This window comes from Rutidosis leptorrhynchoides, chromosome 4, assembly GCF_046630445.1.
Source record: "Rutidosis leptorrhynchoides isolate AG116_Rl617_1_P2 chromosome 4, CSIRO_AGI_Rlap_v1, whole genome shotgun sequence".
NCBI lineage: Eukaryota > Viridiplantae > Streptophyta > Magnoliopsida > Asterales > Asteraceae > Rutidosis > Rutidosis leptorrhynchoides.
This window is the reverse complement of record NC_092336.1, coordinates 560,802,785-560,874,873: the sequence shown is the minus strand read 5'-3', so window position 1 is coordinate 560,874,873 and position 72,089 is coordinate 560,802,785. Positions and strand designations below refer to the sequence as shown.

The 72,089-nt window shown below is 32.0% G+C and overlaps 3 protein-coding genes across 3 annotated transcripts; 2 read left to right on the top strand and 1 right to left on the bottom strand.

Moving 5' to 3' along the window:
* Positions 1–20,192: 20,192 nt before the first annotated feature.
* LOC139845301 (proline iminopeptidase) lies at positions 20,193–24,464 on the top strand. Its single transcript, XM_071835560.1, has 11 exons — positions 20,193–20,343; positions 20,601–20,809; positions 21,347–21,445; positions 21,550–21,660; positions 22,094–22,156; positions 22,542–22,635; positions 22,737–22,834; positions 22,916–23,017; positions 23,375–23,488; positions 23,579–23,653; positions 24,082–24,464. The coding sequence occupies exons 1-11, from the start codon at positions 20,226–20,228 to the stop codon at positions 24,178–24,180; spliced, it is 1,182 nt and encodes a 393-aa protein (XP_071691661.1). The 5' UTR covers positions 20,193–20,225; the 3' UTR covers positions 24,181–24,464.
* A 1,027-nt stretch (positions 24,465–25,491) lies between these two features.
* LOC139842730 (uncharacterized) lies at positions 25,492–28,554 on the bottom strand. The gene is made up of 8 exons (XM_071832841.1): positions 28,377–28,554; positions 27,679–27,743; positions 27,522–27,583; positions 26,638–27,396; positions 26,399–26,543; positions 26,198–26,311; positions 25,926–26,104; positions 25,492–25,842 (listed from the first exon to the last, which is right to left on the bottom strand). Exons 1-8 carry the CDS (start codon positions 28,552–28,554, stop codon positions 25,620–25,622), a joined length of 1,725 nt encoding a protein of 574 aa, XP_071688942.1. The 3' UTR covers positions 25,492–25,619.
* An 11,361-nt stretch (positions 28,555–39,915) lies between these two features.
* LOC139842729 (uncharacterized) lies at positions 39,916–40,416 on the top strand. Its single transcript, XM_071832840.1, has one exon. It carries the CDS (start codon positions 39,916–39,918, stop codon positions 40,414–40,416), a length of 501 nt encoding a protein of 166 aa, XP_071688941.1.
* Positions 40,417–72,089: the final 31,673 nt, after the last annotated feature.

Sequence of the window (72,089 nt, the reverse complement as noted above, 5' to 3'; positions counted from 1 at the left end):
TGTAAGGGTGTAAGTTGAAATTTTGTCCGTGTAACGCTACGCTATTTTTAATCATTGTAAGTTATGTTCAACCTTTTTAATTTAATGTCTCGTAGCTAAGTTATTATTATGCTTATTTAAAAAGAAGTAATCATGATGTTGGGCTAATTACTAAAATTAGGTAATTGGGCTTTGTACCATAATTGGGGTTTGGACAAAAGAACGACACTTGTGGAAATTAGACTATGGGCTATTAATGGGCTTTATATTTGTTTAACTAAATGATAGTTTGTTAATTTTAATATAAAGATTTACAATTGGACGTCCCTATAAATAACCATATACACTCAATCGGACACGATGGGCGGGATATTTATATGTACGAATAATCGTTCATTTAACCAGACACGGGAATGGATTAATAGCCACTAGAATTATTAAAACAGGGGTGAAATTATGTACAAGGACACTTGGCATAATTGATAACAAAGTATTAAAACCTTGGGTTACACTCAGTCGACATCCTGGTGTAATTATTAAACAAAGTATTAAAATCTTGTTACAGTTTAAGTCCCCAATTAGTTGGAATATTTGACTTCGGGTATAAGGATAATTTGACGAGGACACTCGCACTTTATATTTATGACTGATGGACTGTTATGGACAAAAACCAGACGGACATATTAAATAATCCAGGACAAAGGACAATTAACCCATGGGCATAAAACTAAAATCAACACGTCAAACATCATGATTACGGAAGTTTAAATAAGCATAATTCTTTTATTTCATATTTAATTTCCTTTATTTTATATTTAATTGCACTTCTAATTATCGCACTTTTATTTATTGTTATTGTATTTAATTGCACTTTTAATTATTGTACTTTTTAATTATCGCACTTTTATTTATCGCAATTTTATTTTTGTTATTTACTTTATGCTTTAAATTAAGTCTTTTATTTATTTTTAATATTTTACATTTGGTTTTAACTGCGACTAAAGTTTTTAAAATCGACAAACCGGTCATTAAACGGTAAAAACCCCCCTTTATAATAATAATATTACTTATATATATATATTTGTATTTTTATAAATTTAAACTAATATAGCGTTAAGCTTTGTGAAAAAGATTCCCTGTGGAATGAACCGGACTTACTAAAAACTACACTACTGTACGATTAGGTACACTGCCTATAAGTGTTGTAGCAAGGTTTAAGTATATCCATTCTATAAATAAATAAATATCTTGTGTAAAATTGTATCATATTTAATAGTATTTCCTTGTAAAATATAAACTATTTTATATACACCTCGCATAACATCAATATGCGTGAATCTAGTCTTTCCCATAAAATCTCCTCGAATCCTTCTTTAGTTCAATGTCGAGAATCGTAGAACACTATTATTGAAATGCCCCGTTCATATCGATTATAAACATTTCATATTAATTGGTTTCATTGCGAGGTTTTGACCTCTATATGAGACGTTTTTCAAAGACTGCATTCGTTTTTAAACAAACCGTAACCTTTATTTTATCGACAAACGTTTAAAAGATATAACTTAGATTATCAGGTAATGATAATCTAAAATATAACGCTTACACACGACCATTACATAATGGTTTACAATAATAATACGTTACAACAAAATAAGTTCTCGGATGCAGTTTTTAAACAATATATTACAAGCATGCTGACTCCAAATCTTGTCCTTAAATTAGCATGCAACAGCGGAAGCTCTTAATAATCACTTGAGAATAAACATGCATAAAATGTTAACAAAAATGTTGGTGAGTTATAGGTTTAATCTATATCATAAATCGTAATAATAATAGGCCACAAGATTTTAATTATTTAACCGCACACATATCTCGTGTACAAAACATAATTCACATAACCTGTGAATAAAAATCATTCATATGGTTAACACCTGGTAACCAACATTAACAAAATGCATCTAGAATATCCCCATCATTCCGGGACTCTCATCGGACATGATAAAATCGAAGCACTAAAGCATCCGTAACCCGGATGGGGTTTGTTCGGCCCAATAGATCTATCTTTAGAATTCACGTCAATTAGTGGTAATTATAACGTCCAACTAATTCTTAGGCTACCAAGCTAAAAAGGGTGATATCCGGTATAATAATCCAACCATATAATGTAGTTTCAAGTACTTGTGCCTATTTTGTAAAACATTTATAAAACTGCATGTATTCTCATCCCAAAAATATTCGATAGTAAAAATGGGACTACAACTCACTTTCACGGATTTTCAATTCGTCGAAAAAATAAGACTTGGCCACTGGTCGATTCACGAACCTATAACAATTATATACATAGATATCAAAATATGATCGAAATATATTCACAACATTTTTATTACGTGTTGACGATTTAAGTTGTTAAGTTAGCAGTCCAACGTTAGTAGTCCACAATTAGTAGTCCACAGTTAGTAGTACATAAATAAATCGATATAGTATATTGTCTTAATATTTTCAAGACCCATATTATACATATTATCTCGAATCAATCCACGACCCATTGTATACATGTCTCAGACTTGATCACAACTCATGGTATATATATTATTTTAGAATTAACCTCGACCCATTATATGCTAACTCGAGCATTACCGCATATAGTGTCTTATGGGTTATTCAAAATAATATATATATAGATGATGTCAATATGATATGTCAAAACATTGTATACGTGTCTATGGTCTATCAAGACATGTATAATACAAGAAAGTTAGCTAAGATATAGTTAGTATAGATTTGTTATAAAAATTTCCGTAGCTAAAACTAGTAATTCTATCCAATTTTGTTTTACCCATAATTTATTCGTTATAAATCCGTTTTGAGTGAATCAAATTGCTATGGTTTCGCATCGAACTAAAATTTATGAAACTAAACAGAAAAAGTGATGGTTTATAGTCAGAGTTACAGGTTACAAGTCGTTTTTGAAAGAGAGAGTCATTTCAGTCGAAAGAACGACGTCTTGATGACCATTTTGAAAAACAAACTTCTACTTTGAGTTTAACCAAGATTTTTGGATATAGTTTCATGTTCATATGAAATATCATTTTCCCAGAAGAACAACTTTCAAATCAAATATTTTTATAGATTTTTAATTATCCAACCCAAAACAGCCCTCGGTTTTACTACGACGGCGTATGTCCGGTTTTACGGTGTTCTTCGTGTTTCCAAGTTTTAAATCATTAAGTTAGCATATCATATAGATATAACACATGTGTTAAGTTGTTTTTATAAGTCAAGTTAGAAGGATTAACTTTGTTTGCGAACAAGTTTAGAATTAACTAAACTATGTTCTAGTGATTACAAGTTATATTCTTCGAATAATATAGTTATATATATATATGAATCGAATGATGTTATGAACATCGTTACTACCTCAAGTATAGTAGATAAATCTACTGGAAATGATGAAAAAATAACTTGAGCTTCAAAGGATCTTTGATGGCTTGAAAGTTCTTGAAGTAGAATCATGACACGAAAACAAGTTCAAGTAAGATTACTACTTGAATTAAGACAGTTATGATTATAGAAATCGAATCAAAGTTTGGATATGAATATTACCTTAAATTAGAAAGATAACCTACTGTAAATAACAGAGGTTTCTTAATCTTAGATGATTACTTGGAATGATTTTGAAAGCTTGGAAGTAAGCTAGCAACTTGAAAGTATTCTTGAAGTATTCTTGAGTAGTTGTTTTGTAAGTTGATTTATGTTTGGATTTTTGAGCTAGATTGATGTAGATTTTGATGAAAGTGATGAAGAACACTTATAACATCAAGAGAAAACTTGAGAGAGATCAATTTGATGCAAGAAAGTTGAAATGAAAATGTGTTTGTGAGTGTGTAAGTTCACGTGAATATGGGGTGCTCATATAGGCTCCATTAGTTTGTAATTTTATTAGATATTTTATGCTAGATGTTAAATGATGGTTCCCACATGTTTAGGTGACTCATTAAGGCTGCTAAGAGTTAATCATTGAAGTGTATATACCAATAGTATATACGTCTAGAAGCTGGTAATCATACGAGTACGAATACTGAATGAATACGAGTAGAATTGTTGATGAAAACGAATGGAAATGTAATTGTAACCATTTTTATTAAGTATGAGTGTTTTGGTATATGTCTTGAAGTCCTTCAAATGTGTATTAATATATATATATATATATATATATATATATATATATATATATATATATATATATATATATATATATACATTTTAATTAAGTCGTTAACTCATCGTTAGTCGTTACATGTATGTGTTGTTTCGAAACCTATAAGTTAACGATTTCATCTAATGTAGTTAACCCATTGTTTATTATATCTAATGAGATGTTAAATTGTCATATTATCATAATAACATGGTATATGAATATATCTTAATACGTTATATATATATATATATATATATATATATATATATATATATATATATATATATATATATATATATATATATATATATATATATATATATATTAAAACGTTATTACAACGATAATCGTTACATATATAACTCGTGTCGAAATCCATAAGTTAGTAGTCTTGTTTTACATATGTAATTCATTGTTAATACATTTAATGATATATTTAATTATCATTTTATCATGTTAAACATAGTGTATTAATATCTTAATAATGAGATGTTAAATTGTCATATTATCATAATAACATGGTATATGAATATATCTTAATACGATATATATATATATATATATATATATATATATATATATATATATATATATATATATTAAAACGTTATTACAACGATAATCGTTACATATATAACTCGTGTCGAAATCCATAAGTTAGTAGTCTTGTTTTACATATGTAATTCATTGTTAATACATTTAATGATATATTCAATTATCATTTTATCATGTTAAACATAGTGTATTAATATCTTAATACGATACATATGTATTTATTTTAATTAAGACGTTGTAATAACGATAATCGATATATATATCGTTTCGAGTTTCTTAATTCAGTAGTCTCATTTTATGTATATAACTCATTGTTAATATACTTAATGAGATACTTACTTATCATAATATCATGTTATATATATATATATATATATATATATATATATATATATATATATATATATATATATATATATATATCATGTCGTTTTTACAAGTTTTAACGTTCGTGAATCGCCGGACAAATGGGATGGTCAATTGTCTACATGAAACTCATTTCAATTAATCAAGTCTTAACAAGTTTGATTGCTTAACATGTTGGAAACATTTAATCATGTAAATATAAGATCTCATATAATATATAATCATGAAAAAGTTCGGATCACTACAATGATTAACTCTAATACGAAGCTTTTAGTTGTTTCCTTATATAAACGCAACATACGTTGAGTTTGCTCGAACCACATTTATCACATTCTTTAGAAAAAGACACTGAAAATGCATTTTTCATGTATGTTATTAGAGATTCCAATAAAGGATAATTGATTTCTCTAAAATTCGACTTGAATGGCCAAGTAGCATATGTGTCCACACTTCTCGTAGTTTTCGGTGAACAATCCGTTATTGTCCATTTTGATATGGATAATCGTGTTATCTTTCACCCCACGACTGTTTGAATTGACCCATCCGTAATGTGACAACCCGGAAATTTCCAACCAAATTTAAACTTTAATCTTTATATGTTTCCGACACGATAAGCAATATTTGTTAAGTTAAATTTCAAGAATTTTAAACTATGTTCATACATTCATTCAACCTCGACCAAGTTCCAACGATTCACGAACCATTAAACGAATATGATTATATATGTATATGTGTATATATATATTATAACTTGAAAAGTAAACAAAATATTAGATTAAATACTTTATATGATTGTATCTGTTTCAAAATGTTTATCAATGGAATTAGAAGATAAGATCAAATGATTGAATTATCAGATATATTGAATTATGATTACAAGTCTCTGTTGAAAGGCCCACGTTGATTTGAGAAATCTTTCCATTTTAACAATATTCGGAAAATGGTAAAGTGATTTATAAATAAGAACAAATTGTCAATCATTGAGAACTAGACAAAAGATAGTGGAAGATTGAATCTCATAAAGACTCGATTGATCTATTTAGTTTCAAACGTACAAAAACGTTTTCAGTTTAAAAAGAACTTTATTATTAAAACTTATATAACTTTTATAAATATCTAGAACCACTTTTGACAACTCATTACTTAACTAGTATGATAAAGATAACGATATTTATATTTTATTTTATATATATAACGATTTAAATTAATATTATATATATTTATACGCGTATTATACGTACATAGTTTAAACTTTTACTATACTTAAACTTTACCTTTACTTTATTTTTACTTTACTTTAACTTTAATAATTCACTTTAATAATTCATACTTTAATAATTCATACTTTAATAATTCACTTTAATAATTCATACTTTAATAATTCACTTTAATAATTCATACTTTAATAATTCACTTTAATAATTCAAAAATCTATTATAAATAGAATTCAATAGGTTTCATTATTTCATAGAAACTTGAAAATATTTTTCTCTAAACTCTCTCAATCGATTTACATATATATATTTACTCCGTATTATTTCAAGATATTATTAGTATACATAAAATATTACGACGGAGTGCTGTCCGAGTGATTTTGAAATTGTTTTTCGAGTGGGATAGGATTAAGGAAATTATGGGTTATAGCTATGGAGGTGATTGAGTATGGTTCATGGGTATGCTCGTGAGGTCAATATAGTGTTTATCATTTTCGTTGCGTCTACGTACCTTTCCTGCAATATTGAATCTCAATATTGATACGTGAGTACTCATAATTTAACTTTTACATACTAATAGTGTATCCCTGACTAGTGCTCGAGTATTTAGGATTATGCATGCTTGTACTTTTGATATTGCCCTTAGACAGGTTAGGTTGAATGTTGAATTAGTTACACTTGCGGTTGAGATAAGGTATAAGATATGCATGTCCTTGGAAAGCTAGCGAAAAATTAAGAACTTTTCCTTTAGATATCGAATGGTTTCGATGAACGGATTAGAAGTTATAATCAATTGAATTTTCGATATTTTTATTAAAAATGATTATTATTATCGTCGTTTTTATCGTCGTTCTAGTTTTATCTTATTATTATCATTATTATTATCTTTATCAATAAAAGAGATTTATCATTAAAAATTATTATTTTTTTATTATTACTATCGTTATTATCGTTAAAGTTATAATAGTATTATTATTATTATCCAATTATTATTATTATTATTATTGGTATTATTATTATTATTATTATCATTATTAATATATATATCATTATTTAAAAATGGTTATTGTTATTGTTATTATTATTATTACTATATTATCATTAAGGTAATTATTAGTATTATCGTTAATAATGTTATAGTAACTATCATTATTAATATTAGTGTAATTAAAACAAATATTTGTAACACCTAATTATTTTGATTACTATTATTATCATTATTATGAACACGATATAAAAGACGATTAAAAGCTATTAAACGAAACAATTAGGAAATAATGGGTAAGAGTATCATGATGAAATTAAAATGTTATAAGATATTGATTTAGATAAAATTATCGTTCTTATTATTTTTATCATTACTATTATTATTAAAAATATCGTTAGTATTAAAACTATCATTTTAACAAAAATTATCATTTTAATAGAAATGTCATTGTTACTATAAAATATCATTATTATTATTATTTTAAATAGAATTATTATTTTAAAGATAATATTAAAAATTATCGTAAATATTAAAGTTATCATAATTAGAATTATCGTTTTATCTAATGTCATCTTAGTAATTATAAATATTGATATTTTTATAATAATTATTATTATTACAAAATAATACAACTTTTACTTACTATCATTATAGATATTATTTTATCAAATAAATATGTGATACAAACATATTTTACTATGTGTAATAACTTACTTTAATAATACCTATCATATTATCTTTATGATATTAAATGAACCCTATAAATTTTATTACTTAATATATATATATATATATATATATATATATATATATATATATATATATATATATATATATATATAAGTATATTTTATTATATAAATTTAATATAAAATTTTATTTATTAATAAATAAATTATATTATTTACTCTAATAAATCTTTTAAAAATATTTAAAAATATAAAACAACGATATTTAAACTATATATTAATCATGTATAGATTTTTGGAAATTATTTTGAGTCAAATTTACTTTTGTTGACTTTTGCATATTAGTCTCGAGCATTAGGATTGTCGTACACTATGACTTGACCTAATTTGTTAGACAAATATTGACCAACACATAAATATATATAATTAATTTAGGTTCGTGAATCCGAGGCCAACCTTGCATTTGTTCAATGACGTTATATGTATTTTTACTACGAAATACAGTATGGTGAGTTTCATTTGCCTTTTTACCCTTTATATTTTTGGGCTGAGAATACATGCGCAATTTTTATAAATGTTTTACGAAATAGACACAAGTAATCGAAACTACATTATATAGTTGAATTATCGAAATCGAATATGCCCCTTTTTATTAAGTCTGGTAATCTAAGAATTAGGGAACAGACACCCTAATTGACGCGAATCCTAAAGATAGATCTATTGGGCCCAACAAGCCCCATCCAAAGTACCGGATGCTTTAGTACTTCGAAATTTATATCATGTCCGAAGGAGGATCCCGGAATGATGGGGATATTCTTATATGCATATTGTGAATGTCGGTTACCAGGTGTTCAATCCATATGAATGATTTTTGTCTCTATGCATGGGACGTATATTTATGAGAACTGGAAATGAAATTCTTGTGGTCTATTAAAATGATGAAAATGAATGATTATGATAAACTAATGAACTCACCAACCTTTTGGTTGACACTTTAAAGCATGTTTATTCTCAGGTGTTAAAGAAATCTTCCGCTATGCATTTGCTCATTTTAAAGATATTACTTGGAGTCTTTCATAGCATATTTCGAAGAACGTTGCATTCGAGTCATTGAGTTCATCAAAGATTATTGTTAAATCAATTTATAGTTGGATAGTGGATATTATTAAATGGTATGCATGCCTGTCAATTTTTGATGTAAAGAAAGATTATCTTTTAAAAACGAATGCAATGTTTGTAAAATGTATCATATAGAGGTCAAATACCTCGCAATGTAATCAACTATTGTGAATCGTTTATAATGTATATGAACGGGTCCTTTCACGTAACATGCGTTAACGACGTTAAAAAGTTTCAAATTGAAATCTGATGGTGATTTAATGCCTAATGATGATATTATACCTTTTTTCTTTCACGAAACTATATAAATAATAAATCTTTTTATCTTGTATAGAAGAAAAATTATATAATTATTTTACCTCAAAAAGTCATATAGCCCATAATAAATCAATACCCTATTTTAACCCATATCTTTCTCCAAGAGGGTTATAACTTATATGATTCATTAAACATGTCATCATATAAATGAATTATTATTTATTATACATACATTATACAATTATACAATTATACTATAAGTATGATATTGGTTACGAATCTCGAATGTAAGTAAAGACAATGAATAGGATCTCTTTACTAGTGACAAAAATTTTTCACTTATAAAAATGAAATAAACTTATACGTAACAATCTGACTTTCATTCATTCATTGATCCAATAAAAACATGGCAACGCAAACGAAATAATCGGGCATTTGGTAGATGTCCATGTATTTTACCCATAATAATTTCTCAAATGAATTTAGGGTTTTTTAATAAGACTCTTCTCCCTCATATCATTCCTACTTCACTTTCTATCCCCTCCCAATTCTTCTTCAAAAATCCCCACAACAGCAAGATTCCTACTTTTACAGGTCACTTTCTATATAAAGATTCAATCTTTAATTGTTTTTCTAACTTTTCTTCTTGATTTTATAAAATCCCTTTTTATGAAACCGTCTTTTTTTAAAACCCATGTTGGTTCTTGCTAATTTGTTTCTGAATTGTGATTTTGGTGATGTATGAGATCAAAAATTGAATCTTTTTCAAGATTTGATGTTTCTTGATTACTAATATAAAACATCGTGTTCGGATGCATTTATGATCAAAGAATCTCCATGGGTATTTTGCAGGTGGAAAGAGTTTAGTGTTGAGGGCTCAAAAATCTTGCGATAACAGTGAATCAATAGAGCAAATTTCAGAATTAATGGATAATAAGGAAGGTGTTCAGGAGCTAAAAAGGAATCTTTATGAACATATAGAGCCGTATGCTACTGGGTTCTTGAAAGTTTCTGATATTCACACAATCTATTGGGAGCAATCTGGAAATCCTTCTGGTCATGTAAGGGATCATCAATCTGTTTTTTGTACATTTATGGTTTTCATAATTTCGCATTGCATATTATGTTCAGTTATTATTTGCATCCTCAATTTAAGTATTCAAATTGGTATAGTACTAGTTATGGTGGCAACAGATGGTACTGCAGACCTGCAGTGTTTGACAAAAACTTATTGATTATCTAATTATTGTGATAAATTTGAAATTACCTAATTATGACTAGATTTAAGAACAAATAATCTGATTAATGATAATCTGTTTAAAAACATGAATTCATACACTGTAACATGATTGAATTAGATGGCTGCTATATGTTTCTCATTAAATGTGATGCAGTTTGGGAACTTGTTGATTAAAATTTTGGTGTCTTGAATGCAACGAGAGAGTAATAGCATAACACGCCATCGATATACTTATTTTGGGAATCTGGGGTTGCCTTATCGAACACCATATTTGGAATACTGTTAATTAGTTTCCGTGTTGCAGATTTGCAATTATGTCATACCTCGCAATGTAATCAACTATTGTGAATCGTTTATAATGTATATGAACGGGTCCTTTCAGTTGGTATCAGAGCGGTGGTCTTAGCGAACCAGGTCTGCATTAGTGTGTCTAACTGATAAGTCGATAGGATGCATTAGTGAGTCTGGACTTCGACCGTGTCTGCATGTAAAAAGTTTTGCTTATCATTTTGTGTCGAAAATTAACTACTTATCATCCTCAGGAAATTACCTGCTTATCATTTTTAGTCTAAGACACGTCTTGCTGCATTGATTGCATGAATAGTGTATAGACAAAAATTCATATCTTAGCATATCTGCTAAATCATATCTTATCGTATCTGTTACTTTAAACTTTGCCTGACATATCCCGCAAAGTCCTCCGTAATCTACGAAATTTTTTGATCTATATATATATATATATATATATATATATATATATATATATATATATATATATATATATATATATATATATATATATATATATATATATATATTCTATGTAATTAGAATACCATCCGTTAGCCAAAATCATTTAATATCAAAAAAAAAAAAAAAATCCTTTATCCAATCGTACGAAATGGAATTCGTCATCAGTTCAAGTTACTCAGATTCCGAAATGGAATCCCATTCAAGCTCCGAAAGCAGTGTGACCGGAATAGATCAACCAATCAGTCATCACCTATTCTGGATGAATTGGGGATGGGTTCGTAGCCTCCTCAATCATTGGAGACAAGAAGAAGGTGATCCCTTCCATCCACCACATTGCCCTCTTGACGAAGAACCTGAAGCACTTACCGGCGAACCTGTCCGAAACACCATGTTCTCGCTCATTTCCAGAGTATCTCGTCACGATTATATATTACATCAAATTTTAGATTTTATTTATCCGCTCGTCCGAACCGACAATCACCCCGGTGTAATAGAAGAAGTCAACGAGCTTCGCGCTCAGGTAGTGGCTTTAGAGAATATGGTGCAGAGATTACAAACACCAGCAGCAGCATCAGCAGCATAACCAGTACCACCATCATCAACGCCAACAGTACCATTACCACCAACAAACCACAACCGCGTCGTAAACCTCAACTTCACAATCTGTCCCACGAGCATCAACGTCATACGCACCATAGATACCAAGGAGTAACAACAACAATAACTGACGAAGTATTAATTCATAACTTCATTGGAGAAACATTTTGCGGCGATTATGTAATCTCTAAAGTCTTAGAGATTATCTAATCTAGCCCTAACCATAAATCAGTTAAGCGAACCAAAAATGATAGAAGGAAGAGTAGAAACCCTGACAAAAATGGTGTGTGATTAACAAGCTAAACTTGCTTTACCAACAGCATCAGCAGTACCGTCAGAGTTACCAGCATCGTCAGTACAGTCAACATCCGAATCAACAACACCGATAACATCACAAACTCTGTCAGTTCAAGAATCACTGTGGACATCATTACGAATCAATAACGTGTATATTGTATCAACGAGTTATGAAGAATTAACTCATTCCCTCTCAAGAAATTATATGTATATTATATATATATATATTTTGAAATAAATCTTTCCGTGCTAAACTATTGTGTGTGAATCTTAACTACTCGGTTAATTCATATTACAAATATGCAATAATGTACGTCCTTCGGCCGCAACTTAACCAGCGTTAACTACAATCTCTGTCGTAATTCAACAAATTCCAATTCATAATAAATCAAGTATATATTTGATTTTACACTTTCATCATCGATGTACCCGAAACTTTTCAGATAACATCATTCGTACTTTACGAAATTCACAAGAATTCCACGAACCGAACATCATACATCAACAAATAACGAAGTATTGATTCATAATTTCAATGTCATTAAAGAAATACTGCGTAAAAGTTATGTACTTTTTAAAGCCTTTAGGGATTATTAAATTCTAGTTTCAACCGTAAATCAAATGAGTTTAATTTAACATTAACTCATTAAATCTATGTTACATCTGAATAAAATATACATATATATATATTTTCATAAAGACTGTAATAAAATTCTTTTGTACAAAATATTAATTGTGAAATTTTTTTTTAACGGGTAGGTAATACCCGAGAGATATATAAATTCACAAATAATATATTACATTCTTCGAATCTGATTCAGCAAATTATCCATTATACTCCCTACTTTCACAACAATATACATTCTTTTATAGAAATCAAAACAACCATACTCATTCAAAATTTAATTACCTATTCTGATTTTGAAATCTCAAAATTCAACTCGAGATATGACCAAAATCATCACTCTTAGATCCTTACATCTTTCATAAGCTATATTTTGACTTCAAAACTGTGTTAGAACATCAAATGTATGTTAACGATTACAATCTGTGTTCAAACCCTTCGAAAATCTCTGAAGACACTTCAAATAATGAGCAATCGAGATGATGATCCAACCACATATTACCCACAGTTATGTACTTAAAAAGCTCTCGACACCAAAGTCATAATTCAACACATATCTGTGTCAGATCTTTTGGCATTTATTAGCAAAAATAACCTTGCAATTCCTTTGCAAAGTAGCAAATTATATCACAGCTCCAGCAAGACAACTTCGATTTTTTCATTCGGAGTAGCCTTATCATAATTTTGATATATGTGATTACCCTTTTGTTACCGGAGAACCTTTCATATTCCACCACATTAGCAATAAACTTACCAACAACTTCACTGATCTTGGGCATTCCGAAGAATCATTATATTTATCGAAACCTCATCATTTACTCATCTGCCTCTTGTAACGAGAATTGCCATATGAATCATTGGGAATTAGAAATCAGTATTTTGAAATCTCACAGCATGTTGACGCCAACAGTTATACATAACGTCTATTTCCAAGGCTTACATACTTCGAATGTGAAGTTTCTGAAAAACACTCTGAACCGCGAACTAGTTCTCGAAATGCTGATGAAGTAACAAAAACTGTAAATGACCTTAGCAGTAAAAAGTTTGATGATAAAGATTAGTGTATTAGCAAAGCTCAGAAATAGAGAAGTTTTGGAACTGGAAAACGGATTGAGCAAAGTATGAAGGAGAGTGTGGACAAATCACAAAGACTGAACTTGCCTTCAAAGAATCCAAATGATTCAGTGTCTATTGAAGTCATTAACGAATACCTTGCTCCTGACACTAAACCCTTACAGACAACATACTTCATCATCCTCTGATATTAGAAATTCTAAGATATCATCGTATCTTTCATTATAAATATCCTCCATATTTCTGAAGATATTTCCATAACTATTCTTATCTGGAATCATTTATCTCTTTGCGCTATCTGTATTACATCAAAAAGGAAACTGTTTAGTTCCTATATTCTGTAAACCTTTGAGTTTAAAATATGAATATTTTTGAAGTAGTGTTGGAAACTGAAGCATGAGTTAGTATAATATAATGACACTTGATCAACGTGATTATATTACAGTAATTCATGCTGAGTTTCTAAATGGAACGTGATGATTCACAGATCATAACATCATCATTTGCCATGTTATACGACTCTTGTATTCTATTTAACCTCTAAAATATCAAGAAAATATTTCTTGATGATTCGGCTTTTTCTGAGGTATTCTGGTAATTTGACAAGTCAAGATCGTGCCATTACAATTTTCTTCCTGGAACATTAACAATGTTCATTTCAAAATTCACATCTGCAAATTCTGGACCATTACAAGCGGTGCTTAATCGCAAGAAGAAGAAACGAAAGGACAAAACTCCGAAATAGAAATTGGGGTATAAATTGCAGCAAATAAAAGAGAGCATTAACTGTGGATGACAATGATTATAGAAGATAGAAACAGAGACTTTGAAATATAAGGGAAGATATAAAGCCCAACGACAAACCAAAAGTTATAAACCATATATATCGAGGCATATAGCAATATAAAGACACGGGAGAACTAGAAACACTATAAACCCAAGAGTATAGTAGAAGTAAATAGATTCTTCCGGCGGTAGATGAAAAAGAAGAATGACCGATATGAAAGTTAGAAGTATATCGAGAATCAGAACTGGATGGAGCATATTGATGAATACTTTAAAATATGAGTTGAGGGGGAAAGAATAGAATGTGATGAAACATGACTAGGAACTTAGAAATCAACAGATTTAACTCACACAATGATGGAATAAGTGAATCAAACCCTCTAGTGAATAGGTTAAGCTTTTTGGGATTAATTTAGTCATACCACAACTAAATCAATTGTGATTAGATCAACACTTAGAGCTATTATTCACCACATGGGTGATTTGGACTGAGAGAAAATTGGAGGAGCTCACTAGATCTGAGTGTGTGTAACAAATGAGAGGCTTAACCTAAAATGAAGAACATAAGACTTTATATACCCCTGATGTTGACTCACCCATACGATTCATTCATCACACGTACGAGTTGGCTTCATCAGCCGTACGGGTGATCACTCACTCGTGTCTTCTCATTTAGGTTGTAATTGTGACTTAGCTCAGCATCAACCGTGCGTATGAGCCTGTCAGCCGTACTAGTGAGGCTTCACTCGTATGTCTAACTAAGTCTAACATAGTCAAACATCTAAATCTCATTCCTGCAGTTCCTGTAACCACATACAAACACGTATAGGATAATAACGAACAATCATGGTGGCCTGTAAACTGTTGTACCTACAATGGACATGGGTAGATGTCTAGGGACTTGCATAAAATGCATCAACAGAAGGTGTGAGTTGTAAGAAAACGAAGGAGGTGAATTTATAAGAAAATCTCCGACAGAACAATTAAAATGGACGATCGCATTTAAAGCGGATCCTAATTCCTTTTGTTACCAGAGAATCAAATCTTATTACAAAGATTTTCTTCAAATCCCTTGAAATCTGGAAATCAATCATATCTACGTCAAATGATAAGATGAATCTACACTTACTCATTTCACTCTTCTATGTTAGCTTCATTCGTACTCTTCATATAAATGGATTGTTTATCCAAATTATTCGCTGATGATAAAACTCTAATTTTCAGCCTGTATGCATCATGAAAACATACTTATTATCATTCACGACCTTTCCACTCAAATTTCGGGACGAAATTTCTTTAACGGGTAGGTACTGTGACAACCCGGAATTTTCTAACCAAATTTAAACTTTAATCTTTATATGTTTCCGACACGATAAGCAATATTTGTTAAGTTAAATTTCAAGAATTTTAAACTATGTTCATACATTCATTCAACCTCGACCAAGTTCCAACGATTCACGAACCATTAAACGAATATGATTATATATGTATATGTGTATATATATATTATAACTTGAAAAGTAAACAAAATATTAGATTAAATACTTTATATGATTGTATCTGTTTCAAAATGTTTATCAATGGAATTAGAAGATAAGATCAAATAATTGAATTATCAGATATATTGAATTATGATTACAAGTCTCTGTTGAAAGGCCCACGTTGATTTGAGAAATCTTTCCATTTTAACAATATTCGGAAAATGGTAAAGTGATTTATAAATAAGAACAAATTGTCAATCATTGAGAACTAGACAAAAGATAGTGGAAGATTGAATCTCATAAAGACTCGATTGATCTATTTAGTTTCAAACGTACAAAAACGTTTTCAGTTTAAAAAGAACTTTATTATTAAAACTTATATAACTTTTATAAATATCTAGAACCACTTTTGACAACTCATTACTTAACTAGTATGATAAAGATAACGATATTTATATTTTATTTTATATATATAACGATTTAAATTAATATTATATATATTTATACGCGTATTATACGTACATAGTTTTATACTTTTACTATACTTAAACTTTACCTTTACTTTATTTTTACTTTACTTTAACTTTAATAATTCACTTTAATAATTCATACTTTAATAATTCACTTTAATAATTCATACTTTAATAATTCACTTTAATAATTCATACTTTAATAATTCACTTTAATAATTCAAAAATCTATTATAAATAGAATTCAATAGGTTTCATTATTTCATAGAAACTTGAAAATATTTTTCTCTAAACTCTCTCAATCGATTTACATATATATATTTACTCCGTATTATTTCAAGATATTATTAGTATACATAAAATATTACGACGGAGTGCTGTCCGAGTGATTTCGAAATTGTTTTTCGAGTGGGATAGGATTAAGGAAATTATGGGTTATAGCTATGGAGGTGATTGAGTATGGTTCATGGGTATGCTCGTGAGGTCAATATAGTGTTTATCATTTCCGTTGCGTCTACGTACCTTTCCTGCAATATTGAATCTCAATATTGATACGTGAGTACTCATAATTTAACTTTTACATACTAATAGTGTATCCCTGACTAGTGCTCGAGTATTTAGGATTATGCATGCTTGTACTTTTGATATTGCCCTTAGACAGGTTAGGTTGAATGTTGAATTAGTTACACTTGCGGTTGAGATAAGGTATAAGATATGCATGTCCTTGGAAAGCTAGCGAAAAATTAAGAACTTTTCCTTTAGATATCGAATGGTTTCGATGAACGGATTAGAAGTTATAATCAATTGAATTTTCGATATTTTTATTAAAAATGATTATTATTATCGTCGTTTTTATCGTCGTTCTAGTTTTATCTTATTAATATCATTATTATTATCTTTATCAATAAAAGAGATTTATCATTAAAATTGTTATTTTTTTTATTATTACTATCGTTATTATCGTTAAAGTTATAATTAGTATTATTATTATTATCCAATTATTATTATTATTATTATTGGTATTATTATTATTATTATCATTATTAATATATATATCATTATTTAAAAATGGTTATTGTTATTGTTATTATTATTATTACTATATTATCATTAAGATAATTATTAGTATTATCGTTAATAATGTTATAGTAACTATCATTATTAATATTAGTGTAATTAAAACAAATATTTGTAACACCTAATTATTTTGATTACTATTATTATCATTATTATGAACACGATATAAAAGACGATTAAAAGCTATTAAACGAAACAATTAGGAAATAATGGGTAAGAGTATCATGATGAAATTAAAATGTTATAAGATATTGATTTAGATAAAATTATCGTTCTTATTATTTTTATCATTACTATTATTATTAAAAATATCGTTAGTATTAAAACTATCATTTTAACAAAAATTATCATTTTAATAGAAATGTCATTGTTACTATAAAATATCATTATTATTATTATTATTTTAAATAGAATTATTATTTTAAAGATAATATTAAAAATTATCGTAAATATTAAAGTTATCATAATTAGAATTATCGTTTTATCTAATGTCATCTTAGTAATTATAAATATTGATATTTTTATAATAATTATTATTATTACAAAATAATACAACTTTTACTTACTATCATTATAGATATTATTTTATCAAATAAATATGTGATACAAACATATTTTACTATGTGTAATAACTTACTTTAATAATACCTATCATATTATCTTTATGATATTAAATGAACCCTATAAATTTTATTACTTAATATATATATATATATATATATATATATATATATATATATATATATATATATATATAAAAGTATATTTTATTATATAAATTTAATATAAAATTTTATTTATTAATAAATAAATTATATTATTTACTCTAATAAATCTTTTAAAAATATTTAAAAATATAAAACAACGATATTTAAACTATATATTAATCATGTATAGATTTTTGGAAATTATTTTGAGTCAAATTTACTTTTGTTGACTTTTGCATATTAGTCTCGAGCATTAGGATTGTCGTACACTATGACTTAACCTAATTTGTTAGACAAATATTGACCAACACATAAATATATATAATTAATTTAGGTTCGTGAATCCGAGGCCAACCTTGCATTTGTTCAATGACGTTATATGTATTTTTACTACGAAATACAGTATGGTGAGTTTCATTTGCCTTTTTACCCTTTATATTTTTGGGCTGAGAATACATGCGCAATTTTTATAAATGTTTTACGAAATAGACACAAGTAATCGGAACTACATTATATGGTTGAATTATCGAAATCGAATATGCCCCTTTTTATTAAGTCTGGTAATCTAAGAATTAGGGAACAGACACCCTAATTGACGCGAATCCTAAAGATAGATCTATTGGGCCCAACAAGCCCCATCCAAAGTACCGGATGCTTTAGTACTTCGAAATTTATATCATGTCCGAAGGAGGATCCCGGAATGATGGGGATATTCTTATATGCATATTGTGAATGTCGGTTACCAGGTGTTCAATCCATATGAATGATTTTTGTCTCTATGCATGGGACGTATATTTATGAGAACTGGAAATGAAATTCTTGTGGTCTATTAAAATGATGAAAATGAATGATTATGATAAACTAATGAACTCACCAACCTTTTGGTTGACACTTTAAAGCATGTTTATTCTCAGGTGTTAAAGAAATCTTCCGCTATGCATTTGCTCATTTTAAAGATATTACTTGGAGTCTTTCATAGCATATTTCGAAGAACGTTGCATTCGAGTCATTGAGTTCATCAAAGATTATTGTTAAATCAATTTATAGTTGGATAGTGGATATTATGAAATGGTATGCATGCCTGTCAATTTTTGATGTAAAGAATGATTATCTTTTAAAAACGAATGCAATGTTTGTAAAATGTATCATATAGAGGTCAAATACCTCGCAATGTAATCAACTATTGTGAATCGTTTATAATGTATATGAACGGGTCCTTTCACGTAACATGCGTTAACGACGTTAAAAAGTTTCAAATTGAAATCTGATGGTGATTTAATGCCTAATGATGATATTATACCTTTTTTCTTTGGCGAAACTATATAAATAATAAATCTTTTTATCTTGTATAGAAGAAAAATTATATAATTATTTTACCTCAAAAAGTCATATAGCCCATAATAAATCAATACCCTATTTTAACCCATATCTTTCTCCAAGAGGGTTATAACTTATATGATTCATTAAACATGTCATCATATAAATGAATTATTATTTATTATACATACATTATACAATTATACAATTATACTATAAGTATGATATTGGTTACGAATCTCGAATGTAAGTAAAGACAATGAATAGGATCTCTTTACTAGTGACAAAAATTTTTCACTTATAAAAATGAAATAAACTTATACGTAACAATCTGACTTTCATTCATTCATTGATCCAATAAAAACATGGCAACGCAAACGAAATAATCGGGCATTTGGTAGATGTCCATGTATTTTACCCATAATAATTTCTCAAATGAATTTAGGGTTTTTTAATAAGACTCTTCTCCCTCATATCATTCCTACTTCACTTTCTATCCCCTCCCAATTCTTCTTCAAAAATCCCCACAACAACAAGATTCCTACTTTTACAGGTCACTTTCTATATAAAGATTCAATCTTTAATTGTTTTCTAACTTTTCTTCTTGATTTTATAAAATCCCTTTTTATGAAACCGTCTTTTTTTAAAACCCATGTTGGTTCTTGCTAATTTGTTTCTGAATTGTGATTTTGGTGATGTATGAGATCAAAAATTGAATCTTTTTCAAGATTTGATGTTTCTTGATTACTAATATAAAACATCGTGTTCGGATGCATTTATGATCAAAGAATCTCCATGGGTATTTTGCAGGTGGAAAGAGTTTAGTGTTGAGGGCTCAAAAATCTTGCGATAACAGTGAATCAATAGAGCAAATTTCAGAATTAATGGATAATAAGGAAGGTGTTCAGGAGCTAAAAAGGAATCTTTATGAACATATAGAGCCGTATGCTACTGGGTTCTTGAAAGTTTCTGATATTCACACAATCTATTGGGAGCAATCTGGAAATCCTTCTGGTCATGTAAGGGATCATCAATCTGTTTTTTGTACATTTATGGTTTTCATAATTTCGCATTGCATATTATGTTCAGTTATTATTTGCATCCTCAATTTAAGTATTCAAATTGGTATAGTACTAGTTATGGTGGCAACAGATGGTACTGCAGACCTGCAGTGTTTGACAAAAACTTATTGATTATCTAATTATTGTGATAAATTTGAAATTACCTAATTATGACTAGATTTAAGAACAAATAATCTGATTAATGATAATCTGTTTAAAAACATGAATTCATACACTGTAACATGATTGAATTAGATGGCTGCTATATGTTTCTCATTAAATGTGATGCAGTTTGGGAACTTGTTGATTAAAATTTTGGTGTCTTGAATGCAACGAGAGAGTAATAGCATAACACGCCATCGATATACTTGTTTTGGGAATCTGGGGTTGCCTTATCGAACACCATATTTGGAATACTGTTAATTAGTTTCCGTGTTGCAGATTTGCAATTATGTCATATCATTCGTTTTGTTTATAATATTTCATAAAATGCAGCCCGTTGTGTTTCTCCATGGCGGTCCAGGAGGTGGAACATCACCAAGTAATAGAAGATTTTTTGATCCTGAATTCTATCGCATTATTCTCTTTGATCAGGTTCATCATCAAACCTTTATCAGCCAACTGTTTTCCATCACTATTTTTAAATTTTTCCATCGCGATTTTTAAATTATTTCATCTCGTTTTTATGATGGTTCTAGAGAGGAGCTGGCAAGAGTACACCACATGCTTGTTTAGAGGAGAACACAACATGGGATCTTATTAAAGATATCGAAAAACTAAGAGAACACCTCGAAATTCCTGAATGGCAGGTGTGTATTATATTTATATCTTGGATATTTTGGTGATATTAGGGTGTGTTTGTTTATCTCTTTATTTCTTTATTGAATGGTTCAACACTAAATGTTGAACCATTCAACATTGCTTTTGTTTATGACCTTTAGTGCTGAAACTCTCTTAACCATTAAGCACCAAATTTTCTATACTATCATCTCTAAATTATATTAAGAACACTTATCTAACAAATATATTGATATTTCTAATTCATGTAAAAGGTTAATAATGTAATTTTATCTCATTCATTTTGTTCGTTCAAAATAATTATCAAACATGTTATTTTCATTTAGAACTAAGTTCATTCAGAACCTTTGAATCGTTCAGGTTACGAACCACTCAGCGCTTAATCATTCTGTTTTATCAAACACAACCTTAGTCATGTATATCTTTTATCGTTTTGATTTATAGGTGTTTGGTGGCTCATGGGGGAGCACACTAGCTCTTGCGTACAGCCAGTCTCATCCTGATAAAGTAAGTGACTGATGTTTGCAACTTTTTTAGGGCACGCGATTGTATGATACTGTTTGACTAATTGTTCAATAAGGGAATGTTATAGACACAAATATTAATATTAATATTAATATTAATGTTAATGTTGCGAGTACATATACACGACGTGCGATGTATATGACATTCACTTTATCAACCAAAACCACTAGTCCCAACAAATTAATGATGATAGTATGCGGTAATACAAATTAATGATGATAGTATGCGGTAATAGCCAATATTGACAATGTTGATTGCCAAAAAGGAAAATGAGAGCACACTGAAATGGTATTATGATATTGTTTGAATATAAATGAAATTCCATAAATGCCCTCAAGTGATGACGTCATCTATTGGTTATTCTAAGGTAACCGGAATTGTCCTTCGAGGGATTTTCTTATTGAGGAAGAAAGAGATTGATTGGTTTTATGAAGGCGGTGCTGCTGCAATATACCCTGATGGTGTGTTTCTAATATCTTCTCTCTGACTGAGTCAACTCAGTACCAACTTTAATTTCTCAGTCACTAATTGTTTTCCATTTGTTAATATAAAAATAAAACAGCTTGGGAGCCTTTTAGAGATCTTATACCAGAAAATGAAAGAGACTGCTTTGTGAAGGCCTACCACAAGAGATTAAATTCCGATGACTTGAAAACACAAGTAAGATTCTTTTTCTTTTTCTTTAGTTGGGAATCACAATTTATATTGATTTTACATTGAAATTGTGTATTTTGTATATAGTATGAAGCAGCTAGGGCGTGGACCAAATGGGAGATGATGACTGCCCATTTGCTACCAAATGAAGAGACTATTAAGAAAGGGGACAGTGATGATTTCTCACTGGTAATAGTATTAATGATCATGAAGTGCACATATATGTTTTTGTTGTTATGGCTGATTTTTATTTTTTTATTAATTTTTTTGTGTGTGTGTGTTTCTATGTATAATAATATATCTCATGCTAATTGCTGAAAAGCAACGAAATACGATCATGTTTCTGTTTGTCCCTTTAGTTGCAATGAAATGAAATAATTGTGAGTTTTCTTTAGTCAGTTTGGTGCCCAAAACATATATAGCGATTTGCACGGGATCTGTATTTGTTGATAATGTCGTATTCTGTTTGTTGTATGGGAATAAAAGGGTTTTTTTTTTTTTTTTTTTTTTGATAAAAGGGAATAAAAGGGTTGTTGTAACATGCAGGCGTTTGCAAGGATTGAGAACCATTACTTTGTGAATAAGGGATTCTTTTCAACAGATTCACATCTCTTGGATAATATTGATAAGATCAGGCATATTAATGCTGTAATTGTACAGGTATGTGTCACAAATGTACTGTTTAATGTTTATATCTTTTGTACATTTTGTTCTTTCGTATAATTTTCATTATGGTATGGGATTTTTCAGGGACGATATGATTGTTGTTGTCCCATGATGTCCGCATGGGATCTGCATAAAGCTTGGCCAGAGGCAGATTTTAAGGTATGCACTCACCATCTTGCTCCAAGCTATAAACTTTGATTTCAGTTTGGGTTACGTTTTTATTCTAATGTGTAAAACAAATTTTTTTGTTAAAAAATGGAACGATATTTGAACGCTCATTAGATTCTAAATCATTTTATTCAGAAAATAATTCTTGTTGAAGGAATATAGTTATTTTAACCGTACATAAGACGCTAATCGAATGTATCCTCAACTGAAAATGTTTGAACAGATGTGTTTTCGGTAACCCAACCCATATCCCATATCGATTCCTACATATAATATTTACCGAAACAAACCTGACATGTGGCCACCTCTAGGCGAATTTCAGTGTGCAGTTTGTCATGCGGTTTTAATGAAGTGTTTGGTCACTAGGCATATGTATATGGTTGCAGTTTTTCACTTGTTTTTTTTCATTTTGTATACAGGTGGTCTCAGATGCAGGACATTCGGCTTATGAACCAGGCCTAACAGCAGAACTTGTAGCAGCAAATGAAAAGCTGAAGAACATCATTAGAAATGGGTGAATAACTTACGATTTTAAAATCCTATGTTTGGACACAGGTTTCTTGAACTATTTGCTCCTGGTTCAGGATCGAAATATCGGATGGAAGACCACAAAGCTTTTTGTTACCTTGATGAATTTATTGATTTCCCCATGTTCTTATATCACAAACTATAGAATTTATGTCTTCCTAGTTTGATTTGATTGGCAAATAAAAGAATGTGAAAAGGAGTATAAAAAGTTTGTTGTGATCCAATATGGGTCCATTGTCAGTTTGCTCAACTAATCATATCTGTTTTTATCTAATTTACTGGACGACTAAGATGGTTTGGACATGTTTTGAGGCGCCCACTTTTAGTCCCGGTTAGGAGAGTCGAGACCCTTGTTGTTGGGGGCGTAAGGAGAAGGGGTAGACCCAGAGGTAGGTTGGAGGATAGATTGAAGCTTGACATGAAGGAGCTCTTATTGACTGAGGACATGACTTCTGATAGGAATTTGTGGAGGAGTAGAATTAGAATAGATGACTAGGCTCTACATTTTTTTTTTTTTTTTATATATTTATATTATATTTCCTGCCTACTTGCTTGTGTGCCTTATCGTATTGGCTGTACCTGTTTTATGGTTATATTATATATCTATACTTATTGTAGCATTTTCAGATGATTTATTGCACTATATGGTTACATGTTTGTATTACATTATATAGCAATTAATTTATACATACTTACATATCACATGCTTTTATGCTATCATTGTATGCTTATTTGTCTATGTTTACATTGTATACCATCTATTTTATACTGCATAGTATACCTACATGCTTCTTACCAACATGTTTTCGTATACTTATTGTACTTACATGACTGGTTATACTTGCATATTTGACACGCACATATTTTAATTATATGTTATATTACATTATTTTGTTACATGCTTTATTTACCTATACATATCGTATTGATATATACTTTATTCATGGTAAAGTTTCTTTTTTATCTACTTTACTTGTATACTTTTACTGCACATATCGGAATTCATGGTTCTTTATGGTCGGAGGTTCCTAGGAAGCAGCCTCTCTGCTCTACAGAATAGGGAGGGACGACTTCCTCTACCTGGGGACCGATAGGTATCCGTGAGTGGAGGAATGACTTCCCTTTTACTTTAGGATAGAGGAAAGGACTGTCTACATCTAACCTCCCCCATACTCCACTCTAGTGGAATTGGGTATTGTTGTTGAAGAAACTTGATTATTGATCCATTTGTAACAAAAATATTTGGGCATAAAACACTTTCAAATTTCTAATCCACTATCAAGTACTGTAAAAAAGTCTACACAAGTTAAACATATTATAAATAAATAAATAAATGGCTACAAAATTTGTAGCAACATAACTGAATAAAGGAAATTCAATGAATGATTGCCTGAATCTTTTACACAACACAAACTTCCCACTTAAGCAGTTACCTGCTTATCTTTGAGCAAGTTTTTGGTGTATGTGAAGTGTGAAAGTTTGGTTCTTTAGCAATGGTCAACGGACGTTTTCCACGTGATGTGGATCTTGCAGCAGAACCCGGTCTAGTTTTGTTCTCCGTCACCATAACGTCAGTTGTTAACTTACAAGATTTCTCTTTTATTACACCCAGTTGCTGGCCTTGCATCCTTACTTTTTTAGGTGACACACCCCTGCATATCCATAATCAAGTAAATAAACAAATGAGCACTCAAGTCTATATTTAACTGTACCAAGCCTGTTGGCAAATCCTTACCCTTGAGGTGATTTTGTCCTTAAGCTGGTCGTAAGTCGAAGTCTTTGTTGTGTTGATTCAGGGCGTTTTTGTGCTCTATTAGTTACTGGTTTTGATCCCACTGCACTTGGTTCTTTTTCACATTTAACTTTTGTAGAATCGTTGTGCTTCCTTTGTTTGGTAGTAACGTTATCACTTTTCTGTCGACATAAATCATTATCATTAGAAAAAAAGGTTGGTTATATTTACTTAGTTACAGCTTGTTTAATGGATGTAATAATATGAGGACTCACTGGAACCCGATACGTCCTCTTTATTATTATACTTGTATCTTTCAAAACCTCTTTTTCAGGAGCATTATCATGGAGCTTTTTCTCAACAATAGCTTCTCTAAGAATCCCTCTTTCCTAAAAGAAAACAATAGAAAATTATCAATTGCGAACTAGAGTACAATAATAATAAAGTAAACAGCATAGTGTAAAAGCATTGCTTACATCAGTTCTTAGCCTAAATGGTTTGACGTTTGTAGGCTTTGGCTTTTTGCATTTCATACCGACAGGACCAGAAGTTTGAACAACCTTGTTCTTTTTATGCATCTCCTTACTTATAATCTTATCACCCAATGGCTGGTTGCCAGATCTGTGCGCATAAGTTGCAAGCATTGTTACTTGCACAAAATCAAACAAGTAAAGCATATGACAAGAATAACCAAATATTATTATTATCATTATACCTGTTACTATTTTGACGAATCAAAGCATTTTCTTTACCGTCATCATTCATGTGTTCTGCCACCTCAGCACTTCCCATATTCTCTTTATCTTCAAGATTCAAAGCATCTTCTTTAACATCATCATCCATTTGTCCTGCTACCACTTCATTTGATGATTTTTCATCACATCCCACATTCTTTTTGTCGTCTACAATTGTCGAATCCTTAGTGTCACCTCTCAAAGCATGTGAATTTGAAGCGTTGGACGGTACCAAAGCTTTGGACTTTTTTGCACTCTTGCAAACCTTTAAATGGCTTCTCGAGGCATCTTCGTTTTCTTGTTTCTTGGGCTTGTTTTGGGTACCCTTTGAAGTCTTCTTTTGACTAGCTATCTCAAGCCTTTTTGTCCCATTACAAATATTTTTCAGGGGTGTATGCAACTCAACGGACTTTTTAACACGAATGGCCTTCTTGGGGGAGTAAAAAGCTAGAGCCTTTGCTATTGTTCGATTGTTCACATAAATAGTTGTTTTTTTAGGATGCTGAACACTTCTGAAGGAGTCAAGATCGGGTCGACACATTTTGTTTCTCGGTGTTGTCATATACTTGGAAGCAACTTGCCTAGATTTATTAGCCATTGGGGTGGAACCAACTTTTGAACTAGGTTTAATTTTGCTTTCTGGGTCACCATTTTTGTGAGAAATCAAAGAAGAAACCATGTCTAATCTAGGCATCCTAGACTTGGACGGTTTTGCAGGAGCAGAAAGTGGACATTTCATACTAACGAAAGAAGAAAACAAGTGTTAGTATCTAATTCTCAGTATGTTATAATACTAATTAGAAATTAGAAATTAGAAATAGAAATTAGAATTAGAATTAGAAGTTTATCGAGTTTAAGTACTCACCTTAAGTGTTCCCTATTTAACGCTTTTCTTAGCTTAATATTCGGACTTCTTGCAGCCATGACCTATTCGCAATTCACAAGTTCACATAAATAACACTTGAGTTCTTCTTCAGTCACATAATTATTGCAGAACAATATAAAAATAAATAAAGACTCACCCGAAGCACGAAGTTTTTGGAGATCTCTTCATGGTTTAGTTCCTCCTCATGCTTTTGATCACAACCTGGCCACACAATTCAGATCATGTTATAGTTTGGATGTCGAATTCCCATATATAAAACTCAAATTTCACCACATTATAATCTTATAGATTTAGAGATATAAGTAACAAAGAAACTATGGTAGGTTCGTTTATATATTTGTAATGAAGGTTATGATATTTTTTATAATTATAACATTCAAAAAAATTGATCAACTTTTACCGAGTTCACGACAGATGAGAGCATTCAATGTCGATATCGCCGTTAAAAAAAAAAAAAAAAAAAAAAAAATCCAGCATAGGTTCGGGATTAAAGATATTTTTGGTGAGAAGACATTGGTTCACTAAATTACAACCTGGATTCACAATTTTCTTTTACATAATTTCCGTTACGTTTCACAAATCTTTGAATCCGTTCGAAAATGAAAAATTTCAGGTAAAGCTATACTTGATGTAATCAAAGTCTTCTCAAACATATTTAGCTTCTATCAGGATCAAGATATATATGTCGCAAAATGTATATATATCAATCAACTCTAATCATATAAAAAATCAGCTAAATTGTAGCTGCAACAATAACTAAAAACCCTAAATTAACAGTTGCAACCAATTTCCAATTTCAAAAAGATAAAAGCTTGAAATATCGAATTTACATACCAACACGAGAGCAGAACCAGAATCGATCATCGATACGCACAGTGTAGGGTTTAGTAAAATCCACAAACTTTGGAGCTTCGATTTTTTCATAAAACTCTTCATCCTCACCGTCTTTGATTCTGGCGTCGATCACCACTACCTCCGCCGGTGGTTCCGACTGAAGCTTTTGGTCTTCCATTTTTTTCAGATAAAACAGATCAAGAGAAAGAGAGAATGTATATCCGTTGAATTGTTATTACAAATTACAAATTACAAATTACAAATTACAAATTGCGTTGATTTTAGAATGAGATGTGTTTGATTTTTGAACTTGTTTGATTACTGTTTTCTGTAATTAGCCGTTGGGATATGTGTGCGTGACTTTTTGGGGTCCGGTTCGGGTTTGATCGGGTAATGTTATTGGGCTTGTAAGAAAGCCCAACTTGATAAACAGAAGAGTGGTCTTGGGCTCTTGAAAATACATGAAAAAGCGGTGTGATGTGTATATGCTTCCTGAATCTGATACATCAAAACTTTTCTTCTTTTTTAAAATGCAAGTTATGAAGTTCTCTATATCGTAAATCGTAAAAATAATAATCGTAAAAATAATAATACTCCGTAATTAATAATTATTGTATATTATTATTATATTATTATAAAAATAATAATAAATAAATATAATTTATGTGGTTTAAAAGGACAAAACGATGTATAGCAGCAACCAAGAGAAAAGGGGGTCTTCGGCAGGAGTATTTTTCAAAATAAATGAGTCGGTTGTGGACTTGTGGTTGGCCATTCATAAATATACTTTTGTATATTATTGAAATACCCGACGCAACGTGGCGATGTGGATTATGTGGTGTCTTGAATTTTAGTCGCCTATTTGAAAAATAAATGAACATGATATTTTAGCCTTTGTGTTTGGGTTAATAACCTTTTAGCCTTTGTGTTTGCGTTATTAAATTTTATATCGTTTTTTTAAAGCTTATTTATTTTAAGGGAATTGTTAACGGAAATAAAGTGAGTGAAGAAGTGACAGTCTGGGATAGGCACGATTGAAGAGCCTCAAATGCATAAGCATATTTTAGAAGTTTCTATGGAAAGAAAATAGGGAAATTGGCTCAAATACAATTTTTTTTTTTGTTTTATTTCAAAATACACTTTTTGTAAAAAAATTCTCTTTTTACACCATTGGGTAGACCAAAGTGTTGGTCGACCACCATATACCTTGGTCGACCACCTCATTTTTCAAGGTGGTCGACCAAGCTTCATTGAGGTATCGGTCGACTACTGTGTAAACATGGTCGACTACCTCTCATGTTTTCATAGTCGATTACCCCCACAAAAATAACGCTGGCGACCCAAATGGTGGTCAACTACCCAAATCCATGTGAAATCCTGACACACATATGAAGGTTTAAACTTGAATAAGAAAATATGAATATAAAACATGGCTTGATATATTTGACTTACTAATTGTTTAATTATTTAATGAAGATGTGGCAAACAATTGTTTTAGCATGGACCAGCAGCGACATTTGTAAAAAGAAAAAATAAAGAAAATAGAAGAATACCACTACTTGTTTGTTTCAACATGGATTTGGGTAGTCGACCACCATTTGGGTCGCCCGCGTTATTTTTTGTTGGGGTAGTCGACCATGAAAACATGAGAGGTAGTCGACCATGTTTACACGGTAGTCGACCGAGAACTCAATGAAGCTTGGTCGACCACCTTGAAAAATGAGGTGGTCGACCAAGGTATATGGTGGTCGACCAACACTTTGGTCTACCCAATGGTGTAAAAAGACAATTTTTTTTTTACAAAAAGTGTATTTTGAAATAAAACTTTAAAAAAGTGTATTTGAGCGAATTCCCCAAGAAAATAAGACGTCAATAGTGCCTCTAGCGCCTTTTAGTGTCCCAAGAAACATTGGTTTATCTTAGATTTCCTTTCAAAGCAAAAATATACATTAAATACATAGAAAATTGATATATCTAACAAACACTTTTAGATAAGGTTCAAGCTGCTCTTGATTCTCAAGGATTTCGTAAACGTAAACGGGCTCGGTGTTTAGGTTCAGGCGACGATGGTGTGGGTTCGGAGGGGGTCGATAAGGATAAAGGGGTGTGTTTGTCGGATCGATTGGCTGATTTGGGGGAGGCTAAGGGTGGTCATGTTGATCAGCCTGTGGTTGATGTGTTGGATAATGGTGGGGTCGTTCGGGCCGAGTTGGGTCAAATAAGAGATGGGATGAAGACGGGTCGTGAGGTTGATGTGGGCTTCGGCAGGTTTGATGGGCCTGGGTCTAGACCTGCGTCGGATGTGGGCGTAGGTGAAGGTTGCTCATCGGGTATAGCTTCGAGTTTTTTTGATGAGGTGGTTATGGATCTTGAAGGTTGTGTTAGGGTGGAGGGAAAATTGATTGGGTCGAGTACGCTTCCGAAACAAAAGGAGAGCAAGAGATCTAGGGCGAAGAAAGGGCACGGGGAGGTGGTTCGAAACCCTCACGTTGATGGTTTGTGAAGTTTCTGCTTCGTTTCTTAGTTTATTCGGATTGTAAGATTGTTGTCTTTATTTTTGTTTAGTTCGTAAGTTAGTTAGTTTCCTTTGATTTGCATTGTTTTGGTAGTTTGTTTGTTGTTGGTTTGTAGATTGTTTAGTTGTTGTTTGGTGTTTTTTAGGGCCCTCTGCTGTTGGTGTATCCTTGTTTCGAGCCTTCATTTTTTTGATGAAAGTCTCGTGTTTTTATAAAGTTTCAGTTTTTAGACAAAAAAAAAAAAAAAAAAAAAAAAAAAACAAAAAACAAAAAACAAACACTTTTGATAGTTCCATTTAAATTACTTAATTTACCCTTAAATAATGCATTAGATAGATTTCTTGTCAAAATTTATTGGAGGATATTTTAAAAAAATAAAATATAAAATAATGGTGGATGAAGTAAAATGAGAATTGAAAATATCACCTCTCAAATACATATACTCCGCATCATTTTAGAAAATTTTATGATTATTAAATGCATTTTAACTTATCTACAAAAACATATATTCATATAAATTGTTCTTTAACGTGTCTCATGAGACATGTTATAGTTGTTAGAATGAGTCAACAAAGGTCAACTTACCATTTTAGGTAAGTTGACTTTGGGATCAGAAGTGGTCCACTTCATCATATCCCTTTCAAGAAGATCACAAGACAACCAATTACAGCCTTGTCCAACGGTTACAACAACAACAGGTTTCCCTTTATGATAAAGTGGTTCCAAAAGCAATAATGGATCCTAACTTCATTTAGAAATAGCTGTTGGAAGTATTATGTATAAAAGAATCTGTTTGTAAATGTATTAACATCAATTCAAGTGAAATATTACTCACTGATCAATATTAATTCAATTACTCAATCAATACAACAATTCCCGTTTATATTGTATCAATTTAAACATGGTATCAGAGCTTTAAGGTGTTGATCCTGGATCAAAACACCTTTTTTCAGCTTCAATCATTTACCAGAATCTTAAATCTTAAGCTGCCATGTCTAATTTAGACGGCAACTCAAAATTACAGAAGCAAGATAATAGCTTCTTAAACAAAGCTACCATGTCAAAATTTGACGATAGCTCAGTTAATGAAACAATGAAATCGATTGAATTAATGGTCATGAAGAACAAGAACAGTTACCTGCAAGTTCTCTGTTACCCTTTGACCACCAAAACAGCTGTTGAAACAGTTGTTGCCAAACAGAAACAATAACCACCATTGCAAACCACCATCCACCACCACAACTATTAAAGTGTGTTTATTGTGGTATGTTTAAACATACCATAATTCAGTGTTTCAAATTAATTGGGTATCCGAATTGGTGGAGCAACAGGAAAAAGGCAACAAACTCAAAATTGACGGCAGCCGGCGACAACCATAAGGCTACCTGCAACGGCCTCACAAGAGGTAAAACTTTACCCTTCAATCTCTGTTCTTTGCCAAATCGGACCAAATGGGAAAAAGGGAAAAGTAGAAACCCCTCAAAATCAAAATTACAGCAATCAATTACTGTAAAAAGGAAAAACCCCAATCGATTTGCTTGCCTTCAAAATATTAACGAAGAAGAGGGATTAAACCCACAAATTCGATCTCAATCGAACAAATCAAAAATGGAAAATCCCAAATCGTTGAAAGAAAATTATAACCGGGTTGAGTGTCTTCGAATTACTGAAGAAGAAGGACTGAATTTTTTTTTTCCGATCGACATCATCAGATAAAGGAAAAAGGGAGAAGGATACTTCTAACCCTAATTTTGTGTCTGGTGCAAAAGGGGTACGGGTTGGGAATAAAAGAAAAACGGATCAGGTTATTAAAAATGTTAAAACCCAAAATCTTGATAAGGCCCAAGAGCAACTAAATTGTGTTACTCAGGCCCAAAACTTTGATAAGGTCCAAAAATAACCATATTGTGCTACTCAGGCCCAACAACATGTGAATGATAATTTTAAACAGGCCCAACCCACCATTTTCTTGAAAAATAAACATTTTAATGATACTCGTTTTATCGGAAAAGCCAATATCGTTTCCAATAACGTTAAAAATAACGAATGTATTTTTGATTGTGGTGCTACCCACACCATGAGTTTTGAAAAATCCGATTTCTACGCTCAATCAAAACCTCGGGTTAGTAAAATTCAAACGACCAATGGCGGTGTTGTACAAGTTGAAGGGGGTGGAAAAATTGAAATTACTCCGACTATGAACTTATCTAATTGTTTATATATCCCAACCTTGTCACATAAACTTTTATCCGTTAGTCACGTTACAAAAGAATTAAATTGTTCCGTTTTACTACACCCCACTTTCTGTATCCTTCAAGATATCCTAACTGGAGTAATTATTGGGCGTGGCACCGGACGGGGCGGGCTGTACTATGTGAACGAAGTAACCCAACAAGGTACCGTGATGCTCGCTCACGGAACACCTATGAGGGAAGCTTGGTTATGGCATAGGAGGTTGGGTCACCCGTCAGCCGGCTATCTACATGCTTTATTTCCTAGTCTTTTTCCGTTTAATTTTAAGTTGAATTGTGAAACTTGTGTTTTGGCCAAGAGCCACCGAAGTACATTTAAACCTAGTAATACTAGAACGGATGTACCTTTTGCTTTAATTCATTCTGATGTGTGGGGTCCAGCACCGGTTAATGGGGGTAAAAATTATCGGTACTTTGTCCTGTTTATTGATGATCATACTCGGATGACTTGGATTTATTTCTTAACTCATAAATCGGAAGTGTTTGAAAAGTTCTCCCACTTTTACAAAATGGTAAAAACTCAATTTGATAAAAACATACAAATTCTAAGATCCGATAATGGAGGAGAATTTGTTAATTCTTCAATGAAACTTTTTTGTGAAAACAACGGGATTATTCATCAAACTTCTTGCGCTTATACCCCTGAACAAAATGGAGTGGCCGAACGAAAAAATTGGCTACTTTTAGAAATGACAAGAGCTTTATTAATTGAATCTAAAGTCCCGAAAAGTTTTTAGCCTGAAGCCCTTGCTTCCGCTGCCTACCTTATTAATCGGTTACCTACTAAAGTTTTGGGTACAAAAACTTCAAGAGACACACTTTCTCAATTTCATACACTTCCAACCTCGCTTGAACCTCGAATATTTGGGTGTTCCGTCTTTGTTCACATCCCAAAGAACGAACGCTCTAAACTTGATCCATGTGCGGAAAAATGCGTTATGGTTGGTTATGGAATAAACCAAAAAGGGTACCGATGTTATAGCCCTAAAAGGCGTCATGTCTTCACCACAATGAATTGTGACTTCCTCGAAACCGAATATTTTTACGATACCCAACTTACAAGTGAGGGGGAGAAAGAAGATATCGACACTCTTAGTTGGATACAATGGACGCCTAACACCGAAAATACACAAACACCCGTACCAAACACTGACAATATCCAAATACCCGCACCAAACACCGACAATATCCAAACGTCCGCACCAAACACCGGCAATATCCAAACACCCGCACCAAACACCGACAATATCCAAACGTCCACACCAAACCAAGAAACAACACGAGATTCTCAATCTACCGAAACTTCCTCAAACGGTGAAACAATCCATGAAACTCAAAACAACCCCATTCCCATTGACACTAATCCCTCAGACAACATACAGTCAAACCAAAATGAAACCGCCTTAAGATATGTTCTACCACAACGAACAAACAGAGGAGTACCACCAAAATGATATTCTCCAGAAAAGGAAAACCCAAGATCAAGGTATCCTATGGCTAACATTGCACAGGGAAACCTTTCAAATGAAGCACAAAAATTTAATTTCGCATTATACTCGGAGGAAATTCCAACTTCTGTTGATCAAGCATTGAAAAGTGCAAAATGGAAAAAAGCTATGGAAGAAGAAATTGAAGCACTCAAGAAAAGTGACACATGGGGAAAATGTGTCATTCCCCATGGAAAAAAATCAGTAGAAAATCGATGGGTGTTTACAATAAAATACAAACCTGATGGTACCATTGAAAGATACAAAGCCCGGCTAGTGGCCAAGGGATATACTCAAACATATGGAATAGATTATTCCGAGACTTTCTCTCCAGTTGCGAAGATTGATACCATCAGGGTTCTTTTCTCAGTTGCTGCGAATGAAGATTGGCCACTTCACCAATTTGATGTGAAGAATGCCTTTCTACATGGTGAACTAAAAGAAGAAGTCTATATGGAAGCTCCTCCAGGATTCTCCGAAAACTTCAAAAATGGGGAAGCTTGTCGACTTAAGAAATCTTTATATGGGTTAAAACAATCCCCACGGGCTTGGTTTGGGAGATTTACTTCATTTATGAAAAAATATGATTTCAAACAAAGTAACTCGGATCATACTCTCTTTTTTAAACGAAAAGAAAAATTAATTACATGCTTAATCATTTATGTTAATGATATGATAATAACATGAGATGATAAAGAGGAAATTTCTAACTTAAAAATGAACTTATTTAAAGAATTTGAAATGAAAGACTTGGGCAGACTTAAATATTTTTTGGGGATTGAGGTGTTACGATCCTAACAGAGAATATTTATCTGTCAAAAGAAGTATGTTCTTGATTTTCTTGCAGAAACAGGTATGATTGATTGCAAACCAGCCGATACTCCGATGATTCCAAACCAGAAGCTATATATGGAAGATGAAGCTGATCTTGCTGATAAAGGGCAATACCAAAGGATGGTGGAAAAACTCATCTATCTTGCTCATACTCGACCTGATATAGCACATGCAGTTGGAGTTGTGAGTCAATTCATGCATCAACCACAGGTTCACCATATGGAAGCCGTAGTGAGAATCATCAGATATTTGAGAAAACAGCGGATCATGGAGTTGTTTTCAAGAGAAATGGGCATCTAAGAACTCAAATATATACAAATGCAAGTTGGGCTGGAGAAAAAGGGGATAGAAGATCTACATCCGGATTCTTTACAATAGTCGGAGGTAATTTAGTTGCATGGAAAAGCAAGAAACAAAAGGTTGTTTCTCTGTCAAGTGCAGAATCAGAGTTTAGAGGGATAGCCAAAGGAGTTGTATAAGCATTGTGGACCCGAAAACTACTAACAGAGATCGAATTTCCACCAGAAGATAGCATTCAGATATTATGTGATAACGAAGCAGCCATTGCCATATCAGAAAATCCAGTTCAACATGACCGAACCAAACATGTGGAAGTTGATCGACATTTTATTAGACAAAAATTAGATGATGAAATCATTTCCCTTCCATCAATCAGATCCGAAGATCAGCTAGCTGACATCCTCACCAAATCTGTCAACGGAAGACTCTTCAACAACGTTCTTGACAAGTTGAATATTGGAAACCCCACTATTCAACTTGAGGGGGAGTGTTAGAATGAGTCAACAAAGGTCAACTTACCATTTTAGGTAAGTTGACTTTGGGATCAGAAGTGGTCCACTTCATCATATCCCTTTCAAGAAGATCACATGACAACCAATTACAGCCTTGTCCAATGGTTACAACAACAGCAGGTTTCCCTTTATGATAAAGTGGTTCCAAAAGCAATAATGGATCCTAACTTCATTTAGAAATAGCTGTTGGAAGTATTATGTATAAAAGAATCCGTTTGTAAATGTATTAACATCAATTCAAGTGAAATATTACTCACTGATCAATATTAATTCAATTACTCAATCAATACAACAATTCTCGTTTATATTGTATCAATTTAAACAATAGTAAAACCCATATTTTAAATATAGCTTTTAATATTGTTTATTTGTATTATATACTCTTTAATAAATAAAAATATATTTGACAACTCTGAAGTTTGAGAGTAAATTTTTTCAGTTTTCTATTCACATTATTTTGTACTCCGTATTTATACGAAACAAGTGTTAACGTGATACTCCTATTAGATTAACAATATTTGATTATATGTTTTGAACGAGGATAACGTGTGAGTTGTGACGCCTATAAACTTGTGATAACTGTCATCATACAATTCATACTACACCTCAAGTAATGATAAGTTGATAACTACCATATTAACCAAATATAGTTCAGGTATATATTTATTTATTTTGAAAAGCAAACATATTATTATTATTATTACAACTATCGACCAAAATGACAATTTTCACAATGAACTATAAGAATTCACCTTAAAAAAATAAATCGCCAAAAGGCCTTCGCAATTCGCAAATCCCATTTGTGACTCTACGACTCATGAATTTTTCTTATTTTTCAAAGAAATTCAAGTCCCGCTCTAAGACTTAGACGCATGACCGAGACAACACGTGTCGTATAGTAGCACGGTATCCTTTCGACTTGCGACTCCATGTATTTTAGGGGTCGTGCGCACTTCGTGTACGAGTCGCAAGGCTCGCAAGGGTATCAAGAATAATCGAGAAAATCTACGAAAATTTTACTTAAAAATCTTATATGTTACACGCTTCTGATCTAGTTGCAAGGTCTAAATTTGCGAAACATGCGACTTTGCGACCGTGCGCATGACTTTCATGGTAAGATCATGGTAAGATCATGTTTTAAGGAAAAGAATGTGACTTCTCAACATTTTTTGGATAAAGTTTTATCATTTTAACTAGATTGACTTACGAATAGTTACGTTAAAGAAAATCACGCATATTCTTCTTTTAGTATTATCTTTTTTCAACTTTTTAACTTTTCAACTTCTTACATTTCATCCCATAGGGTCGCAAGGTTTGCAAATCAAGACCTTGGACTTGCGGCTGAATCAGATATTTCGGATAAGATTTCCCGACATGTTTTAGATATTGTAGATTTTTTTGAATAACGCTTTCACTTATTAAATATCTACATTTCCACTGCTTCTACATTCCACACAAACTAAAATAATATTAAATTCACACACTAAGATGAAAGATGATTACCACCCTCGTCATCACCCCCAGCAGTTCCAGACAATCGTCATGAGTACGTTGAACGTGGATACAATATTCCAGGTTCGGCAGGTGTTCTCCAAGCGGCTTATCGTAGAAGAAGCCGGGTTGAACATAACTAGGGTGAATGTTCGAGGGCTACCCAATTATTTTAAGGGAAGTGCTTGAAGAAAGAGCATATGCTGATGGCTTTGAACAAATTACGTGGCTTTCTGCGATACAATTGGCGTATCCCAATGGTGGTAATAATCAATCGTGTTTCGTTTTTCAATTGTACATTAAAGTTATATATACACACTTTGTGACATTTTTAAGTGTTTTTGAGTGAATAGAATTCGAATATGGGAGCAATACTCAGTTGTCTGATGAAAAGAGCAAAATCGACCACGTTATTCGTGTTATCAAGTCTTGTGTTCCAAATGTTTTGAGTGATCTTAAAGTAGTGATAAAAGTAAGATCCTCGACATGTTATGATTAGCATTTGATTATACGTTACTAAAAAAATAATTGTTTACTTATCTGTTTATTTAATGTTATGTTCAAGATACTACAGGTTCTATGAAAGTTGGTATTAATCACAAAATCCTTGAAGATATGAAAGGTATATGTGCTGGATGTGTTCTTGTATTTCAAAATATTTCTGTATTTCGGTATCAATATATCGAACATCGTTGTCTTAACATTACCAAGAAGAACTTGGTAAAGGTCTTCAACAAAGATGGTTATGAAATTACACCCACGTTTTACTTTACTCCAAAGCCTTTCGCTACAGAAGGTGCATCAACTTCGTTCAAGGGATAATTGTGTTTTGAAGTGTTATTTCAATCATAATCTAAAAGTCAAATGTGTATTGGATGTTTGTAAAGTCACTAAAAAATACAAAACGTTATCTAATAAATCAAAAAAATGTCAGAAAATCTTATCAATTCGATCTTACATCATGATAAGGCTTAGATAACTTGCAAGGTTACCCTTACGAGTCTTGCGACTCGCACATGAAGCGCGCACTACCCATAAAACACACGGAGTCGCAAAAATACCGTGCGACTGTGTGACACATGTTGTCTCGGTCATGCGTTTAAGTCTCATACCAGGACTTGAATTTCCTCAAAAAATAAGAAAAATTCACTAGTCGCGGAGTCGCAACTCGTAAGTAGGGCTTGCGACTTGATAGAGCATTTTGACAATTAATTTTGTTTAGGGCGAATCCTTATAGTTCGGTGTGAAAATGAGCGTTAGCTTTTGGGAAGCTTATTTTTTTTTTTTATTCTTTAACCTTAACTGTAACATTTTTTGTAAGTCAAATTTTGAAGATCCTTTTAAAAAATAACAACAACAACAACAACAAAACCCAATACCACATAAGTGGTGTATGGGGGAGGTGAGATGTAGACAATCCTTCCCCTATCCGAGAATAAAGTCAAGTCATTTCTCCACCTATAAAAATAAGTAACAACCATATAAAAAATTTGACTTATAAAAATAAGTAACAACCTATAAAAAATAAGCTATGAAAATAAGTAACAACATATAAAAAATTCAAATAATTACCCTATATATCACTATATATCATTTAATTTTTGTAATTATACATTATTTTACATATTTTTTTTGGGACAACGATTGGGATCACCCGAGGGGGACTAAACCACTTGTTGCGATCATCTCCCGTTTCGACTATGGCGATGTATCGATAATAACCCCGCTCCCATCGCTGCCCGGGAGGAAACCTTGAAACCGATCCAAGGGTACGGCCAAGTAAACCCCCCTTTACATATTTAACTTCTCGTTAATTTACAAACGCTCACTAAACATAAACTATAGTGTTACTAAATATTAGATATTGTGTATATATGTCGTATATATATTTGTAGAAGAGTCTAGATGATATGTTTCTTGTAGATAAAGTTTGTAGAGATTTTATGTATCTCTTCCTTATTTACATCATAGGGTGTTAGACAAGATATCTCTTTTGTATATATACTGATAGACACGTTCAATGAAGGGCAAGGAATTCATTCATCATTTATACTTCTTATATGATATCAGTTGCATAGGAATCTTCATTCTTTTGATCCCTTCTTCATCTTCTACTTCTCAATTTTTCTTTACTGTCCTACTTCAATATGGCAGATTCTAAAATTCATCCAGCTATTACCATCAACAACATCAAAAACTTTATTCCCATCACTCTCGAGATGGAGAAAAGTCAATCCTCTTTCTGGGCCGGTCTCTTTCAAATCCATTGTCTAGCTTATGAAGTTCTGGATCACATCATTCCATCAACTGATTCATCATCTACGGTCTCTTCTTCTTCTGATCAAACCGATAAGTCACCTGATAAAAGTAAAGCTTCATGGGATCGATTGGATCCTATTGTTTTACAATGGATCTACGGGACTATTTCACACGATCTTCTGCGCACCATATTCAAACCTGATTCCACCGCTCAGCAGGCATGTGAACGTCTATGGAACATGTTTCATGACAATCAAAACTCTAGGGCTGTTCATTTAACACACCAGTTCACAAATACCCGCATCGAGAACTTCTCGAATGCTTCTGATTACTGTCAAGAGTTGAAGGTGTTAGCCGATCAACTTGCTAATGTCGGCCAAAAAGTTTAAGATGACCGCCTTGTCCTACAACTTGTTACCGGACTCAACGACTCTTATGCTACTCTTCAATCGATTATCACTCATCGCGACAAGCTGCCATCTTTTTATGAAGTAAGGTCTATGTTGTTATTGGAGGAGACACAGAAGAACAAGCAAAATCAGACTTCACAGGCTACTATGGTGGTGTCGACTAATCCCTCTTCTGGTGGGCCGAAACATGTTGCATCAAGCGACAACCCTTCTTCTCGTAACTTTTCTCACAGAGGACGTGGTTCAGGCCGTGGAAATTATCATGGTCGTGGCTCGAATAATAGAGGTCGTGGTGGTCGTGGATATAACAACAACATCGCACCATGGTCAGCTTATGCTCCCTGGAACTGGAATCAGCAAAATTGGGCTATACCACCCTGCCCATATCCCACGACTGGTTGGGCCCGGCCCATGACTCCTTCACCACAGACAGGTATACTTGGCCCAAGGCCAACTCAGGCCCAAACTAACACTATGTCTGATGCAGGTTCTTATTGTGCAACCGACATTGAAAATGAGCTCCATACTATGACATTAAACCCCCTGATGATACATGGTATATGGATACTATTGCCACGTCTCATATGACAAATAATCAAGGTACTTTCCTGTCGTATTATCCTTTGAGCTTGTCTAAATTCATCACTGTTGGGAATGGTCATGGTATCCCTATAAAATGTTTTGGTCACTCTAAAATACATCACAAATCGAGACCCATTCTTTTACGTAATATTCTCCATGCACAGTTGAGGCCTTTTCTGATCCCAATTGGAACCAAGCCATGACCGATGAGTTTCAAGCTTTATTGGATAGTAAGACGTGGATTCTTGTACCTAGGACTACTAACATGCAGGTTATTCTAAGTATGTGGATTTTCTGCCATAAAATGAGGTCGGATGGCTCGTTTAAGAGATACAAAGCTTGACTCGAGGGAGATGGTCGCTCCCAAACTATTGGTGTTGATTGTCATGAGACGTTTAGTCCAGTAGTTAAACCGGCCACTATACGCATGGTTTTGTCTATTGCACTGTCAAAGTCTTGGGATATTCACCAGTTGGATGTAAAAAATGCTTTCCTTCATGGCTCGTTAAGTGAGACAGTTTATATGCACCAACCATACGATTTTCATGATCAACAAAGACCGAATCATGTATGTCTCCTTAAGCGCTCATTGTATGGTTTGAATCAAGCTTCGCGGGCGTGGTACCAAAGGTTTGCGGATTTTATGGCTACTCTTGGGTTTAAACACAGTCAAACGGATCACTCCCTGTTTATTTTTCATAAAGGTACAGATATTGCATATATTTTGCTATATGTTGATGATATAATTCTCACCACATCCTCTACTTCTCTTCGTGAGAAACTAATGACTCTTCTTTCTCAAGAATTTGCAATGAAGGACCTTGGTCCGATTAGTTCTTTTTTGGGCATCTCAGTACAGCCTACCTCAACAGGGTTGTTTTTGAATCAAATGAGTTATGCCAATGATATTATAGAGCGAGCTGGTATGGTGAATTGCAAATCTGTTCGTACGCCAGTTGACACAAATGGGAAATTAAGTCCTACATATGGAAAACCGTACTCTGATCCAACGAAATTTCGTAGTTTAGCGGGTGCTTTGCAATATTTAACATTTACTCGACCGGACATTTCCTAAGCCGTGCAACAAATTTGCCTACACATGCATGATCCAAAGGAGTGTCATATGAACGCTCTCAAGCGTATTGTTCGTTATATACAAGGTACCTCTCATTATGGTCTTCATTTACATCGGTCATCTTTACGTGACCTGGTTTCTTATACCGACGCAGATTGGGGTGGGTGCCCCGACATGAGACGATCGACCTCTAAAATTTCCCGTTCATATTGATTATAAACGTTCCATATTAATTGATTTTGTCGCAAGGTTTTGACCTCTATATGAGACGTTTTTCAAAGACTGCATTCATTTTTAAAACAACCATAACCTTTATTTTATCTATAAAGGTTTAAAAAGCATTACGCAGATTATCAAATAATGATAATCTAAAATATACCGTTTACACACGACCATTACATAATGGTTTACAATAAGAATATATTACATCAAAAATAAGTTTCTTGAATGCAGTTTTTACATAATATCATACAAGCATGGACTCCAAATCTTGTCCTTATTTTAGTATGCAACAGCGGAAGCTCTTAATAATCACCTGAGAATAAACATGCTTAAAACGTCAACAAAAATGTTGGTGAGTTATAGGTTTAACCTATATATTATCAAAGCATAATAATAGACCACAAGATTTCATATTTCAATATACATCCCATACATAGAGATAAAATTCATTCATATGGTGAACACCTGGTAACCGACATTAACAAGATGCATATAAGAATATCCCCTATCATTCCGGGAAATCCTTCGGACATGATAAAAACAACATCGAAGTACTAAAGCATCCGGTACTTTGGATGGGGTTCGTTAGGCCCAATAGATCTATCTTTAGGATTCGCGCCAATTAGTAGATCGGTTTACTAATTCTTAGGTTACCAAGCAAAAAGGGGCATATTCGGCTTCGATCATTCACCCATATAATGTAGTTTCATTTACTTGTGTCTATTTCGTAAAACATTTATAAAACTGCATGTATTCTCATCCCAAAATATTAGATTTTAAAAGTGGGACTATAACTCACTTTCACAGATTTTTACTTCGTCGGGAAGTAAGACTTGGCCACTGATCGATTCACGAACCTATAACAAATATGTACATATATATCAAAGTATGTTCAAAATATATTTACAACACTTTTAATACATTTTGATGTTTTAAGTTTTTTAAGTCAGCTGTCCTCGTTAGTAACCTATAACTAGTTGTCCAAAGTTAGATGTACAGAAAAAAATTGATATATATTATCTTGAATCAATCCATGACCCAGTGTATACACGTCTCAGGCTAGATCACAACTCAAAGTATATATATTTTTGGAATCAACCTCAACCCTGTATAGCTAACTCCCACATTACTGCATATAAAGTGTCTATAGTTGTTCCAAATAATATATACACATGGGTCGATATGATATGTCAAAACATTTGCATACGTGTCTATGGTATCTCAAGATTACATAATATATTAGAATACATGTATAATACAATATAAGTTAGCTAGGATATGATTAATATAGATTTGTTACCAATTTTCACGTAGCTACAACAAGAAAAAATATTCAATCTTGTTTTACCCATAACTTATTCGTTTTAAATCCGTTTTGAGTGAATCAAATTGCTATGGTTTCATATTGAACTCTATTTTATGAATCTAGACAGAAAAAGTATAGTTTTATAGTCGGAAATATAAGTTACAAGTCATTTTTGTAAAGGTAGTCATTTCAGTCGAAAGAACGACGTCTAGATGACCATTTTGGAAAACATACTTCCACTTTGAGTTTAACCATAATTTTTGGATATAGTTTCATGTTCATAAGAAAAACAATTTTCCCATAATAACAACTTTAAAATCAAAGTTTATCATAGTTTTTAATTAATTAACCCAAAACAGCCCGCGGTGTTACTACGACGGCGTATATCCGGTTTTACGGTATTTTTCGTGTTTTCAGGTTTTAAATCATTAAGTTAGCATATCATATAGATATAGAACATGTGTTAAGTTGATTTTAAAAGTCAAGTTAGAAGGATTAACTTTTGTTTACGAACAAGTTTAGAATTAACTAAACTATGTTCTAGTGATTACATGTTCAAATCTTCGAATAAGATAGTTTTATATGTATGAATCGAATGATGTTATGAACATCATTACTACCTCAAGTTTAGTAGGTAAACCTACTGAAAGTGACAAGAAATGATCTAGCTTCAAAGGATCTTGGATGGCTTGAAAGTTCTTAATGTAGAATCATGACACGAAAACAAGTTCAAGTAAGATTTCCACTCGAAATAAGATTGTTATAGTTATAGAAATTGAATCAAAGTTTGAATATGAGTATTACCTTGTATTAGAAAGATATCTTACTGTAAATAAGAAAGATTTCTTGAAGTTGGATGATCACTTTACAAGATTGGAAGTAAGCTAGCAAACTTGGAAGTATTCTTGATTTTATGAAACTAGAACTTATAGAATTTATGAAGAACACTTAGAACTTGAAGATAGAACTTGAAAGAGATCACTTAGATGAAGAAAACTGAAGAATGAAAGTGTTTGTAGGTGTTTTTGGTCGTTGGTATATGGATTAGATATAAAGGATGTGTAATTTTGTTTTCATGTAAATAAGTCATGAATGATTACTCATATTTTTGTAATTTTATGAGATATTTCATGCTAGTTGCCAAATGATGGTTCCCACATGTGTTAGGTGACTCACATGGGCTGCTAAAATCTGATCATTGGAGTGTATATACCAATAGTACATACATCTAAAAGTTGTGTATTGTACTAGTACGAATACGGGTGTATACGAGTAGAATTGTTGATGAAACTGAACGAGGATGTAATTGTAAGAATTTTTGTTAAGTAGAAGTATTTTGATAAGTGTCTTGAAGTCTTTCAAAAGTGTATGAATACATATTAAAACACTACATGTATATACATTTTAACTGAGTCGTTAAGTCATCGTTAGGCGTTACATGTAGATGTTGATTTGAAACCTTTAAGTTAACGATCTTGTTAAATGTTGTTAACCCATTATTTATTAAATCAAATGAGATGTTAAATTATTACATTATCATGATATCATGATGTATTAATATATCTTAATATGATATATATACATTAAATGTCGTTACAACGATAATCGTTACATATATGTCTCGTTTCAAAATCATTAAGTTAGTAGTCTTGTTTTTACATATGTAGTTCATTGTTAATATAATTAATGATATGTTTACTTATCATAATATCATGTTAACTATATAGATATCCATATATATGCCATCATATAGTTTTTACAAGTTTTAACGTTCGTGAATCACCGGTCAACTTGGATGGTCAAATGTCTATATGAAACCTATTTCAATTAATCAAGTCTTAACAAGTTTGATTGCTTAACATGTTGGAAACACTTAATTATGTAAATAACAATTTCATTTAATATATATAAACATGTAAAATTTCGGGTCACTACAGTACCTACCCGTTAAATAAATTTAGTCCCGAAATTTTAAGCAGTTGGAGGTGTTGACGTATCTTCTGGAAATAAGTGCGGGTATTTCTTCTTCATCTGATCTTCTTGTTTCCAGGTGAACTCGGGTCCTCTACGAGCATTCCATCAAACCTTAACAATTGGTATCTTGTTTTGTTTAAGTCTTTTAACCTCACGATCCATTATTTCGACGGGTTCTTCGATGAATTGAAGTTTTTCGTTGATTTGGATTTCGTCTAACGGAATAGTGAGATCTTCTTTAGCAAAACATTTCTTCAAATTCGAGACGTGGAAAGTGTTATGTACAGCCGCGAGTTGTTGAGGTAACTCAAGTCGGTAAGCTACTGGTCCGACACGATCAATAATCTTGAATGGTCCAATATACCTTGGATTTAATTTACCGTTGTTGAATTTCAAATTCTATATCGGTAAGCATGACCATCTCTCCAATTTCAAATTCTATATCTTTTCTTTTAATGTCGGCGTAGCTCTTTTGTCAACTTTGGGCGGTTTTCAACCGTTGTTGAATTTGAATGATCTTCTCGGTAGTTTCTTGTATTATCTCCGGACCCATAATCTGTCTATCCCCCACTTCACTCCAACAAATTGGTGACCTGCACTTTCTACCATAAAGTGCTTCAAATGGCGCCATCTCAATGCTTGAATGGTAGCTGTTGTTGTAGGAAAATTCTGCTAACGGTAGATGTCGATCCCAACTGTTTCCGAAATCAATAACACATGCTCGTAGCATGTCTTCAAGCGTTTGTATCGTCCTTTCGCTCTGCCCATCAGTTTGTGGATGATAGGCAGTACTCATGTCTAGACGAGTTCCTAATGCTTGCTGTAATGTCTGCCAGAATCTTGAAATAAATCTGCCATCCCTATCAGAGATAATAGAGATTGGTATTCCATGTCTGGAGACGACTTCCTTCAAATACAGTCGTGCTAACTTCTCCATCTTGTCATCTTCTCTTATTGGCAGGAAGTGTGCTGATTTGGTGAGACGATCAACTATTACCCAAATAGTATCAAAACCACTTGCAGTCCTTGGCAATTTAGTGATGAAATCCATGGTAATGTTTTCCCATTTCCATTCCGGGATTTTGGGTTGTTGAAGTAGACCTGATGGTTTCTGATGCTCAGCTTTGACCTTAGAACACGTCAAACATTCTCCTACGTATTTAGCAACATCGGCTTTCATACCTGACCACCAAAAATATTTCTTGAGATCCTTGTACATCTTCCCCGTTCCAGGATGTATTGAGTATCTGGTTTTATGAGCTTCTCTAAGTACCATTTCTCTCATATCTCCAAATTTTGGTACCCAAATCCTTTCAGCCCTATACCGGGTTCCGTCTTCTCGAATATTAAGATGCTTCTCCGATCCTTTGGGTATGAATTTCCCTCTTTTAAAACTCCTTGTTGTGCCTCCTTTATTTGAGTAGTAAGGTTATTGTGAATCATTATATTCATAGATTTTACTCGAATGGGTTCTCTGTCCTTCCTGCTCAAGGCGTCGGCTACCACATTTGCCTTCCCCGGGTGGTAACGAATCTCAAAGTCGTAATCATTCAACAATTCAATCCACCTACGCTGCCTCATACTCAGTTGTTTCTGATTAAATATGTGTTGAAGACTTTTGTGGTCGGTATATATAATACTTTTGACCCCATATAAGTAGTGCCTCCAAGTCTTTAATGCAAAAACAACCGTGCCTAATTCTAAATCATGTGTCGTATAATTCTGTTCGTGAATCTTCAATTGTCTAGACGCATAAGCAATTACTTTCGTTCGTTGCATTAATACACAACTGAGACCTTTCTTTGAGGCGTCACAATATATCACAAAATCATCATTCCCTTCAGGTAATGACAATATAGGTGTCGTAGTTAACTTTTTCTTTAACAATTGAAACACTTTCTCTTGTTCATCTTTCCATTCAAATTTCTTCCCTTTATACGTTAATGCAGTCAAGGGTTTTGCTATTCTGGAAAAGTCTTAGATGAACCTTCTGTAGTAACCAGCTAGTCCTAAAAACTGGCGTATATGTTTCGGAGTTTTCGGGGTTTCCCACTTTTCAACGGTTTCAATCTTTGCTGGATCCACCTGAATACCTTCTTTGTTTACTATGTGACCAAGGAATTGAACTTCTTCCAACCAAAATGCACACTTTGAAAACTTAGCGTACAGTTTTTCTTTTCTCAGCAACTCTAGCACTTTTCTCAAATGTTCTTCGTGCTCTTGATCATTCTTCGAGTAAATAAGTATGTCATCGATGAAAACAATGACAAACTTGTCAAGATATGGCCCACACACTCGATTCATGAGGTCCATGAACACAGCTGGTGCGTTAGTCAATCCAAACGGCATAACCATAAACTCGTAATGACCGTAACGCGTCCTAAAAGCAGTCTTTGGAATATCATCCTCCTTCACCCGCATTTGATGATATCCAGAACGTAAATCGATCTTCGAATAAACAGACGAGCCTTGTAGTTGATCAAATAAGTCGTCGATTCTAGGTAGTGGGTAGCGGTTCTTGATGGTAAGTTTGTTCAACTCTCGGTAGTTGATACACAACCTAAATGTACCATCTTTCTTCTTGACAAACAAAACAGGAGCTCCCCACGGTGATGTGCTTGGTCGAATGAAACCACGCTCTAAAAGTTCTTGTAATTGGCTATGAAGTTCCTTCATTTCGCTTGGTGCGAGTCTATATGGAGCACGAGCTATTGGTGCAGCTCCCGGTACAAGGTCTATTTGAAATTCAACGGATCGGTGTGGAGGTAGTCCCGATAATTCTTTCGAAAATACATCGGGAAATTATTTTGCGACGGGAATATCATTGATGTTCTTTTCTTCGAAATTGACTTTCTCGACGTGTGCTAGCACATCATAGCAACCTTTTCTTATTAGTTTTTGTGCCTTCAGGTTACTAATAAGATTTAACTTCGCGTTGCTCTTTTCTCCGTACACCATTAAGGGTTTTCCTTTTTCTCGTATAATGCAAATTGCATTTTTGTAACAAACGATCTCTGCTTTCACTTGTTTCAACCAGTCCATACCGATTATCACATCAAAACTCCCTAACTCTACTGGTATCAAGTCAATCTTAAATGTTTTGCTAACCAGTTTAATTTCTCGATTCCGACATATATTATCTGCTGAAATTAATTTACCATTTGCTAATTCGAGTAAAAATTTACTATCCAAAGGCGCCAATGGGCAACTTAATTTAGCACAAAATTCTCTACTCATATAGCTTCTATCCGCACCCGAATCAAATAAAACATAAGCAGATTTATTGTCAATAAGAAACGTACCCGTAACAAGCTCCGGGTCTTCCTGTGCTTCTGCCGCATTAATATTGAAAAATCTTCCACGGCCCTGCCCATTAGTATTCCCCTGATTCGGGAAATTTCTAATAATGTGGCCCAGTTTTCCACATTTATAACAAACAACGTTGGTATTACTTGCTCCGACACTATTCGTTTCGGAATTACTTGTTCCGGCATTATTTGTTCCTTTAGTTCTGTTAAACTTTGGTCCGTAGACCTCACACTTTATCGCGCTATGACCATTTCTTTTACACCTGTTGCAAAATGTCGTGCAAAATCCCTGATGATTTTCTTCACACCTATGACATGGCTGTTTTTGGTTTTTGTTACCGTTGTTGTTATTGAGGTTGTTGTTGGGATTGTTATTGTTGTTGAAACGGTTGTTGTAGTTGTTGTTGTTGTTGTTGGGATGTTTGTTGTAGTTTGTTAAGATTGCGGTTATTGTTGCGATTGTTGTTGCGGTTGTTGGGATAGTTGTTGGGATAGTTGTTGCGATTGTGGTTGTAATTGTTGTTGTTGTTGTACTGGTGACTCTTGTCACCGTTTTCCTCCCACTTCCTCTTGAGTTCTTTCGTGTTGGCTTCTTCAGCCGCCTGCTCTTTAATTCTTCCCTCAATCTGATTTATGAGTTTTTGAGCCATTCGACTTGCCTTCTGTATAGAAGCGGGCTCGTGTGAACTCACATCTTCTTGAATCCTTACTGGTAACCCTTTTACAAATGCATCGATATTCTCTTCTTCATCTTCGAATGCTCCCAGACACAATAGGCACAACTCTGTGAATCGTCGTTCATATGTGGTAACGTCGAACCCTTGTGTTCGTAACTCTCTAAGTTCTGCCTTGAGTTTATTGACTTCGTTTCTAGGACGGTACTGCTCGTTCATCAATTGCTTGAATGCCGACCACGGTAGTGCGTAAGCAGCATTTTGTCCTACCTGTTCAAGATAGGTGTTCCACCACGTTAACGCAGTACCTGTGAAGGTATGCGCAGCGTACTTAACTTTGTCCTCTTCAGTACACTTACTTATGGCAAACACCGATTCGACTTTCTCGGTCCACCGTTTCAATCCAATTGGTCCTTCGGTTCCATCAAATTCCAAAGGTTTGCAGGCAGTGAATTCTTTGTAGGTGCATCCTACACGATTTCTTGCGCCGTTAGCTGCATTGCTAGATTCAGCGTTATTGTTGGTATGTAGCGCAGCCTGTACTGCGGCTATGTTTGCAGCAAGAAAGGTATGAAATTCCTCTTCGTTCATATTCATGGTGTGTCGATTAGTCGGTGCCATTTCTTTCAAAATAGACAACTGAATCGAGTTAATCATACAGAATATTAAGAGTAGTCAATAGTATTTCGTAGCATAATATGAACTCATTTATAAAAGCTTTTTCTTCATATTAGCATTTTATAAGTTTAAATTCGGGTACTACCTACCCGTTAAGTTCATACTTAGTAGCTAATATACAATTCAACTACTACAATTCCATATGAAAAACTGATTATAATAATATATCACATATAAATATTCTTCAAACTTATAAATTCGCTATATTACATATAACATGAAATATAGTATACTTTGATACAAGACAGTTTTGAAGATAAATCTAGTTAATATGCAAGTTGTTCAGCAAAGGAAATAAAGACACGTAATTCATAAGTCCAGAAACAAGTCATGCATTCTGGTTTTACTAAGACGACTTCCCATCCTTGGTCTTGTGAAAAATAACCGTTATGACCATTGGCTAGGCAGCATGTTGTAATGTCGTCAAAAGGACGAGGGTTTCGTAATGTCCAAAAGCCCCGTAATAATCTAAAAACCTTGTTTCTTACCCCAACTACTGAATCCGTCACTTGTGGGAAAGTTTTATTTAAAAGTTGCAATCCGATGTTCTTTTTTCCACTTTGGTAAGAAGCGAACATCACTAACCTGTAAGCATAACATTCTTCTTTATGTTGCATGTTAGAAGCTCTTTCTAATTCACGAAATCCTATGTTGGGATATGTTGAGTCAAAATAGATTCTTAACCCGTAGCGTAAAATTGCATTTGGGTTCCCCGCATTTAATGCTTTAAAGAAAACACGGCGTAACTTACAGTCTCCCCAATGTGATATACCCCACCTATCAAAGGAAAGCCTTTTATAAACTAAGGCATTTCTGGAAAGTCTTTCAAATGTTTGACAAGTTAATTTCGCCATAACTAAATGTGCTGATGAATTCTGACCGACTCTAGACAAGATTTCCTCAATCATATCCTCTGGTAGGTCTTCTAAAATATTCGGTTGTCTACCCTTAACGTCCATTTTGTTTTTATACTGTAAAATAGATAAGGATTAGATTCGTAATAACAAACAATACAAGCAATTTTTACATAGAACATAAAAGTATAAGCACACTACAATACATATAATACACAACATGATTACAACCCTCTAATCTGAATCACTGGTTTCTTCTTCTTCGGACTTGGTTCGTTTTCCTATTTTTCTAGGAATATATAATGTTCCTCTAATACGAGCCGTCGTTTTCCATAATGGTTTAGAAAAACCTGGTGGTTTAGAGGTTTTCGGGTCATTGTTACATTTTAGGAAATACGGATGTTGTCGATACATATAAAGTTCATCGGGGTTGGAATCGGGTTTCTCTATTTTTATACCTTTTCCCTTATTATTTTCTTTCGCTTTATTAAATTGGGTCGAGGTAATTTCTATAACATCATCGGAATCCTCATCGGGATCCGATTCATCGGAAAATTGGTAATCCTCCCAATATTTTGCTTCCTCGGCGGAAACACCATTGACCATTATTAACTTTGGTCCGTTGGTTGAAGATTTTCTTTTATTTAATCGATTTACTATAGGTATCAATATTTCTTCCTCCGGAACCTCTTCTTCTTCTGGTTCCTCCTCTTCCGATTCCTCCTCTTCTGGTTCCTCTTCTTCCGGTTCCTCTTCGGGAATTTGTGAATCTTCCCAAAATATATTTGATTCTTCATTATTATTAGGTGAATCAATGGGATTTGTACTAGAGGTTGACATCTATCACACAATATCATACACGTTAAGAGATTAATATATCACATAATATTTACATGTTAATAATATATAGTTTCCAACAACAAAAATGTTAAGCAATCGTTTTTGAAAAAAAATACGGTCGAAGTCCAGACTCACTAATGCATCCTAACAAACTCGGTAAGACACACTAATGCAATTTTCTGGTTCTCTAAGACCAACGCTCTGATACCAACTGAAATGTCCCGTTCATATTGATTATAAACGTTCCATATTAATTGATTTCGTCGCGTGGTTTTGACCTCTATATGAGACGTTTTTCAAAGACTGCATTCATTTTTAAAACAACCATGACCTTTATTTTATCTATAAAGGTTTAAAAAGCATTACGTAGATTATCAAATAATGATAATCTAAAATATACCATTTACACACGACCATTACATATTGGTTTACAATAAGAATATATTACATCAAAAATAAGTTTCTTGAATGCAGTTTTTACATAATATCATACAAGCATGGACTTCAAATCTTGTCCTTATTTTAGTATGCAACAGCGGAAGCTCTTAATAATCACCTGAGAATAAACATGCTTAAAACGTCAACAAAAATGTTGGTGAGTTATAGGTTTAACCTATATATTATCAAAGCATAATAATAGACCACAAGATTTCATATTTCAATATACATCCCATACATAGAGATAAAATTCATTCATATGGTGAACACCTGGTAACCGACATTAACAAGATGCATATAAGAATATCCCCTATCATTCCGGGAAATCCTTCGGACATGATAAAAACAACATCGAAGTACTAAAGCATCCGGTACTTTGGATGGGGTTCGTTAGGCCCAATAGATCTATCTTTAGGATTCACGTCAATTAGTAGATCGGTTTACTAATTCTTAGGTTACCAAGCAAAAAGGGGCATATTCGGCTTCGATCATTCACCCATATAATGTAGTTTCATTTACTTGTGTCTATTTCATAAAACATTTATAAAACTGCATGTATTCTCATCCCAAAATATTAGATTTTAAAAGTGGGACTATAACTCACTTTCACAGATTTTTACTTCGTCGGGAAGTAAGACTTGGCCACTGATCGATTCACGAACCTATAACAAATATGTACATATATATCAAAGTATGTTCAAAATATATTTACAACACTTTTAATACATTTTGATGTTTTAAGTTTATTAAGTCAGCTGTCCTCGTTAGTAACCTACAACTAGTTGTCCAAAGTTAGATGTACAGGAAAAAATTGATATATATTATCTTGAATCAATCCACGACCCAGTGTATACACGTCTCAGGCTAGATCACAACTCAAAGTATATATATTTTTGGAATCAACCTCAACCCTGTATAGCTAACTCCCACATTACTGCATATAGAGTGTCTATGGTTGTTCCAAATAATATATATACATGGGTCGATATGATATGTCAAAACATTTGCATACGTGTCTATGGTATCCCAAGATTACATAATATATTAGAATACATGTAAAATACAATATAAGTTAGCTAGGATATGATTAATATAGATTTGTTACCAATTTTCACGTAGCTACAACAAGAAAAAATATCCAATCTTGTTTTACCCATAACTTATTCGTTTTAAATCCGTTTTGAGTGAATCAAATTGTTATGGTTTCATATTGAACTCTATTTTATGAATCTAGACAGAAAAAGTATAGGTTTATAATCAGAAATATAAGTTACAAGTCATTTTTGTAAAGGTAGTCATTTCAGTCGAAAGAACGACGTCTAGATGACCATTTTGGAAAACATACTTCCACTTTGAGTTTAACCATAATTTTTGGATATAGTTTCATGTTCATAAGAAAAATCATTTTCCCAGAATAACAACTTTTAAATCAAAGTTTATCATAGTTTTTAATTAACTAACCCAAAACAGCCCGCGGTGTTACTACGACGGCGTATATCCGGTTTTACGGTGTTTTTTGTGTTTTCAGGTTTTAAATCATTAAGTTAGCATATCATATAGATATAGAACATGTGTTAAGTTGATTTTAAAAGCAATTTATAAGGATTAAGTTTTGTTTACGAACAAGTTTAGAATTAACTAAACTATGTTCTAGTGATTACATGTTCAAATCTTCGAATAAGATAGTTTTATATGTATGAATCGAATGATGTTATGAACATCATTACTACCTCAAGTTTAGTAGGTAAACCTACTGGAAGTGACAAGAAATAATCTAGCTTCAAAGGATCTTGGATGGCTTGAAAGTTCTTGAAGTAGAATAATGACACGAAAACAAGTTCAAGTAAGATTTCCACTCGAAATAAGATTGTTATAGTTATAGAAATTGAATCAAAGTTTGAATATAAGTATTACCTTTTATTAGAAAGATATCTTACTATAAATAAGAAAGATTTCTTGAAGTTAGATGATCACTTTACAAGATTGGAAGTAAGCTAGCAAACTTGGAAATATTCTTGATTTTATGAAACTAGAACTTATAGAATTTATGAAGAACACTTAGAACTTGAAGATAGAACTTGAGAGAGATCACTTAGATGAAGAAAATTGAAGAATGAAAGTGTTTGTAGGTGTTTTTGGTCGTTGGTATATGGATTAGATATAAAGGATGTGTAATTTTGTTTTCATGTAAATAAGTCATGAATGATTACTCATATTTTTGTAATTTTATGAGATATTTCATGCTAGTTGCCAAATGATGGTTCCCACATGTGTTAGGTGACTCACATGGGCTGCTAAGAGCTGATTATTGGAGTGTATATACCAATAGTACATACATCTAAAAGTTGTGTATTATACGAGTATATACATTTATATACATTTTAACTGAGTCGTTAAGTCATCGTTAGTCGTTACATGTAGATGTTGATTTGAAACCTTTAAGTTAACGATCTTGTTAAATGTTGTTAACCCATTGTTTATTAAATAAAATGAGATGTTAAATTATTACATTATCATGATATCATGATGTATTAATATATCTTAATATGATATATATACATTAAATGTCGTTACAACGATAATCGTTACATATATGTCTCGTTTCAAAATCATTAAGTTAGTAGTCTTGTTTTTACATATGTAGTTCATTGTTAATATACTTAATGATATATTTAATTATCATAATATCATGTTAACTATATAGATATCAATATATATGTCATCATATAGTTTTTACAAGTTTTAACGTTCGTGAATCACCGGTCAACTTGGATGGTCAAATGTCTATATGAAACCTATTTCAATTAATCAAGTCTTAACAAGTTTGATTGGTTAACATGTTGGAAACACTTAATCATGTAAATAACAATTTCATTTAATATATATAAACATGAAAAAGTTCGGGTCACAACAACCTCTGGCTATTGTGTTTTCTTGGGCGCTAACTTGATCTCATGGTCTTCTAAACGACAACCAACCATCTCTCGTTCTAGTGCAGAAGCGGAGTATCGTAGGGTTGCTAATGTCTTATTCGAAAGCTGTTGGTTATGAAATTTGTTATTAGAGCTTAATTGTCCGATTAATAAAGCTACACTAGTCTTTTGTGACAATGTTAGTGCCATCTTTCTTTCCGGCAACCCCGTACAACATCAACGTACCAAACATATTGAGATGGATATTTATTTTGTGCGGGAAAAGGTTGCTCATGGTCAGGTTCGTGTATCACATGTGCCCACTCGATTTCAGATTCCGGACATATTTAATAAGGGGCTACCGCGTGTTTTATTTGACGCTTTTCGAGACAGTCTGAGCGTTCGTCCTTCTACCGCTCTGACTGAGGGTCTATATTAGATATTGTGTATATATGTCATATATATATATATATATATATATATATATATATATATATATATATATATATATATATATATATATATTTTTGTAGAAGAGTCTAGATGATATGTTTCTTGTAGATAAAGTTTGTAGAGATTTTATGTATCTCTTCCTTATTTACATCATAGGGTGTTAGACAAGAAATCTCTTTTGTATATATACTGATGGACACATTCAATGAAGGGCAAGGAATTCATTCATCATTTATACTTCTTATACTAAACACACCCTCATCGTAAAATTTATTTTGAAGTTAAAACGATAGACACTTCAACGTTTTATTATTGTATTTGATAAATTCATCACAAATATATTATATACTCTTTCAATTACTACTTAATACATAAACTATGATCATTTTATAATAAAAATATCAATCAATATAAATTTGAAGTTGTTAAAACGCTAGACACTTAGAACAAAGAGGTGATTTTCTCACACCACTTACAATTTTTTTTAACAACAATACGGGATCATCTAGAGGACTTAACCACCCACGCGTTCATCTTTCATAGTTGCATAAACCGCTTTCAAATGTTGTCCACGAGGAAACCCAGCCCAATTCATGGACATTGGCGGTAAAACCCCCCTCCACCACTGTCCCCACAATGCAATGCGTGGAAGACACCTTTAGGTGGAGTTTAAGGGTACATGGGAAACCTTGTGTGTAATGATACACTTCACGGGAGTCGAACTCCTAAACTCCTGAATCTTGCTAAGAGAGTCAGACCACTACCACATGAGGTACAAATATTTCTAGATTAATATAAAGATTTAAACTTATATTATTATTCTAATTATAAATAAGAATATAATAGTAAGGGTGCGTTTGATAAATCTGAATGATTCAGTACTAAATGGTTCATAATATGAATGATTCAGAGGTGAAATGTCCCGTTCATATCGATTATAAACATTTCATATTAACTGATTTCCTTGCGAGGTATTGACCTCTAAATGAGACGTTTTTAAAGACTGCATTCGATTTTTAAAACAAACCATAACCTTTATTTTATCAATAAAGGTTTAAAATATTATGACGTTTATCAAACAATGATAATCTAAAATATAGTGTTTTCACATGACCATTACATAATAGTTTACAATAATATTACACAACAATATAAGTCTTCGAATGCAGTTTTTAAACAATATTATACAAGCATGCAGACTCCAATCTTGTCTTTATTTAGTATGCAACAACGGAAGCTCTTAATAATCACCTGAGAATAAACATGCTTTAAATGTCAACAAACGAAAGGACCCGTCCTAATCCACCTGGACGAAGTCATCAACATTTGGTCCCATTGCGATGATCAGCTCCAAGTAATGTCCTTATATTGAGCAAATGCAGAGCGGAAGACTTAATTCGTACCTGAGAATAAACATGCTTTAAAGTGTCAACCAAAAGGTTGGTGAGTTCATAGGTTTATCATAACAATCATTTCAATATATTAATAGACCACAAGATTTCATAATCATAAACATAATACACTCGCAAGTGTATGTAAAGCATTCTAAGTGGTTGAGCACTTGGTAACCATACTTAATATTTAATCAACGTCGCATATTCCCTTTATTATGAAATCTCACTACACCGTACCAAGTGTAGTCACCAAAATGAAGTACTGTGCAACCGTTGAATACTGGTCGTCCAGTCCGGTTGGGGTTGTCAGGCCCGATAGATCTATCAACAGGATTCACGTTTACAATACCCATGTAAATAGTAGTTACCAAGCTACAGGGAAATATGCCAGTGGTACAACTCAACGTAGAATATATTTTTAAGTACTTGTGTCTATTTTGTAAACATTTATAAAAGCAGCGCATGTATTCTCAGCCCAGAAATATATATTGCAAAAGCAATTAAAAAGGGAGCAAATGAAACTCACTTTTGCCTTGAAGGTATTTAATTCGACTTGTCTCCGATAGATATCATGAACCTAACTATATATATAATATATCAACATATTTTCTTTTTAAGTAATCGTTACATATATATATATATACTTTTAATACTTTTAATATTTTCTTAGTCCGTAGTTAGCAGTCCGATGTTAGTGGTCCACAATTAGTTGCTTAAATAAAATAAATAAAGACCCCATCGTATTCGTATTGATCAGAGTTAATCTCGACCCATGGTACCATGTTGTCAAATGATGTGTTGCGTACATAAAGTACCGTGTTGTCAAATGACGTGTTGCGTACAATCATGAGGTCTTATGATTAATCTTCTCGTGTTGTTTACGGGTGGTCCTGAAATATATAAAATCAACTCATAAGTAATTATATATAAAATATCATATTAATTAGAAAAGATATGATTAATTTACTTTTTTCTCCAAATATTTTCGTAGCTAAACTAGCTTCGGATACCCAATCTTGTTTTAGTCGTAGTTTCTTCATTACAACTCCGTTTTTGTTGGTTCAACTTGCCACTTCCTTGGACCGAGTCAAATTTTAAGAATATGAACTGAAAATACCTTAGTTTGTATTTGAAATCATAGGTTATAGGTCAAACTTTGGTAAAACTTATGAAAGTGATCATTTTCCATCATAAAAACAACATTTAATGATCATTTTTCTAAAAATACTTACACTTTGAGTTAAACCATGAAATTTTTGTGTGTTCACATATTCATAAGAAATATCATTTTTCCAGAACATGAACTTCCAATTCAAAGTTCAAGATAGTTTTTAATTATCCAACCCAAAACAGCCCCCGGTTGCACTCTGACGACGTAGATTCAGTTTTTAAGATGTTCTTTGTAAAACCAAGTTATATCTTGTTAGGTTAGCATATCATTATGATATATTACAGGTCTTGAAGTGTTTTAAAAGTCAAGTTAGAAGGATCTATTTAGTTTGCGAACAAGTTTGAAATCATTCAAACTATGTTCTTGTTGTTAAAATTTTATACCACAAAATAAGATAGCTATATGAATATGAATTGAATAAGATTATGAACAAGGTTACTACCTCAAGTTACTTGGACAAATTTACTTCAAAAGATAAGAAATAATCTTGGAATCAAAGAGTGGTGGAGTTAGATCAAAAGGTTGGAAGTAAACTTCTTCAAATGGGTGGTTATTTTGATATGTTCTTGAAAGAGTTTTCTTATGGTGTTTAAGGCTTGTAATTGAAGCTAAATGATGGGGAAAATGCTTGGAGATGATCAAGTATGAAGTTAGGAGTATTTTGAGAGAGAAATGAGGGTGTAGGTATGAGAAAATGGAGTGAAGAAATGGTGTTCATTTATAAAAAACTTTTTAGTTTATAAAGAAAGAAAATGATTTCTAATTTTGTTTTCTTACTAATAATTCATACTACTTGACAAATTCTAGTTACCTCATATCTAGGGCAGTAATAATGTTGATTAGGATGTTGATTTGATGTGTATATACCAATAGTAAATACGTATAGAAGCTGGGTATTATACGGGTACATATACCCTAGATATACGTATAGAAATCTTGAGGAAACGGAACGAGAATTCAAATATAGCTATATTTTGTGAATATACTTATATTGTTTTATGTATTTAAGTCCTTAAAAAGTGATTAAATACATTATATATACGATACATGTATAAGCATTATAGATTATAAGTATATATATCAAAGAATGTTACGTATAGTATCGTTTTGAAAACTTAAGTTAGTAGTTTCAAAATATTCTTATAACTCATTGTCATTAGTACACAATGAGATGTTAAACCATCCTTAGATCATGTTAAATATATATAAATACATATATATACAAAAACGTATAATTATCGTATGTTATATAGTTCGTGATATCATCGGTCATATTGGACGGTCAAACGTTGTGTAAAACTCTTTTCAAAAACACAAGTCTCAACAATTTGGATTGCTTATCATGTTGGTATGGTTTAATTTATGTAAATATTAATCTCATAAGTATAATGTGGTCGGAAAATTCTGGGTCATTACAGTACCTACCCGTTAAAGAAATTTTGTCCCCGAAATTTGATAGAGGTTGTTATGGATAACAATAAGAAGGTTTTCATGAAAAATATAAGGTGATAATGGAGTTTTATCATCATTGAGTAATGTAGATAAAACGATTCGATTATAAGAAGAATATAAATGAGACTATCGTAAAAGAGTGAGATGAGTAAAATATATTCGTCTTAACCGATGACGTAGTTATGATTGATTTCTAGGATTTAAGGGATTTAAAGAGAATCTTACGTAATAAGATTTGGTTCTTTGGTGATTAAGGAAATCAGGATCTTCTTTGATTATATGCAATAATCTGTTTCGATTGCTCTGTCGGATATTTCACTATAAATTCATCCCTTCGTTTCCTTATTTTCCACGACTCACACCTTCTATTCTTTCTCCCTTGATTCTTACTTTAAAGCATTCATCAATATGCTCCATCCAGTCCCGATTCTTGATATACTCCTAACTTTTATATCTGTCATTATTCTTTTTCATCTACCACCAGAAGAATCTATTTACTTCTACTATACTCTTGTGTTTATAGTGTTTCTAATTCTCCCGTGTCTCTATATTGCTATATGCATTGATATACACGGTTTGAAATTTCGGGGTTATTATCGAAGTTTATATTCTTCATTATTTTTCGGAGCTTCATGCTTTCGTTTTCTCTTCCCGACTTCGAGTCAAGCGAGTAATGATCCGGAATTCGTAGATATGAAATTCAAAATGAACATAGCTAATGCTCTACGAAGAAAATGGTAATAGAACGATTTTGATTTGTTAAATTACCAGAATACCCTGGAGAAGACCGAGTCATCCAGAAAAATATTCTCTTGATATGTTTAGAGATTAGATAGAATGTAAGAGTCATGTAAATGGCACATGATGACGGTATCGTGAATCATCATGCTTCATTAGAAACTCAGCATGACTTACTGTAATATAATGACGTTGATCAAGTGTCATTATATTATACTAATCCATGCTTCAGTTCCCAACACTACTTCAAAACATTCATATTTTAAACTAGAAGGTTTCAGAATTTAGAAACTAACACAGTTTCTTTTATGTTGCAGATATTACGGGGAGATAAATGATCTCAGATAAGAATAGTTGTGAAAATATCGCCAGAAATATGGAGGGTATTTATAATAGAACATACGAGAATATCTTAGAATTTTTAATATCAATGGATGATGAAGAAGATTTGTCTGTGAAAGTTTAGAATGAGAAATAAGATGTTTGCTAACGATTTCAGTAGGCACAGAATCATTTGAATTCTTTGAAGGCAAACTTATTCTTTGTGATTTGTCCACGGCTTTCTTCATAGTTTCACATAATCCGCTTTTCGGTACTAAATTTTCTATCGAGCGTTCCTAACACTCCTTTCTTTATCATCAAACTTTTGGCCATTAAGATCATCTACAACATGCTGCTTCGTCAGCATTTTCAAAGTTAACTGATCTGGTCATCGGTTATCAAACTGAGGTAGTTTCAAGAGAATTGTGTTTTTAGAATGATTAATCGCTGATGGTAATATTGTGGAATATAAAAGGTTCCCCAGTAACAATAAAGAGTACGCATATATATCGCGGTTATAATAAAGTTGTTTCGGATGAAAAGTCGGAGTTGACTTGCTGGAGCTGTGACAAAATTAGCTACTTTGGAAAGGGATTGCAAAACGATCTTCGGTAATAACAATGTCAAAGGAACTAGAATAGATACGTGTCAAACGCTTACTCAGTTTTCGAGGGTTTTTCAGGTGCATAACTATATGCATCAATCTTTTCTTCCTTAGATGAAGTGCGGTTGGTTTATCCTCTCGATTGAGGTGTTTTTAAGAATCATGATAGATTTGAACGCTGATTGTAATCGTCGAGATACAATGAGGTTTAAGATGAAATCAAGTGGCAATCTTGAAGAAATGTTTAGTTTCATATGTTATAATCAATATTTTAATTCATTTTAATTGTCCAATGTCATTAGTCCACAGTCGATAGTCCACAGTAACAGTCCAATAATTCATATATAGTTTAATATATAATATACGAATTAATTAATACGTGTCGTGACCCGTATACCTCTCAGACTCGATCACAACTCAAACTATATATATTATTGTAGAATCAACCTCAACCATGTATAGAGAACTCGATCATTACTGCATATAGAGTGTCTATGGTGATTCCAAATAATATATATAGATGCGTCGATATGATATGTCAAAACATTGTATACGTGTCCCGATATTTAAAGTGCGTAAAATAATTACAGAAATTAAATGACGATAAATAAAAGTGCGATAATTAAATTGCGATAAATAAACTGCGATAAATAAAATGTAATCAGTTAGCTAGGAACAGTTAGCTGGAACAGTTAGCGTGGATTCTTTTCAAAAATTTTCATAGTTAATTTGTTTGTTTCTAACAGATTTTATTTTGTCATATGTTTTCTTCATATGCCACTTGTTGGATTCTGAGAAGTCAAAATCCAAATATGAAATTGAATGAAAATAGTTATTCTGCGGTGAACGGATACGTATATCGGTGGTTGTAAGTAGGATAGTAAATGACTATTGAATCAGCTTTGACGAATGTACAATGTAACTTATTAAGATGAAATCTAATTATTCCTCGGGTATTACCTACCCGTTAAAAATTTTTTTTACCATTAATATTTTGTACAAAAGAACTTTTAATTACAATCTTTATGAAAACATATATACATATATATTTTCTTCAGATGAAATCATGAATTTAATGAGTTAATATGATATTAATCTCATTTTCTTTTTGGTTTGAGCTAGAATAAGAAATCTCTAAAACTTTTTGAAATCACATATTCTTCGCAGAATATCAATGAAGTTATGGATCAATACTTCATCGTTCATTATTGTTGGTACTCCTTGGTATCTATGGTGCGTATGATGTTGATGTTTGTGGGACAGATTATGATGTCGAGACGTGTGATGCGGATGTTGTTTGTTAGTGGTGATGATGGTATTGTTGATGTTATTGATGGTGGTGCTGATTTTGCTGCTGATGCTGCTGCTGGTGTTTGCAACCTTCGCACCATGTTCTCCAAAGCAGTCGCGCGAGAGCGAAGTTCGTTAACTTCTGCTAGTACACCGGAATGATTGGCGGTTGGAGCGAGCGAATGAACAAGATTTGTAATATGGGATAGTATATAATCGTGACGAGATACTCTAGGAATGAGAGAGAAAATGGTGTTTCGAATAGGTTCGTCGGTAAGTGCTTCAAGTTCATCGCCAAGAGGGCAATTTGGTGGATGGAATGGATCACCTTCTTCTTGTCTCCAGTGATTTAGTATATTACGAACCCATCCCCAATTCATCCAGAATAGATGATGGGAAATTGGTTGATCCATTCCGGTGATGCTGCTTTCGGAGCCCGAATGGAAATCCATATCGCCATAACTGTCGGAATCTGAAGAATTCGAACTAGATGCGGAATCCATCTTGTATAATGGGGAAAATGAATTTTTGGTATGGAATAGATTATAGGAGTTAGATTTGGTACTCTTCAATACATAATTTACATATGTATATATAATACCAAAATCCCGTAAATTACGGAGAATCTTTGAAAAGATATCAGTCAAAGTTCGCAATAACAGATATGCTAAGATAAGAATTCGTCTATACACTATCAATGCAGTAAATGCAGTAAAACGTGTCTAGACTTATGAATGATAAGCATGTAATTTCCTAAGGATGATAAGCAGATGATTTCCGACTAGAAATGATAAGCAAAACTTTTGACATGTAGACACGGTCGAAGTCCAGACTCATTAATGCATCCTAACAACTACTAGTTAGACACACTATTGCAAGACCTGGTTCGCTACGACCACCACTCTGATACCAACTGAAAGGACCCGTCCTAATCCACCTGGACGAAGTCATCAACATTTGGTCCCATTGCAATGATCAGCTCCAAGTAATGTCCTTATATTGTGCAAATGCACAGCGGAAGACTTAATTCGTACCTGAGAATAAACATGCTTTAAAGTGTCAACCAAAAGGTTGGTGAGTTCATAGGTTTATCATAACAACCATTTCAATATGTTAATAGACCACAAGATTTCATAATCATAAACATAATACACTCGCAAGTGTATGTAAAGCATTCTAAGTGGTTGAGCACTTGGTAACCATACTTAACATTTAATCAACGTCGCATATTCCCTTTATTATGAAATCTCACTACAACGTACCAAGTGTAGTCACCAAAATGAAGTACTGTGCAACCGTTGAATACTGGTCGTCCAGTCCGGTTGGGGTTGTCAGGCCCGATAGATCTATCAACAGGATTCACGTTTACAATACCCATGTAAATAGTAGTTACCAAGCTACAGGGAAATATGCCAGTGGTACAACTCAATGTAGAATATATTTTTAAGTACTTGTGTCTATTTTGTAAACATTTATAAAAGCAGCGCATGTATTCTCAGCCCAAAAATATATATTGCAAAAGCAATTAAAAAGGGAGCAAATGAAACTCACTTTTGCCTTGAAGGTATTTAATTCGACTTGGTCTCCGATAGATATCATGAACCTAACCATATATATAATATATCAACATATTTTCTTTTTAAGTAATCGTTACATATATATATACTTTTAATACTTTTAATATTTTCTTAGTCCGTAGTTAGCAGTCCGATGTTAGTGGTCCACAATTAGTTGCTTAAATAAAATAAATAAAGACCCCATCGTATTCGTATTGATAAGAGTTAATCTCGACCCATGGTACCATGTTGTCAAATGACGTGTTGCGTACATAAAGTACCGTGTTGTCAAATGACGTGTTGCGTACAATCATGAGGTCTTATGATTAATCTTCTCGTGTTGTTTACGGGTGGTCCTGAAATATATAAAATCAACTCATAAGTAATTATATATAAAATATCATATTAATTAGAAAAGATATGATTAATTTACTTTTTCTCCAAATATTTTCGTAGCTAAACTAGCTTCGGATACCCAATCTTGTTTTAGTCGTAGTTTCTTCATTACAACTCCGTTTTTGTTGGTTCAACTTGCCACTTCCTTGGACCGAGTCAAATTTTAAGAATATGAACTGAAAATACCTTAGTTTGTATTCGAAATCATAGATTATAGGTCAAACTTTGGTGAAACTTATGAAAGTGATCATTTTCCATCATAAAAACAACATTTAATGATCATTTTTCTAAAAATACTTACACTTTGAGTTAAACCATGAAATTTTTATGTGTTAACATATTCATAAGAAATATCATTTTTTCAGAACATGAACTTCCAATTCAAAGTTCAAGATGGTTTTTAATTATCCAACCCAAAACAGCCCCTGGTTGCACTCTGACGACGTAGATTCAGTTTTTAAGATGTTCTTTGTAAAACCAAGTTATATCTTGTTAGGTTAGCATATCATTATGATATATTACAGGTCTTGAAGTGTTTTAAAAGTCAAGTTAGAAGGATCTATTTAGTTTGCGAACAAGTTTGAAATCATTCAAACTATGTTCTTGTTGTTAAAATTTTATACCACAAAATAAGATAGCTATATGAATATGAATTGAATAAGATTATGAACAAGGTTACTACCTCAAGTTACTTGGACAAATTTACTTCAAAAGATAAGAAATAATCTTGGAATCAAAGAGTGGTAGAGTTAGATCAAAAGGTTGGAAGTAAACTTCTTCAAATGGGTGGTTATTTTGATATGTTCTTGAAAGAGTTTTCTTATGGTGTTTAAGGCTTGTAATTGAAGCTAAATGATGGGGAAAATGCTTGGAGATGATCAAGTATGAAGTTAGGAGTATTTTGAGAGAGAAATGAGGGTGTAGGTATGAGAAAATGGAGTGAAGAAATGGTGTTCATTTATAAAAACGTTTTTAGTTTATAAAGAAAGAAAATGATTTCTAATTTTGTTTTCTTACTAATAATTCATACTACTTGACAAATTCTAGTTACCTCATATCTAGGGCAGTAATAATGTTGATTAGGATGTTGATTTTATGTGTATATACCAATAGTAAATACGTATAGAAGCTGGGTATTATACGGGTACATATACCCTAGATATACGTATAGAAATCTTGAGGAAACGGAACGAGAATTCAAATATAGCTATCTTTTGTGAATATACTTATATTGTTTTATGTATTTAAGTCCTTAAAAAGTGATTAAATACATTATATATACGATACATGTATAAGCATTATAGATTATAAGTATATATATCAAAGAATGTTACGTATAGTATCGTTTTGAAAACTTAAGTTAGTAGTTTCAAAATATTCTTATAACTCATTGTCATTAGTACACAATGAGATGTTAAACCATCCTTAGATCATGTTAAATATATATAAATACATATATATACAAAAACGTATAATTATCGTATGTTATATAGTTCGTGATATCATCGGTCATATTGGACGGTCAAACGTTGTGTAAAACTCTTTTCAAAAACACAAGTCTCAACAATTTGGATTGCTTATCATGTTGGTATGGTTTAATTTATGTAAATATTAATCTCATAAGTATAATGTGGTCGGAAAATTCTGGGTCATTACAACAAAAATGTTGGTGAGTTATAGGTTTAACCTATATATTTATCAATTCGTAATAATAGACCACAAGATTTTCAATTTCCATTTCTCAATAACATGCAAACTGCATAAAAATCATTCATATGATGAACACCTGGTAACCGACCTTAACAGGATGCATATAGAATATCCTCATCATTCCGGGACTCTCATCGGACATGATAAATCGAAGTACTAAAGCATCCGTAACTCGGATGAGGCTTGTTGGGCCTAATAGATCTATCTTTAGGATTCGCGACAATTGGTGGCAATTATAAGAAACACCAATTCTTAGGCTACCAAGCTAAAAAGGGGCATATTCGGTTCGATAATTCAACATAGAATATAATTTTTTTTATCACTTGTGTCTATTTCGTAAAACATTTATAAAACTGCATGTATTCTCATCCCAAAAATAATAGATTTTAAATGTGGGACTATAACTCACTTTCACAGATTTTTACTTCGTCGGGAAGTAAGACTTGGCCACGGGTTTATTCATGAACCTATAACAAATGTATACATATATATCAAGGTATGATTGAAATATATTCACAACATTTTTTATTATGTTTTAACTATTTAAGTTTGTTAAGTTAGCAGTCCAACGTTAGTAATCTACAACTAGTTGTCCACAGTTAGATGTACAGAAATAAATCAATATATATTATATCGAATCAATCCACGACCTAGTGTATACAAGTCTCAGGCTAAATCACAACTCAAAGTATATATATTATTTTGGAATCAACCTCAACCCTGTATAGCTAACTCGAGCATTACTGCATATAGAGTGTCTATGGTTGTTCCCAAATAATATATATAGATGGGTCGATATGATATGTCAAAACATTGTATACGTGTCTATGTTATCCCAAGATTACATAATATATGTTAGAATACATGTATAATACAATATAAGTTAGTTAAGTTATGATTTGTATAGATTTGTTACAAATTTCACATAGCTACAACAAGCAAAATTATCCAATCTTGTTTTACCCATAACTTCTTCGTTTTAAATCCGTTTTGAGTGATTCAAGTTGCTATGGTTTCATAATGAACTGAAATTTATGAAACTAAACATAAAATGCATAAGTTTATAGTCAGAAATACAGGTTACAAATCAATATTGTAAGAGGTAGTCATTTCAGTTGAAAGAACGACGTTTTGATGACCATTTTTGAAAAACATACATCCACTTTGAGTTTAACCATGATTTTTGGATATAGTTTCATGTTAATAAGAAAAATCATTTTTCCAGAAGAACAACTTTTAAATCAAAGTTTATCATAGTTTTTAATTAACAAACCCAAAACAGCCCGCGATTTTACTACGACGGCGTATGTCCGGTTTTACGGTGTTCATCAAGTTTCCAGGTTTTAAATCATTAAGTTAGAATATCATATAGATATAAAACATGTGTTTAGTTGATTTTAAAAGTCAAGTTAGAAGGATTAACTTTATTTGCGAACAAGTTTAGAATTAACTAAACTATGTTCTAGTGATTACAAGTTTAAATCTTCGAATAAGATAGTTATATATATATGAATCGAATGATGTTATGAACATCATTACTACCCCAAGTTTAGTAGGTAAACCTACTGGAAGTGATAAAAATTGATCTAGCTTCAAAGAATCTTGGATGGCTTGAAAGTTCTTGAAGTAGAATCATGACACGAAAACAAGTTCAAGTAAGATTATCACTCGAATTAGGATTGTTATAGTTATAGAAATTGAATCAAAGTTTGAATATGAGTATTACCTTGATTTAGAAAGATAACCTACTGTAAATAACAAAGATTTCTTGAGATTGGATGATCACTTGAAATGGATTTGCAAGATTGGAAGTAAGCTAGTAGACTTGAAAGTATTTCTGAAGTGTTCTTGATGTGTTCTTGAATGATGATGTTTTTGATTGTAATTGAAGCTAGATTGACCTAGATGATCAATATTACTGAAGGATAGACGTTCTTAAGCTTATAGAGAGTTAAGATGGAGAGAAATTAGATTAGAAAATCAAAGAAATGTGATGTGTGTGTTGTTTGAAAAAAATGCCTAATGCTTAGTCAATATAAGGTTACTAGTTTTTGTTTTCATGCTCATAAGTCATGCTAGTTGTCAAATGATGGTTCTCACATGTCTTGGTGACTCACAAGGGCTGCTAAGAGCTGATCATTGAAGTGTATATACCAATAGTAAATACATCTAGAAGCTGTGTATTGTACGAGTACGAATACAGATGAAAACGAGTAGAATTGTTGATGAAAATGAATGAGAATGTAATTGTAAGCATTTTTGTTAAGTAAGAATACTTTGATATGTGTCTTGAAGTCTTTCAAAAGTGTACTAATACATCTTAATACACTACATGTATATATATTTTAACTGAGTCGTTAAGTCATCGTTAGTCGTTACATGTAAATGCTGTTTTGAAACTTTTAAGTTAACGATCTCATTTAATGTAGTTAACCCATTGTTTATTAAATCTAATGAGATGTTAAATTATCCTATTATCATGATAACATGGTGTATTGTAACGACCCGTCCTTATCCACCTGGACGAAGTCATTAACATTTGGTCCCATTGCGATGATCGACTCCAAGTAATGTCCTTAAAATGAGCAAATGCACAGCGGAAGACTTAATTCGTACATGAGAATAAACATGCTTAAAAGTGTCAACCAAAAGGTTGGTGAGTTCATAGGTTTATCATAACAATCATTTCAATATATTAATAGACCACAAGATTTCATAATCATAAACATAATACACTCGCAAGTGTATGTAAAGCATTCTAAGTGGTTGAGCACTTGGTAACCATACTTAACATTTAATCAACGTCGCATATTCCCTTTATTATGAAATCTCACTACACCGTACCAAGTGTAGTCACGAAACGAAGTACTGTGCAACCGTTAAATACTGGTCGTCCAGTCCGGTTGGGGTTGTCAGGCCCGATAGATCTATCAACAGGATTCGCGTTTACAATACCACATGTAAATAGTAGTTACCAAGCTACAGGGAAGTATGCCAGTGGTACAACTCAACGTAGAATATATTTTTAAGTACTTGTGTCTATTTCGTAAACATTTATAAAAGCAGCGCATGTATTCTCAGCCCAAAAATATATATTGCAAAAGCAATTAAAAAGGGAGCACATGAAACTCACTATACTGTATTTTGTAGTAAAAATACATATAACATCATTGAACAGTGTAAGGTTGGCCTTGGATTCACGAACCTATATCATGTGTATATATATTAAAACATATAATTCTCAACTGAATAAATTAATTTATTATATCTTTAATTTATTTATTATGTATGTTTAATTAGTATATATATTCATAGTGGTTAATATTTATATTATATATCCATATTTATATACATATTTGTTAATGTTATATTTAAAAAATCGATAGTTTGTTATTTGTATATATTTATATAAGTAATATTAATAGGTTGGTTATATATATAGTTATATGAAATTTTTAATATAATTATAGCATATGTAATATGTATATTTTATGTACAAAATATTTATCTATTGAAAAATGGTAGTTTTGATAATAATGATTTACTAAATATGATAATAATAACTTTATTAATAATGATAATACTAATGAAAATAATAATACTTATAATAATGATAGAAATTTTATCTACTTAATAATATTACTTATAATGATATTAACATTAGTAATAACAATAATCATAATAATAATTATAACTATAGTTAGAGTTATGTTAATAATAATAATGATGAAAGATAACTAATACTTTGTATTAGTAACAATAATAATAATAACTAATGTTCGTAATATTAAATAATAATACTAGTAACAATTATAATTCTAATACCTAATAATAATAATAATAATAATAATAATAATAATAATAATAATAATAATAATAATAATAATAATAATAATAATAATAATAATAATAATAATAATAATAATAATAATAATAATAATAGAGATAAAAGAGTATACCCTTACAACTCTCCTCTAAAAAGATTTGCATACTACGGGACTCGAACCCAGACCTCTTGAACACACACAACTCTCCTTAACCAACTGCACCATTCAGTTTTTCTGAAATTAAGCTCATCTGAATAAAATATAACTCAATCAAACTGTTCTTCTTCTTCTTCCCACTTTTAAGTTCGATCAGAGGGCATTCAGAAGTCACAAAAGTGAGTTCCTTGATTGATTTAAAACTTGGATTTTAAACAGAACTATTCGACTGTGTAATCTTGATCGACAGCAAAAAGAAAATAAAAAAAATTAATAGCAGCAACAGTATCTTCGAGAGAAAAAAAAAATGAAGAACATAAAAATGGATTTTGAGATTGGGATGTTTTGGGACTTCCATATCTTCATGAAAGATGTTTCTTATCGACAAAGAGACACTCGACAATCATTCCTTTGACCTGAATCATACTACAGCTCACGAATTTGAGAAAATTCAAATCGTTTGACCTTTTAAATTTAATCTTTGACCTCGAAATTTATCCTTGATTTCTCGAATTAAAAATTGAAAATTTACAGAAAGTTTCACAACATGAATTAGATCACTTCCACATTTTTAGATTTTGTTAATTGCTTAGATTATTGATTTTGGCCAAAAAGTGAATGTTACAGGGGACCATCGGTTTAAAAAAAAAAAAAAACTTCTGTTTAATTCACTCAAAGATTACAGTTACAGTTAATAGTCGATGATTGATAGTGAACTCAAATAAGTTTATCAATAAGCCTGAATAATCGATGGATATATAGATACATGATGTCGACAGTTTATCACAAGCGTAACAGGGAAAACAGAAAAAAAATAATAGATAGGGATATCACGCGTGATTATCTGTATTTATCAATTATGTTTAATATTAATAATTATTAACTATATTAAATATAATAATATGTTAATAAAATATGGTTAGATAATATTACTTAGTTCTTTAGTGAATTCATAAAATTAATACATAATATTAATAAGTAATAATATATAATTATCATAATAATAATTAATACTAATAACAATAATAATATTAGGTTGTATTATGATAATGATAACAATAATTACAATAATTTTAATAATTTTAGTAATGTTGATAATGATAACGCTAATATTAGTAATTACAATAATAATAATAATAATAATCATATAACAATTTATACATATCAAATTTCATATATATATATATATATATATATATATATATATATTACTTTTATTAGTAACTTATTTTATTATTTTAAGTTTTCAATTCAATTTAAATGATTAATTAATATTATGCTAATTTAAATTAATATACACTTATAATTATATTTATTTCATTACCACAAGTCTATTAAGAGCTTGATTTAAAGTTCCGATCCAACTAGAAATTATATGTTAACAACGAACTAAACCATATGTTATTCACTTTAATTTAATTATCTTTAATATAAGCGTTAAAAAAACTATTTAAGTATGATTTAATATCTTATATTATTTTATAAAAATTAATTTTAATAATTAAATAATATAATATTTTAAATTATATTTTGAATTAATATATATATTTATTTATATCTTTAAAATGTATATATATCTACTTATTATTAGTTATTCGTGAATCGTCGGGCACAGTCTAATGGTAATTGATTACATAAACCCAGATTCAAAATTTTAGAGACTCAACATTACAGATTTTGTTTATCTTGTCGAAAACATATAAAGATTAAAGTTTAAATTT

Coding starts and splice junctions, on each gene's coding strand:
- LOC139842730 (XM_071832841.1), bottom strand. CDS start 28,554: ATGGAAGACCAAAAGCTTCAGTCGGAACCACCGGCGGAGGTAGTGGTG. Junction 27,397..27,521: donor TTAAATAGGGAACACTTAAG/GTGAGTACTTAA, acceptor TTCTTTCGTTAG/TATGAAATGTCCACTTTCTG. Junction 26,544..26,637: donor ATTCGTCAAAATAGTAACAG/GTATAATGATAA, acceptor TTATGCGCACAG/ATCTGGCAACCAGCCATTGG.
- LOC139845301 (XM_071835560.1), top strand. CDS start 20,226: ATGAATTTAGGGTTTTTTAATAAGACTCTTCTCCCTCATATCATTCCT. Junction 20,344..20,600: donor CAAGATTCCTACTTTTACAG/GTCACTTTCTAT, acceptor GGTATTTTGCAG/GTGGAAAGAGTTTAGTGTTG. Junction 23,489..23,578: donor TTAATGCTGTAATTGTACAG/GTATGTGTCACA, acceptor GGGATTTTTCAG/GGACGATATGATTGTTGTTG.
- LOC139842729 (XM_071832840.1), top strand. CDS start 39,916: ATGGCAGATTCTAAAATTCATCCAGCTATTACCATCAACAACATCAAA.